A 72,089-nucleotide genomic window follows, 5' to 3' on the forward strand; every position below is an offset into this window, starting at 1 on the left:
GACTTCTCCCTGGAAAAATATATCCTTAGAATTTATTCTACAAGAAACAGGACAAGGAAGAGCTTGGATCCCCAATCATGCCAGTTTCACTCAAGTAACGTATTGTATCTGACACTCTATGTTGTCTGGGGAAGTCGGCATCTGCCTTTCTCCGGTCTTGCATACTGGGATTTCTCTTGCCCTACCAGGCAGCTGTATTTATAACACTGTCAAATATGAAGTCATCACACTTTCTATTTAGAGATCAACAGTTTAATACTCAGTCTAAAGAGAAAAATGAGTTTGTCAGCATGCATCTAGATGGACAGCCATTTTGTCCTTATCAGAAAAAACAAGTCATTCTACGTCTTCTGAGGAGAGTATGGCAGTGATCCAGAAATGGCACATTATCACCATTGCTTTTAAAATGGTCTGGCAGAGCTTTTTATAATGTTTGTCATGCTATGTGTTCAGGGTTAATTGTTGCCAAGAGATTATCATCTTCATTCAAATTAAAGATATTAAATTAATACCATGAAATTTTCAAGTTCACTGGAAGGTAAAAGTGGATTTGTTGTAAACAGTCAGGACTTGCTTTAAGATTATACAAAATCCAGTAGGGTATTTCCATACCTATATTCACCTCCTGTGTAATCCAGAGCAGGGAAAATTAAAGCAAAAATCAAAGACATCAGTTCTTTGCATCAAGAATTATCAAGAATACTTCAATGGTTCAAACAGAGTAACAAAAGCAATACCACACCAGCTGGCCACCAGAAAGGCTGAAACCTAATTAGCTTGCAGGCAGGTATTAGTTTCCAACCAACTGCTCCAATCAAACCTTTCCTTTTATATGTAATACTTAACTCAACTACACTTTTGGTGCTGAAAGGATCTGTCTAAAAGCAAAACAAAATATTCAGAACATGTTCTGAATATTTTAAATATTTTTTAAATCACGACAGAAAAAAATTCAAACACTGAGCTTTCAACTTTTAAGAGCTGCATTTAGGAGAATTTCAAACAAATTTTCATAAAGTTATAGCCAAGTTAATTTACGTGATGAAAATACGGACGTTAGATCAGTGCAATGCTGTATTTCATGCTTTCAAATCATAAGCCAAAAGAAAAATTAGTAAAGATGCTTTAGCATTTTACTAACCTCAATCCACAGGTCGTCTTTGCTTCATATAATTAGTTGCTGGGTAGGGATGGGAGAAGAGGAATAGATGATAAACACAACTTAATTAAATAGGATTTCCCCATAAAATTTCTTCACAAAAGATAACAGACGTTGCCTTAAATCCAAGAAAACATGAATTCTAAATGTTATCATTTGTTGCCCCATTGAAAAATGGAGAGTATGGTTTCGATTGCCTCTAATGCATGAAGTTTACAAGTGAGAAAGTGTACAATTCCAAAATAATTGCTGTCAAACAAAATGTTATGACACAGAGTTATAAGTGACAATAGATGTGAAATCATGATCAATGCCAAGAGACCGCAGATACATCTCAATGGCTTTCGACTTCTTGACAGAGCCAAATTGTTCAATGCCAAATCATTAACTCAGTTCGACAGAAGCTGCCCTACAAGTGGAAGCAAAGTCTCTTCACGTGTAGAAAAACAAAAAGTATATACTGAGTGGCCAAATGATTTTTTTATTACTAACAGGTTACCCACCAGCTGACTGAAGAGCCAAGTACGAAGCTGTTGAACACATCTAATTAATTCAAATTAGAGCATCTTTAATACAAGTTATTATGAATCCACCTCTTGAACTATGAAGATTATATCTAGATGGGTGGATTGAGCAAAGCGGATGAGGTACAAGTCTGTACTGAGAAATACACTTTGAAGGAAAGTGGTACCAGGGATTGGAGGATAGGTGTATACAAGCACCTAACACATCTACTTCACTTCCATTTCACAAAGAAAGGTGGAGAACTTAAGGCTACACACTACCTTTGCTGTAGCAATGCCTTTGTCCCACTAGCTTTGTTTCATAAAGCTATTCATCACTGAGAAAGTATGTCTATAACACCTACAAATACCCAAGTCTGCAAATGATTCAGTGGTTCAAAACTTAACGAAGTTCTAAGTACTTTTCTGGTATCTCAGTTGAACCTGAATCTCCACAGGGGAAAAACTGATATCTCTTGAGCAGCTCCTACTGTCTTTCTGTCAGTGGAAATTTTTTTTTTTTGAGAGAAGGTTACTCTGCATGAATACAGAAAGAATAAAATTTTGTTGTATAAACTGACAGGTTTTAAATTTTTTTTTTTTATCGTCAAGACTATGATCTGGAACTCCTAAGATAACGAGGAAAGACTGGCTAGCACATTAGAGACAAAAAGGCCCTTCCAAAGCGCTTTGGAAAGCTAGCGTTAATATTCCAAGTCCTCCTGCTTTGTTACACGCATGCAGAGGAAATAATTCAAAGTACCTACAGCTAAAGAGTTGCTTAAATTACTGTATTTGACTGAATTTAAAGCAAAGCAATCTCACGTTATAGTTTCCACAAAACTGAGAAATTTGAAAAATTAAAACAAGTTGCTGACAACTCAGAGCTACCACAGTGCCTTCCTCATGACTACTCAAAGCCCACTTTCTTCCAGCTGAGCTCTCCCAATTTCTTAACTCCCCGTTGTAGCAAACTCATGTATTTCTCATCAGAAACAAGATTCTGGCAATCCAGCCAGGTGATACAGGGCCTCTTTAGGCTGCTTGGTGCGTGGCCACATCACAAGGAGAGTACGTACAGTTTTTGTGGATGGGAGGTGGGGTGGGAGATGCAGTCCAATTCCCCTTTTCTGCAAACCCCAAACCTGCTGCCTGTGGTCCCAGATGCTTAGGCAGGGTCCTATAACTGGGTCCACAGAGAGGTATCTTCCAGGGGTTGCACTGAAAATCCGTACCTGGAAAATAGAAATTTAAAAATTTTCCAGTTTGAAGTTCTTAAAGACACTTTCCTGAAACTGGTTACACATTCTCCTGATATACCAGACATCAGAAATTGTATTGATCGTATCACAAGCTCCATGCTGTATTTACAAGCAGTTACAACACAGCTAGTGCCTGTGAGGACAGAGCAAAAAAGGAGCATCGATTTCTAAATGTGAATACATACAAAGGAATTATTCCAGTAAAGCACTTCAAGCCCCTTTAATATGGTGAAAATGTCCATTCTGGTTGGAAAGAGAAAAAATAACACAATAAACACACTACTACTTTTTAAATTCTGGAGAATACAACTACCCATGAGAGAGTGCTAAATGCAAACAAACCTCAATAAACAATAGTGTATAAAAATGCAGTTTAACCTAAATTTTCTTGGAACTAAATGCTCCATCTCACTTCAAACCACAAAAGGGAATAAGGAAAAAAAAAAAAGAAAAAGGAAAAAAAAAAGAAAAAAAAAAGAAAAAAAGGGAAAAAAAAAGAAAAAAGAAAAAAAAAAGAAAAAAAAAGAAAAAGAAAAAGACTTGCTCACAGGGAGGGAAAATATTTTAAGAAGTCATTAAAGCAACAACCTTTGCAAAGAGAATAAATCTGCAAAGCAGCAGCAAAACAAGCTGCCCAGTCTATTTTATCAAAGAGTTGGGCTTTTTTCCTATTACATGACAAACAACCGGCATCCAAGCTGCCAATTATTTAACCATGGTGAGACTTTTAACTCCATTTAGGAGGGAAAAATAAAGCTGCTGTAAATTTAAAACTGCACAACAATCTACAATAGCTGCCTACGAAATTTACTTTATGTCCTTTTTTATCTCTGTCTACTAGTACTGTTTCATCAACATATACAGGGAAAATGTTCTCTCTCTTGCACTGGTTGAAAGTTATTTTTGTGCTAGTCAAAACATTACAAAGAACTTTGAAATAATGAGGTAAATAGTGGATAACACGATTCTACATCACCATTTAGATGGCTCTGTTTCATCACAACTTACGTGCACGATGAAATTTCTCTGCATCACACACACAGCATTTTATATCGTTTGTAGGAGTGTAAACTCTGCTTATTATTACTGGCCAAAAATTGAAAAGAAACCTGATTGATTATTGTTTCCAATGGTTTAAATATTGTTTTTTCATTCCAAGTGAGCACTAGCAAGTGGCATACCAACTACCATTTTTACCATCATGTTACTCAAAGCTTGTTTTATATCAACGCATTGTTTCTCCTCCCCTTGCTCTGAACAAAAAGATTTTGCATTGGAGTTATTAATCTGTGTAGTTCTATGTAGTTAACTTACCAACTAGTCTGTGAGTAAGCATAAACTTTACCACGTTAATTTCTCTAATCCACCTCCAGCCTCCACCTACTCTCTATAAAATTTGAGAAAATTAGGACATAAGTCACTATAACCACAGTCTTTCTGATTATAGATCACGGAGTTGTCCAGGGGTCATTAAAAGCCCTGATAAGGGCACCTTTTGAATACACCAACTATTACAAAACCTCATAGTTAAAGCAGGCTTGGGGAAAAATTCACACATGCCTTTTTGTACTCATTTTAAGAAAATGTCAACTAAAAAACTAAATAGTCTCAGTGTACAACAAAGAATGCATACTAAACAAACGTGCAATTATACTGAGGCCACAGGCTTTCTGAAAAGTGTTAACTGGTATATTTCAGTAAAACCTAAGTTAGTAAGCATCTTTCTCAACCATATGAAACATGTTAAATCAGAAGCACTCTGGATTTCTGTAAAGTATGCCTGTTGAATGACCACAAAAATATACTCTCTTTTCTGTAGCTAACTGGAGAGAAAAAGGCACATCGAGACAAAGGGCCTACTGACCATTAGTTACTGACTTCAAAGGGTCAACTCCTCAAATGGAGGCTTAGAGATCTTTCTAAATGAAGGACAGAAAATCATGTCCCTTGGCCAAAAACTGTCCACTACTAACATCCAAGCAAACAAGCATTCTTCTTGGATCATTCTGTGCATGAAGGAAGATAAAAAGTATTTCTCAGCTTAAGGTAGTCAGGCAGGCTAGACAGTTGTTATTTTAAAAAGCAGAAAGTACTAAAGAAAAAGAAAATTTGTAACAAAAGTCAACCGCAAACAATTAAGGATTACACAAAAACTCTAGCTAATGAAAGATGTTTCCTTCTTTATTATTGTGTAATACTTCTTCACAGAAACATGGTATTTACAAATATACACATATAGACTGCTGATCATAAAATGTTACTGAAGAATTAGTCAAAAAATCAATTTACAAAAACCAAAAACTTTCCAAAGATATTCTGGCTGAAAAAGTTTAATGAAATTTCAAGGAGACGCTTCTGTACAGAAAGAGAGATTTTAGCTCCTCGAGTTCTGGTAATATTAGACGAGTTGTGAACCAAGTGAGCTAAGCTCAGCTGTACATTTGAGATGAGGCAGTTTTTTTTATATTGTTCTTTTTCACACAATTTCTTGATGGTCAGTTCAACAGGTCTCAGGAGGCACTAGTTTGTATGTTTTTGGAAGCTGCAAGCATTGCTCTCACTTTGGCCATAAGATCCTGTAGAAAATAAAAGGAAATGATCAGACATGTCTGGGCTTCGAACAGAGCTAAGGCTTGATTGCAAAAACCTGCAGGAAAGGGTTAGCTTATGCTCCAGTCACACAGAATACTGAGATTCATGATCATCAGATATTAACAGTCCCTAGGCTAAATGAGTGAAATAATTTGGAGAAAGTTCCTATGACAGCAACGGAAGTCTGTTTTTACTACAATGCTACAAAGCGCTCTGCATAAATATTTACAGCAGTTTCTATACAACAAAACACAGAAATCACATCAACTGAAATGGAAAGAAACTGTGACCGTATCGTCACAAAAACTGTAATGAACACACAACTACTAACCACTGAAGGTTTACAAAAGAAAAAAAAAAGAAAAAAGAGAGAGAGCTGCTAAGAAGAGAGTGCTAACAATCACTCTAGAACAGAAAGCTTTTTTTGTTCGCTTTCTCAACCTGAACCAAAAATTTACATAGCAGCAGTATTTTAACATATGACAGAGTGACTGAAACATTAAGACTGTTGTGAAACCAAATAGCAACTCTCAGTCTCCTCTGAGCATCCAGTGGGAACAGCACTACAAAAGGAAATGAAATTTCATGTAAATGGCATTGAATAATTGGGTTGCAAAAAATTATCACAAAATAAAAAGTGTGTATTAGTAATGAATTAAAGTTACTTAAAACATTTCTTCACAAATGCAATATAAATGAATTAAAATCCTTAGTTCTTTTAAAGCATTTTTCATCTGAAGCTCTCAAAACACTTCACAGGGGAATTCAGCATTATTATTCCACTTTACAGATGGAAGAATTTGAATGAGAAAAGATATGGTCAGGGTCAGCCAGCACATTGGCACCAAAATAATCTTACTAATAATTAGGTAAATTACATTTCTTTAGGCCCTTAAAGATAAAAAGATGCTAAACTAATCTATGTTGGGAAATACTGTGCAGATTCACAAAAGTTTCACTCCTCTTTTTTACTTTTTGCAAATAGTAACTAAGAACTGTATTTTAATATACTGATCTTTCCTTCTCTTACAGCTGCACTTCAAGCAAGCAGACTAATATTAAACGAGCAAATGCTATGTTATAAGCAATATTTAACCCAAGAAATGCATGAACCAACTACTTTTATCTGAAGGGTATATGTTTTTAAAGGGTGGGATGTTTACTTTACTTTGAAGACCATGATGTCGCTCGCATCTCATTTCTTATACCAGAAATTTCCATGCATTTGCTTAGTAGCCTGAGAAATGCTATGGCGTTAGTACTCCATTTTCTTCCTCCGGTGCCTATACTTGCTATTTTCTATTTTCCTGAATATTCTTGGTTTGGGTTTCTCATCGAAAACAGATCAAATATGTTATGTAAGGTACTAGTCTATTAGTATTAATGCCCAACTGCCTCTATTTCCCTAGCGGAACTAATCTTTGAACAATATTAATCCATTGAAAAAAACATGAGAATATAAAAACCAACTCTGATTTTATATTGTAAATTTTCCAAAGCATAATTAAGAGCTTTCCTCCTCTAAACTTGGCATATTCAATTGAAAGAAAGTTAAATATGCATGAAGACTCTAAGAGGATGAGTGAAATTAAAAATTTTAAAAAGTGATATCATGCAGTGGCTTTTAAGAAAGGAATGGAATTATTTTGACAGAGGTTGGGTATCTTAAAACTGCGTTAGGGAAGCTGAATGCATTTAGATCATTGCACAGCCTATAGAGGCACATACCTGACATGCCATGATTCACAGCAAACTTGAATATATCAACAAAATCATAACAACAATACTTCAGAGACATAAACAGCAACAAGGGTAAGATAAGTGAGTTGAAGATACTGCTTAATGCAAAGCATACACTTACTTCAGTTTGCAAGAGGACATATTTTTCCTCTACTGCCAACACTACAAACTTAGCCTTTGCCGAGGTATTTCTCCTTCCTTCTTTCTTCCAAAAACTTGTTAAGAGCACTACATGGTTAGATGGGCTCTCAGTAATACCTGCTATTGGTAACTGGGGTATTGTAGCATAATGTGGACTTTCGTATCTTAACAGTGGATATACTGCAGCATAATGAATTTAGCTTGGTCTTTAGAGGCTTGATTAAACTTGAAAGGACAGTAGCTAAAGAAGCAACAAAATTGTTTTTCTTATAAGCAAACAGATTGAGAATAACAATGAACATGTCTCTACATCATACGCAAAGCTCAGAATTGTACAAGGTAGTAAGAGAAGAAAACGGTATGACGGACACACTTAATTAGGCAACATACTCTGAATTTGTTTATTTGTACCTGAGTGATTTTACTCTGCACTGAAGACACAATTGCTGAAGAGATTTGGCCATCTTTTTCCTGAGAAACTCCCCTAAAAAAGTAAAATTAGAATTAGAAATTTATAGTAAATGTTTTAAAAATGCATTTTACTCACCATCACGATTTTGGGTTTTATTGCACAAGTCTTTCATGTTAGTCAACAGTTCTCTCATTCAACTAGAGACCATGATAAGTCACAGTCAGAAGAGTCACTCGTACAACTGATACAGAGAAGTCTGAGTAACAGCCTAGGAATTTTTAACAGGACTGTTCTATATTCTGTAGAAATCATTTAATTATGAATCTTGCACACACACTACAATTCAAACCACACTATTAAAATTCTGCTTCAAAAAGTTATCCCATTCAGCGACAGTTTCCAATTTCTAACTTAGAATTAGGTTGCAGAACTTTCTGCACCAGTTTTACTGTAAGAGTATGTCGAGATGTTTACTCCAGTAGGCAACAGAGATCCAATGCCTTCATTAGACTGATGCACATAGTGGTGTCCTCTCAGTGTCTTCTACTTTTAATATGCACACATTACACACACAAAGAGCTCCTCACCATACAAGTTCGGTCAAAAGACGCACTCACAGTCAAGAGACATCAGCACTGCAGTATTACAGTAAAAGAGCACATTACCTGGAGCGTTCCTGGCTGGATTCCCTGCTCTCCACGGGAGAGACACTAGTTGAATGTACAGAATTTTTGTGTGTGGATGGTTTGCCTGGTGACATGGATGGTGAAGGAGACCTAGCTTTAGACTTGGTACGTGATCTAGACCGCCTCTTCTTCTTCTTTTCATGGGGACTTCTGCGAGAAGAAAATATTTTATTCAAGGATATACTTGAATAGCTCAGTTGAAGTTACTTTTCACACTTCTAAAGGCTTATGTAGCCCTCTTCCACAGGATACTTCTCATGCATTCAGCAAGCATTAGAGTCTTACCCCAATACTGCACTTCTGTGGTTGTGCAAAATTCTTTCTCAGAAGCTCTTTTTAATATATTACATAGGCAACTACTAGTACCTGAGGTTCTCACTTGGAATGCTGCTTCATGGGTACACAGGAATTACTGGCCAGCATTTGATAGTTTGAAGGATGACAATGAAAAAACTTTCATTGGAGATTTGCTAGAGGGAAGTTCCTTCCCAAACAACATCAGACACTTAGAATATTAATGAGAAATGTAAGAATTTATACCCCTTACAATTCTCCTAGCTCATAAATGAACAAACCATGGAATCACAGCTATGCAAAAGATCTACAAGGCAAACCCATGGTTTGTTTCTTTGCTTTTTAAAAGAAATTACTCCTGTCCTTGTGATCCAAGCTATAATGCAACAAACTGTACGCTCAAAATTATAAACAAGCTCTTGTATTCCACTCAAACAAACCTAGACCTAGCAACATGTTTTAACTGCAGAACGTTTATGACTTGGAAATTAGATACACAAATGCTTGTCACTGTGAGAGCTGGACAAAGAACTTACAGGTACCTGATGGGCTCATTATTGACAGAAGGGGAAAACAGAGGTAGCCTCCTCATATGCAGTATTAAGCTCAAAGAGAATTCAATTAGTAATATACTAGAGACGGAACTATCAAAATCTTTATACAGGGTTATGAATTTATGTCTGTATGATTTACATACCAGTACTCATATTACTGTAATTAGAATTACTAGAGTAATGCCTTAGTTAGAGTTAGGCAATATCTCATTGTAGGCATCTCTCTCTAGCGTGCATTGCTAGATGTCTATTCAGAAGGATGTTGTTGAAGCTTTGAAGCTTCTAGAACATCTTAAAACACTGTAAAACTTTGAGCCATCTTTTAGTATCACATTATTGGTTCCTTTTATTTTGATTTTCTTAGGAATTTGCTACTTTAGAAGCAGCTACGCTATAATGTATTAAATTCCCATATAAATACTGTACAACTCTGATGCTTAGAATTTACCATACAAATATCTGATTTTTATACAGAATTTAATACTCAAGACTTAAAATTGCAAAACCTCTTTACACTTTTCTTGCATAAATAATCATTAAGTGACAGATGAAAAACCCCACAGCTCTACTGGCCTCTAACATTATCATGACTATACAAAAAACATCAGCTACAAAGTCGGTTATTCCTTGACTAGTTAATTATGTACTGTAATTGCTCAGTTTCTTAAAACATGATAATGTAATCAAGCTGTGAACATATTTCATACTTAACTCTTGAAAATCTCAGCAAACATTCATCATGCAAGAAAAATATTTTACAGTAAGCTTTTTTGGTGTTTTTCGTCTCAGATTATGATGGACAAACATCGTAACAGCTGAATGGATGTGTCTAGCAATTTTCTATTTTTAGAACAGTCCATTTGCTAAAACTAGGCTTATTTGTTAATATTTTTCTCGGTACAAAAGCTAGCATAAAAGAACTATCATATGCTCTGTGGAAAGTAACTCACTGCAATCAGATTAGAACACTAATTTACATTAGACTTCTTTTTAAAGAGGCTATGATGGCAACTGAGGTATAGGATAAGCAGAAGAAAAACAATTGTTATATTTATTGTGAAGTACACTTCATTTACAAGCAGTGAGCCAGTAATTCCCAAATAAGACAAAAGTAAAGCATAACTTCTAGTTCTTACATATTTTCTTCTGGAAATATACCTAAAAATTTACAAGCAATGCTAGCTATTCAGCGTCATGACTGATATCAGATTAATGCCCCAAGCAAGTTTAAAACATTGCAGTATTTATTAATTCTAATTTTCAGTTCTCTGACAGAACTGGATTCTAAAGCTTGCTTACTTCTTAGTGTAACTATGATTAATAAAAACCGCTCAGCTGACTGCTGCCATGAAAGATTGAAACCTGCTCTCAGCTATCAGGCAAAATATACATTACTCACTCACAGAAAGCCCAAGTAAATGAATTAGCTTTTAACAGACCTTGAACCCAAACCTTGCTTCCATTACACCCGTGCAAAGAATCTACACTGTAACTGAAGATGAAAACTGGTCCATCACAGCATCTACATTTTCACTTGAAAATTTAACACGTCAGTCCTAACTGACAGGGCTGAAACAGTAGGCCTTCTGCAATCAGAGCTGCAAAATATCCTCATCTATGTTTAACTACAATACTCTTTCTTCAGTCTACATTTTTTGCACTTACTGCCATATTTTATTGCGTAGTGATCCATTTTCCTGTTTGAGGCCTAAGAAAAGTTTACAACTTCCACCTATATAAACAACATTGTTTAAAGAGGAATCTAGTTTGTTTCACAATTATCATCATAATTTACCACTTGGAGTGGCATAACTCTAAAAATAATTTATAGCTTAAAATGCTGAATGGTCAAGCAGCAGACACACCAACACTGCATTAAAAATAGCACAGGGCTGTGAAGAAATTCTTCTGTGTGTTTATAGGAAGAAAAACATTTTAAGCTTCCATATCTTTTCTGCTTAACCAAATTTGCATGTTGAATTCCACAGAAGCCTCTATTATCTCGAGTTGATGAATGCGGAAAACTGAATCAGATGAAGTATACTGATGAAGTTCTTAATTATACATACCACACATCAATTAATTAGAGGCTGTCAAGATATTCTTATCTTAAGAAACAATAGAAAGTTTTTAATAATCATAAAGTTGAAAGTGATCTCTGCTTCTTATTCTACAAGAGATATGGAGAAACAGGTTAAAGACTAAATCTTCACCAATGAGGAGAAAAATTCCGTATGCTCAGTTTAGTAACTTCAATGTGTTTTGTGTACACTTTAGGTGTACATATATATGCAAAGCACGAAATATTTTCACTTCCTTGCATGTTGAAGACACAACATGCCACAAAACATTAGAGACACAAAATGTTTCAAAGCCTTCTGGGCACACACTTTGCAGATGTTTTTCTACTGCAATTGGTGAGCTGAAACAAGAGCTGGTATGCCATTTTGATTATAATAGGTTCAGAGAGACTATATGCAAGGTGCTCTCAAAAAAGGCACCTCGATTCATATTTCACATTCCACTTTGCCAGTAAAATAATTGCTAAATGTAAAGCATACCATTGGCTAAACTGGAGTTTCCCCTTATTTGTGCAGATATGATGAGATGTCAAGCAATACCAGTAGGAATAACATAATACCACTATATGACTTCTGTGCAGAAGTCATATAGCTTACACAAGCAGAGCATGAGGAAATGATCCAACAAGAAGGAAATATGAAAGTCCAAATAAAATCTGAACTCTCACAGCTAGGAGATAGTAGCGTATTAATGTTCGCTGATTTGGTTGTACATTTAGTGTTCAAACATATGCAAATGCAAGAATGGAGGAAGAAGAACAAGTGCTTCTATTTTTTTTTTTTGCTCCACAGAAGTATTTGTCTATTAAAATAGAGCTCCAGAACATAAAAAAAAATGTAAGTTCTACCTAGGGAGTATACAACACATCAAGCAATGTTTAAAGTCTCTTATGATGCCAGGACATAACCTTCTCCAGGACTGGGTATACTCACTTGGAACGCGGGCGTTTCCTACTATTTCCAGGACTATTACTAATGCGATAAGCTGTTGGAACACTTCTTTCATCTCTCCGCCTTTCTGGTGTGTGAGCCCTTCTCCTAGGTGACCTTGATCGTGACCTGAGCAGAAAAAAAAACATCCAAAAGTTTGCTTTTTGTTACTTATTTCATTACTTTTATTTCAGTGGAATTGTGCTGTCACCAAACACGTAACACCTTTCAAATGCCTACTTTATACCAACATGGGGTATTTAGTCTCCAAGACTTGTCAGCTGCATAAAAATTTCTTACCCACCCAAGACATTTAGGATGTAGTTATCCATTGCTTTTCACTCCCAACAGGGGGAGGGGAGGGAAGCAATTATTTTTTGGTATTGTGTGCTAATGTCAACTTCTGTATTAGTAGGCAGGAAAGTTTTACTTTAGTCCAGTCACCTTTTGTGGCAATAGAGTTTACTAACATTGGTATGCAGAAGTCCAATTTGGCTTGAAGCCTGGGATTGTCAGGCCTGACCTTGTCTTCTCAAATTAGTGGTATGTTTTTAGAACTGCTGCATCACAGAGATAAATACAAGTTTTTGTTTTCAGCGCATCTCCAACACTGACAAGTCCAGGAAATTTTGTCCCTGATGCTGCAGAATAATCCCAGCACAGCCAATATTTTCACCTGTGCAAGTGACCAACAACCCATGATCAGTGTTGTTTGGCACTAGCACTTCGACTTGAGATATTTTTCCTAGAAAAGTGAGAGAGAGAAAGAGAAAGAGATCAAGAGGGAAAAAAGAAAGCATGCCCAGTTAAGATCAAAGATCAACTTAAGAGCTTAACTCTTTTTCTCTATGATTTGGAATTAAGTGGATGTGCAAGTAAAACCTGAGTATTTCTTAATAACAAAATAAATGGAATGAGAAAAGTCCTGCAAGATGGAAGGGAGGGGAGAAGATGGAGAAGGGGGCAATACAGGGACCCAGCTTGGAAAAAAGAAAGAAAAAACAAACCCCAAATCCACCCAAAATTCCTGATAGTAACAGTTAGTTTTGTTCTCACTAAAATATATAGTTCTAATAATTTTACTTCTATTTGCTTATTTATTTTAAAGCCTTTCTTATTTATTTACTATAGGTATGTCATTCCATGTATACCAAACATTCATGTTCTCGAAAATACCTAATTTGCCGTGACTAAAAGACAAGCCATTTGTGAAATCACTGATCTTCTGCAGATTCACACCATATATATAATATATATACACACACACTCCCGAGCCATTTTCTTACACCTACAACAAAAAAGATTAACTGAAAATGAAAAAAAAGTAATCATAATGGCAGTTAAGTGTTGCAAATTAACTGCTTTGTCACTTAGAAATCTCATCTTTACCCAGGCCATTCAGGAGGATTAAAAAAGGAAAAAAAACCCAACAGATTATAAAGTTTGGGGTCAGTCAGACACCTTGACATTTTACCAGGATTTCCCTCAAAAGAGCTCCAGCAGTCAAATCTTTTCGTTGTCGAAGTTGCCTGATAATTTTCCCGCTCTGTTGCTGCTGCCATTGATGAGCTGCTCAGACTCGGCTCCATGCTCAGTGTCCCTGTGGATGCTGTGAGTCTGTGATACGGAGGCACACACTTCACATTCAGAATAAAATGTGCTAGTTTTGGTATTAACTAGAATCCTGAAAAGGCTCAGTCCCTTAACCAAAAGCTGAACCTTAGTGAAACATGCCTATATGGACCAGCCTAAAAAAAGTCCAAACAATCAGAAAGAAAGAGGCATTAGCTTCATTTTTATGAACTGACGTTTGTGGTTCTACAACATTCTTCCAATCACCAAATATTAAGAACTTTGGCCATTAGCTTCAAACAATTAAAAACAGCTTAACAGTTTTACTGCAATACATCAATTATTACTTTCATTAGACTGTTATTTCAAAAGGCACTCTATTCCTTTAAAGTCAATATCACTTGTGTTTAGTAGGGTCCCAAAAGTTCAAAGGGTTACGAAGCTTGGCATGTCTCATTACCAAATAGGAATTAAAACTATATGAATAAACACTGCCTCAGCAATAAGAAAATTAGTTTGTAAGGAGAAAAAAAACCCAAACAACCTTTTTACAAAGAAAAGCTACTTCCAAGTCTCTTAAATTCCTAGTTGAGGTAAAAAGTCTCACATAGACACACACACAGAGGTGTACACTATCCAAACTTATTGAAAAGTAACCTGGTAATAAAGTATGCCACTACTAATTACTGTTTATAACTCATTAACTGGAGAAATTATGTGGCTTAGTACTACTCTATTACTAGACAGTATAAACAAAAACGATCAATATCAAAGACAAGTTTAGACTTTCCATCTCTACTCTAGCTCAAAATGAACATCCAAATTTCATCTGACCCAATCACTAAATCATTCAGTACGTAACGAGTGCTTCTGCTTCTCTTCCTCTCCTCTCACATACACAAACCACACTCACACATACAAACACATTGTTAGCTTAGATCATGCACTACAAAGATCTGTTGGCAGAAAACAGAGATTCAGATGAACATCATCATTATTTACACCTACTGCCAACCAGCTGTGAAACCTAACTTCTCGACTAGAACAGCACACGGAAAACTCCAGTGACTGACACCCTACACTTCTTTACAGAGCACCACTGTCAGGTACATCAAACTTTTTAATGATGCTTTGAAGTCGATTAGAAAAAAAGACACCGATGAAGCATTTACTACAGATGACCGAAAGGTACCAAAGCCTGTTTTTCCAAGACAGATTTAACAAATGTGCCTCATCTTTGACATTAAGTACTTATTTGTAATAACTAATTATCTCTTAACTAACAGCTCCAAAGCAATCCACGCTGCAATACCTTACAGCACTTTTGGACATGGTTTACTGTTTCCATGACTTTTGTTTAACTTTAATCCATCATGTTGGTCTAGAATTAAACCTGTACGATACCAGGAGCTTTATGGGACTAATTTTGGTACAGAAGTTTTGTTCCAGAAAATAACACGCACTTATACAGAGAACTGCTGTTAGCACACCACATGCCACAATTAAGCCAATATATCTGGGTTCCTTTCGTAGCTACAATTTTTTAAACTTGTCTCTTTAAAACAGGTTTGGTTGCCCTACCCAGAAAAATGAATATCCAAAACATGCTTTGAATCAACCTCACGTTATTTGAACAGAATTTGTCAACTTTAATACTGCTGAAGATGCATGAGAAAATATAAAAAATTGTATCTTACCACCAAACCCTATTTTTAAATGAACCAGAACCTCTAGACCTCTACCAATGCAAAAAAAAAAAAAAAAAGATAAACAAGCGATAGAAAATTGTATATGGAGAAGTATATTGCAAAGTTCATCTGTAGGATTTCTAAGCACAATAAGCATTTTGGGAAAAAAAAAATATTAAGATACACAAACCAAAAAGGAAGAGCTTGAAAAGTATACTGAACATCACTTGAATAAAGAACAAAGAAAGTTACTGCAAATTTCTATGTTTAACTTCACTTCCCAGATCTCATTCCCTATTAACTTGTCACAGTAAGTTATATGGTAAAGGTGATTTTTAATCTTACTTTTTGAAACAACTTATACCATTACATAATAACTACTCGAAGTGTTTTTAAACAGAGCTCAACTAATGTCTATATGGAAACATCACAAAATCCAAGGCTTTAAGACTGTTCCCCAAATACAGGGCATGTGTTGAGTGGTCATTATTACAATTGAGAGCTTACAATTCATTATCATCTGAATGCAATATAGTCTAATGAAAAATTACAAAATAAGCATAGCTCCTCTTTTGGTTGTCACAGTTAATTTAAATATAATAGTTTAAATAACTTCAAATCCAAAATACTTATTTTCACTGTGCAGATACTTCAAACCTAATATGCTTCTCCCTAAGAAAGTTATCAAAGTTTGTTTATTAAGAAAAACATCTTGTTTGTAATTCTAAATTATTTGATTAACAGGAACTGGAGCAGTAATTACTATAGAAAGGGAAAATTGCAGCTTTTTTCAGTCCTCTCTTGAGGTAAAATAAAGCATCGATAATCACTTTACATTGAGATTTATAGGTTAGGATATATATTTTGAACAGAATAAAATAAGGCAACAAAATCTCAAACATACAACATTAGATTGAGACATTCAAATAAAGCACAGTTACTCAAAATAGGAATGTTCCTGTATAACTTAGCATCAATGTCCACAAAGACTATCTCTAAGTGCCATCCACTTAATACTTTGTTGAACAAATTAACCTCAAAAAGTTTACACTTTATCCCAGGAGGGTATGACTCTTTACGTAATTATACATTCAGCAGTAAGCTGTAACATCCAATGTTCTGGGAATCTAGGAAAAAAATCTTGTTCTACGTGAAGCACTGGGAAAACTGAAGAGCAGAGAGATGTGAAAGGTGCCATGTTTTGAATGAGACAAGACAATGCATGGAAATAATTTTCTCTGAATCATCACTAAATATATAAATAAATTAAAAAAGGAAAGAAAACCAGTCATATCTTCTAGCTAGGCAACCACATTTGCCTTTTTTTGGCAATTACTAAGACAAGGCATTATTTTTGCCTAAACGTTTGAGAGACAAAACACATCAGTATCTGACTGGGTTATGAATCAGCCTCCCACTCTTGATTACTCTACAAATTTTCTGGTTTCAGGAGCAAGAGCTTTAATTTTGGAAATACAGTGAGTATGTTAAGGCGTAGCAAACACCTTCAATAAAGCAAACCTTCAATCATCACCATTTCTTGTACAATGTGAGACCACATGAACCCTAATTAGAAAGGCAGGGCTAGAAAAGACTTCAAGAAATAAGACTATTCAATATTCCCCAAACTATAATTCTTGATACAGAAATTTCCCACAATGGAGTGTTCACAAGCTGTATTAACTACCTTTATCACTGAGACACTATGAAAAGCTTTCTAGTCTCTCTATTATCAATTTAAATCCATTACTTATTGTCCAAACCCCAAGGACTGAAGAAGAATGTTCTATTCCCTCTTTTTTGGTGTACGTGAAGACTCATTTCATCTTCCTTCAGTCTTCCCAAACAGTCATTCCAATTCTCTCTTTTTTTTAAATTCTGAAAATTTTTTATGATTCCCACTAAGCTTCCTCCAGCTGGTCTAATTTCTTCTAAAGGATGCACAAAACTGGACACAGTACTCTAGCTGAGGCCAAACAGAACAACATCATCTTCCAGATGAGAAGACGCTTGATGCATCCTGCATAAGCATAAGACTTGCTTGTCTTTACTGACTACACTGAAGTAAACCAATATAGTCACTATATTAAGTATCAGATGCAGGAGAAAGGTATTCATTGCAGTTCAATTACAAGAGGTCCTTGGGCAGAAGTTTAGATTTAGCCATGTTCTTGTGAAATCCTATAGATAGGAAGGTACATTCAGATTTCTATCAGGTCTCCCATCTGATATAACTGCCATTAGAAAGCATTTCATACGGCCCGCAAAAAGTTCACAGGGAACGGGCACCCACTCAGCACTGATGGTACTGCCTTAAGTCCGCAGAAACAATGGGTTTCTCAATGGGAGAGATACCCTCCAGAGACTTTTGTTTAAACTGGTACTCGCAGAACAGAAAGACAGGCTGAATGGAAAGCCCTTTCCCATTCAGCTCTAACTTCCGTCAAGTTTTATAATGTGCAACATCTTTTTAGTGCAAGATGTGGTGCAGTTATTCTGAAACAATTTTAAAATTCAGCTAGCCAGCACCAAGCTTATTGGACTTCTCAGGCTGTAGAATTCAACAGCTGATCTAGGAAATATCCAACCAGATTTAATCAGGTGTTGCGTTGATTCATGATGTTAAGGCTTTTATGTGTCTGTTATTTGATTTGTGCCAGGAGGCCTACAAAGATTAGCTCCAACAGATTAACTATTCTTGGTGATTTTTGTGTAATTTCTCCACCAGCTGAACTATGGCCACCAAAAAAAAAAACGAAAACAACCAGAACATAATGAGACTATCCACTGGATGTGGTAGACTTCGGTAGACTGTTGTTTGTCTTTTCACCAGCAGAACCAAATGTAGACCAGTTGGTGGAAGTACTCAAGCCTCTATAAAGGACCAGATATCTTATCTCCCTGAAGTCACTGAAGACATAGTTCAGTATATATCAAACTGAACTTGCAAGTTCCCATTAATCTGGTTACTGTCCGATGCAAACTCATGCAACATGCAGGATTATCTTCATCCTATTGAGTAACATAATCAAGCACTGGTAAGGATCTTCTCAGATGAGTCTTTGTCCTTTTCAAGGTACCACAGAAGATGATTTAAATTTTTTTAGCATTACTATGATATTTCTCCTTGGTTTTACCATATATCAGTAAAATCATGGATAAATATATGCAACATAGCTTGGATGAAGTGACATGAGAGGTTCAAGTGAAGGTATGGCTTGACAGAGAGTTGAAAATATGGGTGATTCACCTGAGGAGACTTTTCCCCAACTTTAACTCTGAGAAGACTTGCATTGACTTCTTAAACAAGGAAAGCTTCATTCAGCATCATTCCCTTTACATGATAGTAAGCACAGAAAAGGAATGGCACACAGTATTTTGGAATGTGCCTTAAAACACATAGCATCATGACCACCTATTATCAAAGGCAGTCAAATAAGCAGCATGTCAGACTGATCGTTTCAGTCCAAGTTATGTTCATTTAATTCCTTGCATCTCTGAATAGCACAAATGTCTTCAGCAAAGTATTGTATTTAACCTTAAAAATCTAGTATAAAATAAAAAGTTGTAACGTGTTAACACTTACTCATATTAGTATAGTTAGACACTTTGTTAAACAAAAAAATGCACAAAGAAAATATAAGATGAGAAGTTTTGTCACATCCCCGTAAACAGCTAGAAGCTGTTTTTCAGGAAGAAGCATATGTCATAGGCATGACCACAAAGATAAAGGAATGTATGATTTTGCATGCATCGCATACATACATAACTATGGTAGTATTCATATGCACAATTCGTTTGAAGTACCAGTTACTTAAACACTGTTCTGTAACATGATCCAGAGAATGCAACCTCAAGAATAAGCCCTTCCTACTGACCACGATAACTGCTTACGTGCAGGGCATTCAGATATGACAAATTTTACAGACAGTAAACTTTAAAGGCGCCTAGATCCAAATGTCTTAGGTGTAATTAACAGTATTAATACAATACAATAGATATAATCTTATATCTGGATAATTAATATAGTGAATTTAATCTCATTAATGATTTTTTTTAAAATATAGAGTTAACTGCACCAGGCTACATTCTTCTATGGTCTCCCTTCCTCATCAACTCTGTTTTCACCCTTCTTGGATTCCTGTCATATCTCTCCTGCCATTCATCCATCATATTTTTTCACATGCTACCCAATTGTTTTCTTTCCTTCTGAGCTTTGCTGTTCAACCACCCAGTTCTCTTCCTCTGCCTATTTCTTATCTTGTCTACTTACTTTACTCCAGCAACAGCCACAGACTTATTAGCGAGTTCTCTTCCTGCTATAATCACATTCCTACATATTATCACCAGGTTTTTCACTGATTGGAGTGAAAAAGCATTTACTGGTACAAATTTTGCACTAGGTAATTAGATGATTCATTATTTCATTAACACTATTTTCAAAGACCCTCCATATTTGATGATATTTATTTACTGTCTTCAAGGCAACTATACCCTTTGTAACAGGTACAAAGACGCTTATATAATGGAAGAAGTGCAAAAATGTTTTAAGTGTTAGCCCACACAGAACTCTAAAGAATATGTTTGGTTTCCAAACCCACCTTGAATGCCTGACAGTTCTATAGGCAGTGGGAAGTGAGTGCTTTGCTTTTGAATGTGATCTAGATCTGGACTTAGATGATGAATGATACTTGAATGGTGATCGAGATCTTGTCCGAGATCTCTTCTTGTGTTTTTTTCTTTTCTTTTCTTTTTCTTCATCCCTAGGAGGATCTTTGCTTTTGCTTGAAGGCCTTTCTGCTTGTTTAACTTCTAAGGCGGGTAAAGTTCTGACTGCAGTTACAGGACATGGTATAGTATTGACACTCTGAAATCAAAGGTAAACAAAGAACAGTGTTCAGTTTTCAAAGTTGCATGCAAATTTTTAATTTGAGAAAGCCTTGCAAGTGCAGACAACACATAAGCATCTCTAGCCCTTTATACTAAACAGAGGCCTACATCTATTCCTGTGCATGCCACATACATGCACATTCTGGCAAAGAAACTTAAGATATCCCGCTCGGTAGTCTTGCCAATATACATTACAGGGTTGTTTTTTTTTTTCAGAAATGCTGGATAACGAGTACAACAGCAAGGAAAATAATAACTAACAATCACCTTACATTTTTTGACTCATGAAAGTGTGTGAGAAATACATCCATCTTAAGAAAGTAATTGTTAAATCAATAACAACCTAACCTCCCACAAATGCTTTAAAACCTCACAGTGCTGCATCAGTATTATGTAAAGTGCACGTAAGTAAGGCTGACATCTTCAAAAACATGCATCTAGTAGTATTTAATGGAGGTCTATACAGTTCCCCAAAGATACATATGCAAGTTGGGATATGCATGCCAAGACTGTCCGCTTAACTAGGACACAGTTTCTGAAGTTTCTGAAGAAATGTGTTCCAAAAACTAGGTACTATCAGATATCTTTTCATCTATTTATCCCTTTTATTTAAAAAAGGATAAACCTGAAAATACAATCAGGAAGTACTGACATTCAAAGTTAAATTTTAGTGTCACTTTCATCCCTGAACTGTGCTGTTTAGACTACAACCTCAAGGAAAACAGCAAAATGAATCAGTGCCGATACAAATTATTTCTGTACGTTGCAAAATAAATGTTTTGCATGTAAAGGATTGGGAAGATCACAAAAATTATTAATCTCAAAGATAGAACAGGTCCATGCACAATTCATGCTCAGTAATTCTGACTGCAGTCAGTTAAGCAAAACATACCACACTCCAAGAAATTTTCAAATTATCAGCTTGTACCTGAGAGAATTCTGCTCAATACCTTGTTTAGAACAATTCAAGTCAGGCACCATAGATATGCTCCTCATTTCAAAGCCTGTCATTCCCCCAGCTGCCATTTCAAGGCAACTGGAGAAATCAGTTTTCTCTGTCATAATTTCTGCTCCACCTGGTTTGACACTTTCATCGTTTGATACAAGGATGCTGACCGTGATCAGCATAAGAAGTAATACATTAAAACCTGAAATAACCAAATTAGAAACAGGTGATCTTTTCCTTTCTTTTTACCCTTCTCCTACTGTGAATATGTCAAGGCAATAACTGACCACATTTGAATAACCAGAAATCCAGCTTTGCTTCAAGTTAGAGAGCCATGACACTTTTCTGAGCTTTAACTGAGAACTGCTATCACAATATTTACAAAAATAGCAATAAAGCAGTAGTAAAATTGTTTGCTTCAATGATTTATAAACATTTTATAGCATGATCATTTGAGTGACTGGTTTACCAGAGGCCCATTTCCAATTTCACTAACTTCACAATCCACGTGTAATTGCAGACACCTCATCTCCAAACTTCAGAGTTTCCTAAGAGACCACCGCAGCTGACTTTTGTTCCTTGACAATGTTATTGATCTCTTTATACAGTATCTTAGTCTTTGCTTTGAACACTACTTACTGAATATGTAACAGAGCGGTTTGCCTTGAAGCAGACTACTCTAATAGCTTGAAACAAAATAGCTGTAGGCAAAGTAGTGTTAAGAGGAAAACAAGAGAGGGAAGAAAAAAAAGCAACGGTTTTCAGCACCCAAGTTCATTTGGCGGCATAAAACACAAGCTATCATACCACTGCCAAAAAGGAAGTTAATAAATGAATGACACATTTACTTTTAGCTCACACATAGAGATTCTCCCAGCAATCAGAATGAAGAACCCCACAATGCTAAGCACCCCTATATATCCAGCAAAAGCACCGGATGCTGAAAAGTGGGCTCTCCTTGACTTTCAGGATGCTTACACTAAAGAGTGACAGCACTGTACAGATACCTCTGAGAAAAGCACAGCTGCAGGCTGGCCGGCTGTAGATTCAGACACCACTGCTTCAGGTTACTAATGAATCATGTTTGGAAAGCCATACAGAAGTAAACCTTAGCTACCCCCAGATGAAAACGTAGGTTCTGAAGCGCAAGACAACAGCTAATGGGAGAAGTCACCCACCCGTGCAAACCTACACAACGCACCACTGCAACCAGGAGGGCAGATGATAGTTGTCAGGTCACAACAGCACAATCAACTGTGAACAAATGTGCCGATTCCTTCAGTGGCAACTCTGGTGGCCTTCAAGAAAAAAAATCACCAGCAAAATGACCTGATTCACCATCAGAGCAGAACGTAGAGCTCAGTGAAAGAACTTAACGCCTGCAAGTTGCCAGGCCACAAAGAAAATTTCTAGGTGTATAAATAATGTTGCTGAATAAAAATATTTGGGAAAAAATAAACTGTCTTACTGTCTGGCAAATAGAAGAAGCAGTCAGTGGTTTGTGTTTTTACTAGTGAAAGCTGCTCCAGGCAAACTAAGGTAATGGGAACTAAAATTAGAGGCACGAATGTGGGGCGGGGGTGGGGGAAATCAAAGCAAGCACAGATACTGGGAGATTATTAAGCATTTCCAAAAGGCAAAACCACTCTGTTTTACTGACCAGGCTCCCCAAATCTGCAGGCCAGTAGAACGCAGGTTTGGAAAACGTGGCAACAAACTGGTTACCTGATGAATTTTATTATGCATCTCAAGGGATGAGAGATTTAAATTTTTTGAGAGCTCTTCTAAGAAGTTACACTGCAAACCTTGAGATAGCATTCATTGAATCTCACTTCTTTGTCCATTTTGGGTAACAGCACATTTTTTTGACCCTTACTAAATGCTACAGTGTCAGACAATTCACTGGCAGAGCTGCTCTTCAGCATTTTATCTGCATGACTGAAACAAATCCTACTAAAATAATGCTTCCTACAGTAAACACTTGGTATAAAAAATGTTTCAGAGACACCTTTTTGGAAAACAAAAATGATTCAACAACTCTTGTTTAGCAGGAATGGGTTAGGAAAGAACTCTGTATCAGGAAGAATTTATAGCTTTATGAGAACAGAAACAAGCACTTCAGTTCATTACAAGACATTTGCATATTTGCAGTATTCATAAGACCAGAACACACATTAGTTATTCTGGGGTTATGCTACTTAAATCAATACATAAAGCCAACATTAGAAGTGAACCAAAAGGTGCTTATTGCAACAGAACAAAACACTTGTACAAACAAAGTCAACTGGTAAAAAACATTATCAATAATGTTAGTAACACTTTTACAACTGGCTAATATTTATTCTGATCTGAACAGCTGAATTTCGCAGTAATTTGAATCCTATGTTAGATCAAAATTGGAAAGAGTGAAGAATGTCAGAACTGTGAAGAGTTAATCAACAATTCTTTTACTTCATTAAAATCTGAAAATACTCCCGATTCTTTTCTACCACTGTACCTTTTTTACCGCAGGTTCCCCAAAGCTTATGGTGAAGTATTCCCTGACTGAGAATTAATGAGCAACTGTCTACCAGCAATGGAAGTACATGATTGCTCTGTGCATCAAAGCGAGCAGTTACTGCTTTTAAGGGAGTTTGTCAGTCCTAGCCTCAATAAATTGGCCCAAAATGTTTCAATAGAAGTGATAAAAACATTTCCTATAGGATAAGTTCGTATAGAACAAATTAAATACTCAATACTCAAAGACTCAACAGTTTCATCCGGGTTTAGCTGCTGCTAACTTTAGCTATTAACAGTACACTGACCGTGAGAAGTTCTTCAAAAACAGACAGAATTTTGCCTTCTCAGTTTTGAAGGGCCAACTGTAAAGAAATTAGTGGCTGTGAATCTGTTTGCTGTACGGATCAATATGCCTTTGTATCTTGAGTACTTTGAAGACTAAAAATCAAGGCACAGAACATTCATAGCTCCCTCATCTATCTTAATTAAGATGGCAGTTCCCGATATTTACCTTTTTCCCCCTATTAAATATTAATTAAAGTATTTACAGTATAAGGAATTACAACTCATGTAGTTTTTGATAGTAGGATTCTTGCAATAAGAAAAGTTCCAAATGCCAGCAAGCTATCCACCCCGCAAATGCCATGTTAGTATGTGACATTTTATTTTAGGTTTTTATCTGTCTTCTTGAAAAAGCAAGATAAGGGAAATTTACAAACACACACAACCCCTTCCACGCTAAACAGAAGATATAGATACCTATATTCTGGGGAAAAAAAAAGTAAAGTAAGAAACGAATGGCCCTGAAATATTCTAAATTTTCTTTAAATACTTATTGGATGGTTTTCATTATACAATTACATTTTGCTCACAAATTAACATTAAGAAAATACACAAACATAAAATTATATTATACACTATTATTCCAAAGAAGCATGCAGTAGTATCTATAGTCCATTGCTAAAAAAAGTAGGATCAACTACAGCAGTAAGCGCGAGAGACGTACACTACCTACAGTTGTTGATAACCCTGTTATGCTTGGTAAAACTTGAATAGCATCTTATTTTTAAACGTGGCACACTTCTATTTCACTCGTAACCAGACTACTTTCCACAGGAAAAAACAAAAATGTTACATACAGGACAAAAGTAAGGACAAGCCATCTAAAGAAACAAATGATAAAACAGGGCTTCAAAACAGGGAAGATGAAAGAGCCAAATGAAGTTAAGTTTTGCTTTGTGCTATAGAATCTTTATATTCAGAAGCACAACAGCAGATGACATTTGGGACAAGCCATTAAAATAGAGTTACTGTCAAATCATGTGCTTGTCTGGTTTTGCAGCATTATGATTGTGGGTTTCTCTCCTTGTTTAAATCGGATACTAAGGTTGATTCAGGTAACAGTTTGGGTATAACCAACTGTCTTTTACACACATATCAAAGTACTATCACACCTAAAGCATTTCTGACATAGGACAAAATACGAGCGATTAGCAGAATAACCTGTATTAGAAACCCATCAGACACACTATTAGTTAAATCATGCCCTGTAGACAAAAAATCGGACTGTAATACACTTGCAGAACACCTGTCACTACACCAAGTAACTTCTTTGAAGAAGTTAAATACACTGTGCCTCGTCTAGCCAGCCACCAGTGTTGGCCCCTTCTATTTTTGTCAGGTATTACCAGCACCAAGAGATTCGGGGAGACACTTTATCAATTAAATTACTTTAATGGTCACTTACGACCAATTTCTTTGACAAAGAATGCAGGTCTGCAGGCCTTCCACAGGGACAGCAGGGAGGGGACTTGACCTACACAATTATATTTACCAAAACTCTTTGCTGGAAGTAATGATTTGGCAGCTTAGATTTTCCCTCTGCAAGACTCCTATAACCTGCTACCATTATCAACCACTGTTAACAAAAACATTAAGCAAGTGTTCACCAGCAAGACACTGAACCATGCCAATTTTCTTCTGTGAGGCTTAGCTGCACACAGATAGAGAACCATGGCACCATAACAGATTCTTTTCCTTTCTTTTTGTCAACCTTTTGCTCCCAGATGCACCTAAGAACCACGCTGCTCAGATGGAGAGGGTTAGGGATAATCAAAAGTTTTGAATTGGCATATTTGCAGACAAACAACATTTTAACCCCTGAAAAAGGTGGCAAAAATGTTACAGGACTACTGTACCACGTGTACTGTACCAAGGCCTACTACCAAATGGTGACACTTGTATTCGGAATTCAACTCATGCCAATAGACAGATATTTGCTTTATTAGGCTGAAAAATAAATAAATAAATAAAACACAACAGAACAAACGTACCATCTTAACGTGAGCTCTCCCAATGTCTAACCTACTTAATTCAGGTTTTGGCAAATATATATAGGAACGAGCACAGCTAGCCTTTATTCTACTTATATATATAAATATCATCTTTAATTTTTAAAATTGAAATTAATTTTAATAATTTAGGAATAAGGTTTGTGTTTCAGATTATGAAACACCTTACTTTATTTGTTTAAAAATAAAAAAACACTTCAATGAAGCACTCCAGATAACCTGGCATACTCCAGCTCTGCGAATCTAGAAGAACTGCAGTTGTTAAAACTACAGGTTGTTTGCTGTTGTAGGACAAAGAAGCTATGTTCGCTGCAGCATGATTGCAACTTCTCTTTACTGACACTACCTGACAGACATGCCAGTTGGCATGATTTTCTTGTTACAAAAGTGTCTATGCGAATTATGTATGTAAACACAAGAAGTGAGAGGCCACCCAGTTACTGTTTACCCATGTCCTGAAAAAAGGCAAAGACTTCACTAGCTACAACGTTACTGGAAGCTGATCAGTTTCGGAAACTGAGCTAAGGTACGTGTTTTCCAAGTACTGGTTGGAGGAAATATTATGCATAACTACTGTTGTAATACGTGCAAGAATGGTGAGGAGCCATTTGTGAAAAGCTGTGCTGCTTCATTGCTCAAGCTCATTTTTCAGCCTTTTGTTCCTCTTGCTTGATTTTACTTTAAGGAAAAACAGGAAACCATATAAAAGAAGTAATTCAGCTATGGAAAAAGTAGATCTGGCTATTTTTAAGATTCAGCTGAAGCCAAAAAGCTTAAAAGCGTTATGTTCTGTGGTATCAACTGTCCTTTACATGCAGTTCTTAGAATCAATTTTGTTCAGAGGTATAACGTATACTCAGTACCAGCATTTCTTTCAAGAAATACTAGGTATCAGGAAAATCTGACAGAGGTCAAAAAAGCTTTGCTCATTTAATGCATTTCTACACAGTGTGATAAGCAGGTTTTCAGCACAAATGTGCACTGTGTATACGCATAAATAGCATTACTAGTTTTTATACAGTTGTTAGGCAGGGGCAATCTCATGGGAATTATGCATCCCCCATGGACATTCTCAACTCTTTTTCATGCTTTATTATACATCTCAGTCATTACTCCTTTTTTGAGACACATTTTAAGGTACAAAAAAATCATTCCACTACATTAACTCTATGACCACTGCATATCAATCTTTGTTTCCTGGACTCCTCTCATTGGACGCTCCTTCCCCCAAAACAGGACATGAAATAAGTAACATTTTTGGTGGACTTAAATATTTAATTTTTTTTCTTCGTTTTCTAAATTTCCCCAATTCGTTCCATTGAACAAACTACAAAACTAATTTTACATATCTCTCGATTTTTTTTGTATACATATTTTTCTTTAATTACAGCCACTGTAGTTACTTCTTGTTACTTTTGCAATCAGTGTTTTTAAATGCATCTCTCTGTTTCTGAAACATGACTGAAAAAGCTTAAAACACCCCTGTGCCACATATTTATTTATAAACAGATTTAGACATCATGATGCAGCTTACTGGATTCTCAGTGTATATACAACAGAGGCTAACAAATCCGCAATATGATTTCACTTATCTTTTCCCAATAAAATTTCTTGAATCAAATGGGCTGTTACGAATAGGCAAACCAGGCAAGTAGAGCAAAAGGCAGATTACACATTGGAACAAATGTAGATGGAAGCTTTTTCAAATATGGAAAGACAACAGCTTGAAAAACATTCATGTTTCAATATAAACTTTTATAAGCAAAAATCTATATGCATATATTTATATAAACATACATAAGCATGTCAATAAACAAACTACACTTAGGAGGAATATTACTTCCAAAGACAGTATGGCATTTTAGACTGTTCATTAACACAGTACTAGCATTCCCAATACAAGAGTCAATTTCATTTCCAAAAGCAAGGTCACATCAGTAACATTTAAATATATATTTGAAATTCTAAATAAACCATTTTCTAAAGAAAGCATCTCCAAACGATTTCTATTGGTAAGAAGCAGTAAGACTGGTTACTTTAAAATTCTTAAATACACTGGATTTTTTTGTGTGAGAAAAACAGATGCCTTCTCTGAAACTGTACATATGTGGGAGAAGGAAAAAGAAATTTTTAGCAAATCAGTTTACTGAGAAGTGGGATTAGGGTGCAGTTTTTATTGAAAAGTTCACTTGTTTTTTAGTAAGTTCAGCGTAGAACTTGTGTAAGCTCAAGACGTGAGTGAGGACACTCATCTGCTCTTCTGAAAAAGAGTCAGCTGTTACTGAAGAGTTATGGTTATTTCAGGCATTCTCTTAAAGAAAAATATCAAAAGAACTTTAGCTTAGAAATATCTATGTCCTTGACAAATCTTGAGAAAAGGAGCAGAACTGCAAGTCTGGGGAATTCTGCATTGTCATTGTCTCTTTGCATTCACTCTTCAATATCTAACTGGAAAAAAGCACTGAACACTTGTGCCAGTCAGGGAAAATTTGTTAACAGTAGCAATGAGAATCCCAAACAGGATCTCTTTTGGGATGTGACCGCACTCAATTCACATATCTGCTACTCTATGCTGACATGGATCACCTAAACTGCAGGTATGTCTCTTTCAATTGCCTGTTTTCTTGAAAGTGTTTTGAGGTGTAATCCATGATTTATTCGGAAAAATCAAGAACTGGGCAATGAATTATTTGTTAGGTACTGGAATTCTTTCTGTGGGAAAGGAAACAATGGAAAGCCATGTCACTCATTCTTGTAACCAGTCTGCCACAATCAATATCTGAAATTTTCTATCAGGATCCAGAGATGAAGTTTTGCTCAACTAGTGCAACCCAGAGTGATTTACTGGCTTTTCTGGAAGCAATATAATTCCAAAACCAGGAAACTGAGGTTCTACTTCCCAACAATAGTTGTATTTGCAATGTGCATAGAAGATCTGACTGCAGCATATACAAGCACAGGAATTTCAACCTGGCTTATGAAGGATCCTGTAACAATATCCCAAGCTGCATAAATTTCCAGCCCTATTTAGGTTAAGTTTCAGAAAACTACATAGTCTACACCAAATCCCATTTCTACTTTTTCCCCACAGCTGTTTACAGCTATTGCAGTGAAGATGTAAGTCTACGGTGACTTTGTTGAAAATGGATTTTGACATTTTTTTCTTGTATTAAGAAAACAGATTGTCTGGACTTGTTGGAGGTGTCTATACAGGTGCTGGAAACACAGACTGCCTCGTCTTTTAGCAAGCATGCATCAGATCAGACTGGATTGGGATGTGCTTATGATAAAATGATGCTCAGGCCGAATAAAAATGAGCGATACTCCTGGAAGTAAAATTATCACTTCTTAAGCTAGGACAAGCACTATACTGGCAGAAAGAGAGAGTGGCTCAGTGAAAAAGCTGGAACAAGGGGAAAAGAGAAAAGAAAGAACAGAAACCAAGTAGGAAAATAGCCTATCCTCCTCTGTGGATGAAGTTAAGCAATTAGGAACTTAAATAGAAAATATAAAATGTAAATGAGAAAGTGACTCTTCAATAGAGAACACAGCTTTGCTGCCAAAACCTGCAGATGGAGAGAAAAGTTTCAGGACAGCGCTACGATGCGTGAACAAATCAATACCTGAAGGATTTTCTTATACGATAAATTCAAATCCCTCACTTAGGCTTTTAAAATTGTAATTATTTTATTGAAATCAGAAAGGGATTATGGGAAATACATTATTTCTTAGTTATTTTAAATAGCATTTTCTGTTTATTAGTAGGAAAAAAAGCAAATGTGTGGCTTTGATCAATACAGGTTTTTAGAGTTTGGTTTCGTATCTCATTACTGAAGTTTCATTACTAAAGTCTTTTGGTCGAAGATTCCTCTTTAACCTTGCCTACTCAAAAATTCTAAGTCTTATAGAACTGATTTCTAGAGGCTCTACCCAAAAAGATATTTTTATTATAACTACTCATCAACAGACTGACTAGTAATACTTCTGTTCGCTGTAGAAGATAATGCCAACTAACTGATTAGCAGTTACTTCTGCATGATAAAGCCTCTTTTTCCTCTTTGCGATAAATTCTAGTAATCCAACGTATGGCTATGAGAAATTAGCTTCTAATTTCCTTTGGAAACAATAGTCCAAATAGCCAAATGGCAAGGGAACTTCTTAGCAATTTTATTGTGTTCCTAAAACCTAATAATAAGTCACCATCAATATCCAGCTAACTCTTAGATTTGGCCTAAGAGTGCAATATTATGACAACCTACTCAAAACAGAGCTTCTGAAAGCCCTCAAACTGATACTATCCTAGTATTATCTATTGTGGTTGACTATCCAAACAATGAAAATGGGTGCAAATGGACAACAGAATTACAGGGCAGAAGAAAGATGGCCTCTGCCACATGACCATTTCCTAGTAGTTTTCTAAAAAGAAGCAGAGGGTTTGAATTTCCGACACAACTACCAAAAATTGTTATTTGAAAGAAGTGCAGGAATACTAACGCTCCAAATTGATTTGCTACAGAAAGATACTTGCTTCTACTCTCCAAAATAAGAGATACTGCTGAACAAACCCAATGGATTAGGTCATTTCATGATCAAGTAGGCACAGGCAGTGTGCCTGCTTCCAGTTCTCTGGAAGACAGCTAGACTAATTAGCCCCCTCAATTATTTCACTGTGAGTTCTTTGTTTTGACTCTTCATTGACTATGCCCAGTGAATAACATGCATACATATATTCGATTGTGCCACTATCTGTAAATTTAGCTTTATTTTAAAAATATTATCCTTGTAATACTAGTAACTATTATACAGCCTAATTTTCTCCCACCTATGTATTTGTTTTCTTGATTAAGGATGTCCCAGCTAGAAACCAGTTCACTAACTATTCATCTCAGTTTCACGCCAGTTAAATTAATAAAAATCAAACAACAAAACTCAGCAAACAGGTGCAAAGTAAATCTTAAAGTAAGCTCAGTTGCCCATGAATCATTTCCGAACTTGAAGATGTCTACTCACATCAAAATACACGTTAAATAAGTAAATATCACAACAGATATCCAAATACTATTGAAAGGTAAGCATTCTAATTCATGGACTACTAGTACAGAGTTAAACTTGCAAGCTCATTTTCCTTTCTGTAACCGGCTAACTGACCTCTGAATTATGCATCGTATTTCCCTACCAGTTCTTTAATGACAGATGAGAGACATATGTAAGATAACTGAAAGAAATTAACAGTGTCTAAAATTCAAATTTCTCCCCATTTAGAAAAGCTTCTCTCTCTGAGGTCAACTTCATAACATACTGTCAGATCCACACTCTATAGGTAAGTTTTCTGCTAGCTTTATGGTAAAGAGAAATTTATTTCCTGCTTACCTCGTTATTGAAGGAATTCTCTTCAATTTTCTCAGTCTCTGCCTCTGCCAGAGGGTTTTTCAGGGTCTGCAAGAACAGTGCAGCTTTCCTTTTGCGCTCTGCTTGTAGCTGCTTTTCTTTTGATTCTTTGGAGGCCTGTGCAAGCTTCTCTCTTGCTGCAGCTGCTAATCTATCCTCTAGTTTCTGCTTTGCTAAGAAAGGCAGTTAAGCATAAAGTTTAGAGTGAGTCACGCTTGGGGAACTTAGGTTTCCTTGAAACAAACACACACACCCCAACACAAACAACCGAACAGCCCTTCCAACCATTCTCAAACCTAATACATCCAAAGACATAATAAGGACGTATCAGCTTGAAATTATGAAATTCCAAGCATCTTAATTCATAGATATATCATTTGCTTGATGAAAAGCAGTACAGGTGTAGTAAAAATTTTTAAGCTTAAAGAAAATGACATCAAAATTCAATCCTGAAAATTCAGGATACTTCTCCTTTTCTATTTACAAAAGCTATCTAAAAAAGTAGCACTGTAAATTCAGAAGCTTTTTCTGGTACTTATTAAAGCGATGCAAACTCTCCATTTTTCTCTTTCCACAGATCTGATCTTTACCTTACATTTCCCAGCCCTATTTACATACATCTTAAAAAGGGCTGCTCCAGAAATTTTCAGAAACTGTTTCACCGTTGTTACAACCAACTGTTATTGTTATGTGATTACAGAAAGAGAATAAGCCAATTTATTTAACTATGCACCTAATGGATATTTTGTCTAATTTTTTGCATCTTACACTTCCACTTTTGTGTTCTGTGCATTTTTTGTTCAATTGCACAGTTTTTCCAACACACAACTTTTTCCAAACATGTTTTACTACATTTTTTTTATCATACAAAATATTTCGTATTTGCTTTAGATATGTATCACCATAGCACACTTTGTGCTACTAAAGTTTACAAAGGAACTGCTATTTAGGAGCAAAAAAACTATTCTGAAAATGAAAAATTAAATTCCTGTGGCATACTCATAGTTGTAAGAGAAATATTAAATTTTCGAACTGGTAAACACTGACAGCATCTCCACTTTATTAAACACTCTCTGCTGTGAAACAGCCTTAGGGAGGAATGGGGGAAATCTGATCCCTTTAAAAGATCATTTCATTCAAATTCACATAACATACCCTTCTGCCCTTACATACATAAACACACTAACAAGAAAAACCCATTCAAAGACTTAACAGCATTGCATTAGAAGAGTAACGAAACATCAACAAGGTGGTATTAGTCTATATGGGAGTGCTATATAACTGAAAAATAGCTTGAAGCATTTCATTGTTCTCTGAAGAAAATGAGAAACGGACATGCCTTTTTCTGGGCTCTGTTAATGCAATCTGGAAACCAGAAGTTTAAGTGTTTTACTCGGAGGTTGTCACGGAAAAACAAAATAAAATTCAGAAAGATCATGCATTAGGGCAAAGTACTCAACTCCAGTGTGTTACAAGTTTGATTTCAGCTGAGCAATCAATGAAGATTTCATTCTTAACAATAAGCAGGAAACTACGGGAAAAGAATTCCAATTCCTGTTAACATGACATAGCAAAGATTCAAAATACCTAAAAGGCCATACTTATTCACATGACAGTTTTGTAGTTTGCCTGAAGGACTCAATCTTTCATTTTGCTTTCAGTGTAACATGGGATACCTTGTTTAGCTTCTAACTCCTCCTGTGTAAGTTGAGGTTTTTTCTCTTCAGCAGCAGTACAAGGAGTGGTAACAGCTGGAGTATGGTTTGAAGCACTATTAGCATTCTCTTGGCCTTCCTTGCCCTCTTCTTCCTCCTCATCACTGTCATCATCTAATTTAACACGGTTTTTCTCCAAAGGAAGAAGGTCATTTTCTTTGGCCTTGATTGCAAAGCTTATTGGAGCAAATGATGCTGTGAATGAATGGTATTTTGCACATTATTAGACTACAGTAGAAAGCAGGTTGAATTTCTTGACTTTATCCATTATTCATGCAGACTACACCACAAAAAAAAAAAAGAAACTTGTATCATCCTTACATTATGATAATTATTTTGGGGAAAAGGACAACACAACCTTTTTTTTTTCTTTTGTCTCAAAGTCTTTTTCTAATCCTTCAGTAGCAGCAGGGAAAAAGAAAGGCAGGAATTACATTTCCTGAGATGAGATAAATAATTTCATATTCTGTCCCAAATAAATTTTAGTTTCAGTACTACTTCTTTTCCCAAATGAACAATCTACTCTTCCACTCTTCCAGGCTTAAGATGAAAATGCTCTGTGTTCAGGCTCCTGTCTGACACACTACAGTATGATATGGTCCCTTATGTTTCCTTCACGCTAAATCGATGGTTTGCACAACAATAGCATTTGGCAGGCTCATAGAAGAGTATTTAAAGACTTATTATCATCTATATGAAAATTAATTACTTTGGGGAGTTAACAACATTTCATTACAGGAGATACAAACGCAAAAGCTAAGTACTTTTCCCCAAATGTCTTAGCTAGTCTTGCTGTAGTAAGATTGGTGGTCAACTATTCCTTTCAAGCAGCCCCTACTTGACACACAAGGACAGCACAACACACTCATGCCAGCACACTCAAAGGAAAAAGAATGCCTGTAAAAAACATGGAATACCACAATAAAGGAAATTGTGGATCATTTCAAGCTATGTATTAATGGATCTTCAAAAAATATTAAGCATAGCTAATATATAACTATATTTAAGTCTGAACTAATCCTTTTGCTTCACAGAATTTTCCTTGCAAGGTTTTTTTGAGAACCATTTTCGGAAAAAAAATACAGAATTAATCTCTAAACCATGTATCAAAAATGCAACTTCTAAGAATAAAGAATGGAATTTCTCACATATCTCAAGCAAAGCAACCTAGTACCGTATGGTCTGCTGCAATATTTATCTTTCTCAGGATGCCTTTTGTATATATATCCTGTAAATTTCAATTAGGGAAATTTAAATACAATAATTAAATTACATACCAAGGCTTATAAAGTATAAGCTTTGCATCTTGTAATTCTGGAGTAAGGAAATAGGCTCAGAAATAAAGAATTCAAGAATTCCAAGAGAAGATATATTATAATAGTGATTTTCCAACTTTTTCATATGACAAAACAAATCCTAAAATGGGATTTTACTCCCTCAGAGGCAGAAGAAAAATCCAGCGCGGATGTTGTATCTGTCTTGCAGCCAAATACTGTATTTAGGTTACAAGAATGTGGGATTTGTACCACATTAGAGGAAATGAAAGTAAGTTTATAGGAATACGGTTGTCATGAAATGACGCATTAGTTACATTCCATCATCAAAATTTGAGCAGATTATTATTAAAGCATGGGCTCCAATTTACCATTTATTAATAACACAACAAGAAGAAATGATATCATTTTCTGTTGTGTATTACATTCTCTTAATAGGGCATCTTTGAAGACAGGGAAGATTGCCCCTTCCCCGGGGAAGCTACTCAACCTGCCCAGAGAAGAAACTGCAGAGTATGGACAGCCGGACAACCACGGCAAAGAGCTTGGAGCTTGCAGCCCATGGAGGGAAAGAAATTGCAGTGAGAAGCAGGAAGACAGAAGAATTCCAAGGGACCACAGGGAACAGATAAACTTGTCAGCAATTAAGAAAGTCACTGAAGTGGCAGGAAGGCAGCACCCATCCATGGGAACACAGGTCAAGAGTGTTTTTTCTCGTTTAGTTTCTTTTTCAGTGGCTTTCAGTTCTAGTTAAAAGATTTAATTTTCTAGCTTTTACTGAAAAGAAGAAATTTTAAGATATCTTTTCCTGATAGGCCAGGCAATCAGTTCCCGGGTATAAAAAATCGCTCATCCGACTCAGGACACTAATAGCACGTTAGCTGACTTTGTTTGACTGGCTTCCAAGAGATCCTCCCGTTTTGTCCCTCTGCTGCTATGACTGCAAGAGGAAAAACATTCCGCTCAGACATGAAAAGGGTCTTTTTTTCCAGCATGGCTAACATCTAACACAGGAAGACTGAACAACTGAGTAATAAACCTAGCATGCTTCCTCCATATGTATGGTTTCAAATAAGACTACTGCTTTTACTCAGAAGGAATAACTTCTTTCTTGCACAGAGCTTGTAACTGTCAAATTTAAAATGACAAAAATAAGATTCTACTGGGGTCACTGATGAAAGCCTTCAAATTTGCACAAAACTGAAATAAAACAATTTATTCTGTCAGACCATAAATACCTGATAGTCTGTTAAGAAAGATATATGAAAGCAATAAATTTACTTATTTCAGTCCTTTTTTGAAGCTTCCAGTGAAAATATTTTCTTCATGATGAAATTCTTTCCTGTACTTTCCCCTTGCCCCTCCCCCCGCCTTTGTTTTTTTTAAAAAACCAAATATTTTCACACCCAACAAATCACGGTAACATACCTTTCACCAATTTACCATCACTGACAGTTTTAGAAGGAGGAACATCCTTTTTAGTTCCTGGAACTCCCTTAGCACTTGGCTCAGATGAATCTTCAGGTGCATGTTCATCTGCAAATTGAGTCTCACTTGGTGTATCACCGACAGTATCTGCTGGAACATCTTCAGATGAAGATACTCCCTTTTCAAAAGAAATGTGCAAGCTTACTAACTGGGTAGTTCATGAAAGAATTAATGCAGTGTCTGTGGAGCTGCAATTTTGCCAGCCATTTCAAAAATCACATTATCAGCTAATCACACAACAGCTAATTTTACATCAATAAGCACTCATGACCAAAAGTCTGCTTCTTATAAACAATGCACTGCTTCATGTAAACCCACAGGCTGCAAAACCTACAGACCTACAGTAAGAAAGTGTTGTTATTTTACAGCGAAGAAAATGTTCTTCAGCTGGTACACTTTTGCCAACAACTGTTTTAAAAATTAGGTTTTTAAAATCAGACCCTAAAAGCATATACTTTTTCTCCAAAGTATATTCCTTTAGGTCTTGATCTCCAGGGTCCAGGACAAAATCCATTAAAGTTAATTCACAGTGACAGAATGAAAGCTTGACATTTTTTCCTAATGTATAATTACATGATACCCTCTTTACAAAATCAAGTTTTACAGGGATCAACACAGGTTAACGTGTTTGATTTCTTCCAACATTTTGCTGAAGAACATTGGGCCTATCAATGTTTTTTGTGGTATTAAATTGATACAGTACAGATGTGCTGAGATTTTCAAAAGAGTAAAGAATTACTGGTTCTACTATTACATGACTGAATCATCTAAGACGACCTCTAAATTCACAGTATAAAAATTTTAAGACGGATATTGTAGACCATTAAAAATATTTACGTGGTGAGTCAGGCGATGACATTAAGTAATTTAACATTTAAATGAGCCTCTCTCAATAAATAGTTTGGTTGCTTTCCACTGGCTGCTGTTAAGTATACTTAATGTTGAAATAGCAGGTACTGAAGAGATCCTTTCATTGCTCCCTGCAGCCATTCCCTGACCAACAAAACTAATTTCTGAATATCCTCGAAGGGGAAAAACACAAGGAAATCAAGGACTTCATCCTGTATTTACTGAAGCCAGTAGTACAATTTCTTATTAACTTTAATGGCCAAAAGGAGAACAATCAATTGCATTAGTTGCCTATACGTACATTACTAAAGCATAAAGATAATATTGAAATCATTATTCTAAAAAATTAAAGAGAATGGCATTATCTACAAAACCATGCAGTAGGAAAATATGCATTGCTACACATGACCTCAAGGGACTTAAACCAGTTTCTGCTTGCTTCTTAGCTGTACTCGTTTGAACACTTAAAATTAAGCCTTTATCATTACACTTTGGTTAGTGTACAATTTCCCTCCCAAAAAAATGTTAACAAGTCCTTATTAATTATGTAAGTATTATGAACTCAACCCACTGGTTTGCAAATAAGAAATTCTAGACTAACAGTCAGTATTGTGGTACAGGACAATTCTGCATGTAATTTATCAACTGAATAAGATCATATTTACCACAGCTTATCTTTAAAAACAGTGTTTTCAAAACATTTTTCACTACTAAACCAAAATATTAGGCACAAGTGTTTCAAACAGCAACTAGGAATTTCTTCATTTTCCACAAAGCGATTTTGAGGAGTTTACCCACAGGCCTACCTTATTCAGTTTAAGGCTCCCCAATCTAAGCCTTGAGATGACAAATGACATAGGGCCTAAAAAAAAAATAGCTCTTTCCCATGAAAAGTTAACATCAGATAATGTATTTCTGATACTATTTGCAATTTTTTTCAGTAAAAGAATAATCTAATGAGATTAGCTAACATGAGAAGAATTAAAAACAAGGATGCCAAGTCTGGATATCATCTTCTAATAACATGGACTAGAAGAAGCAAAGCAAGAAGGAAACCAATGTGAGATTTTGAAGCTCCCAATACTGTTTCAGTCAATCATGACAGGACTCTTCTTTAACAAAACCTCCCTCAGAAAAAAGCATGTCAGAAAAGTAGTCCAGCTACTGTGCTACTGTCCTACGAAGAACCAGGAGGCATAGGAGAAGGTATGGTTGTTAAAAAGCTATACCTAACCTTTCCGACAGCAGAACACTAATCCCAATCCTACAAAGCTCTAAACCTTCACAAAGCATATATTCTCTTGTATAGAAAGCCAAAAGATTTTCAGGTTGCCATTTTATATTTGTGGTGGGTTGACCTTGGCTGGATGCCAGATGCCACCAAGCTGCTCTATCACTTCCCTCCTCAGCAGGATGGCAGGGGGAGAAGGTAAGATGGAAATAAAAACAAACCAAAAAAGATAAAGGGTCAAGATAAAGGAAGTTTAATAAAGCAAAAGCAAAGGTCACGTGCGGAAGCAAAGGAAAATGAAAGATTTATTCTCTACTTCCCATCAGGCGATGTCCAGCCACTTCCTGGGAAACAGGCTTCAGTATGCGAGGCGGTTGCTCCAGAAGACAAATGTCGTAAATAACGAATGCCCTCACCTCCTCCTCCTTTCTCTTAGTTTTTATTGCTGAGTGGACGCCGTATGGTATGGAATATCCCTTTGGTCACTTTGGGTCAGCTGTCCTGGCTATGTCCCCTCCCAAGATCTTGCCCTCCCCCAGCCTACTGGTGAGGGGCGAATGTTGGAGAGACAGCCTTGATGCTGTGGGAGCACTGCTCAGCAGTAGCCAAAACACTGGTGTGTTATCAACCTTTCTAGCTACCAATACAAAGCACAGCACTGTGAGGGCTGCTATGGGGAAAATTAACTCCATCTCAGCTAGACCCAACACAATATTACAACCAAGCTGAGTGGCTGCTTATACTAAAAAGCAAGAACTAAATATCACACTATGTCACATATCCTTATTTAAATGCTATGCAAAACTAAAAAGCAACAACAACAAAAAAAAAGGCATTCACATTCACATCCTTTGCTGAACTATTTCTCCATAATGCAGTGTTCCATTTTTAAAACATCTCATGGTAACACAACAGATGCAAGTCCTTTTCTCACTTACATTGCATTTTTTATATATATATATATATATATATACACAAACACACATGTACCTGACAGTTGTCACTGCTCTCTTTTTGAAGGAAGAACTGTTTTTTAAATTCATAATAAGCATTATACTGGTGCCACGGTTGTAGGAACTCAAACCTGTTAAAAGAAAACTTAATATGTGAAAATGCACATGAACATAGTAAATACCAATAATCCTTTGCCAGCTAATTTTCTCTAGCAAATGGAACGCTATTTGATGTTTGGAAGCACTGTAACTTATGCGTAAAGTTCCAGAGGATACACATTCAGAGCATACTTTCTAGAGACATTTTTGTTAGGTTGGTTGTTTTGAGGATTTGGTCAATAATGCTTTGGCATTACCTTTAAGTAGGTCCCTGAATTTCAATTAAAAAAACATGATAGTACTTCTCTTCTTGCGAGCCGCACATTCTGGTAATATATTTGAAAATGAAAACCTCAACTTCTAAAATAGAAGTTAAAATAATGTTTTCTCTTACCTGAGATCATTCTTGGCACGCACACTGGTTTCAAATTTTATCCCATTCCTAGCAACATATTCAGCTAGCTTATCAATAACAGGTTGGATATCTGGGGGTGGAGGTATAATGGCAACCACTGGAGCAATTGTGCTGAAAACATCAAAAGTACATCATTTTTATAAACAGAACATAAATACCTTTCAGACTCTTGCTTTAACAAAAAAAACATTACACAGAGGTTTGCTCTCTGGGTTCATTATGCCGTTAAAATAACTTGATTTTCCATCACGCAAAAACTTCATAGTAGCTGAGTAACAATAACCACGTACAATATCAAAGACCAAAGTGGAGATAATCAAAGCTGTATAAACACTGGTAAATGTTACTGAGGAATGAACAATAATAGAACCCTTACTAAATACTTCATACTGAAGTGCAGGAAAGAGACCCCTCCAACCAACAGGCAAACCTATATGTGGTACCTTGTAGATGTTGTCGTAGAAGTCAACCCACTGCTGCTATCGGTTGTGTCTGGGGGAGGTGGAGGTGTAGTACCAGGCGGTGGGGGTACTGTTGCTACCCCTGTAGTGCTCGATACAGTCACCCCTGCAGGCAACGCATTGTAGTAGGTGGCAACATCTATTCCTGGAGGTGGAGGTGCGAGGCAATAGGTTCCATCAGGTAGCATATAGTAACTATAATACATGGCTGCCACAGTTGCTATAAAAAGACATATTAAAGAACAATGTTCTAATTAGAAGAAAAACACCCAATAAAAAAAAAACACTACTGCATCAGTACAAACACACTGAGAATCCTGATTCACACAACACACTAAGAAATGGTATCTCATTTCTTGTGTAAAAAAAACAAAGGAAAAAAAAGAATGCTCATATTAATGCACTTAGGATGAATAAGAAATATGTAGATTAAGGGATAGAATCAGAATGTACTGAAGGTCAGTTGGAAGCCAAATAGGTATGAATAAAGTAGTGAACCAGAGAAGGCCTATTAAAAAATGACCTAATAGGAAATCATTCTTCCCAATCTAATTCACCTCTGGCAGTTTAACTCAGTTAAAACTATGTATGCATTAAGAAAGAAATGCACATATATTAAAAACTAACATCGAGAAATTAAATCACTAGTATCACTATATGTATATATAAAACCACTATATCGTTATATATAGACACACATCTACTTACTGAAACCTCAAAAAGTAGACAAGTTTTGCAATTTAACACCAATACAATGAACAACCAATTTGAGCAAGTTTTCCACACTAGAGGCTTCTCCAATTCTAAATATTTATTTCTTGAGAGTGCAAAGGCTTATGGCTTGCTTGCTTTCTTTACGGACAGTATTTTATAATGCTTTAATTAGCTTAACACTTTTAAATGGCAATTACTTCTTGTAAATCTTAAGATTTTCTGCAGAAAGACGTATAAACGAAGTATTCAGGTAAAATATTTCAAAGGATTTACAGTAAGAGTTTACATTTCTGGAGGCAAAGTTTAATCAATGCATTAAATTATAATGAATTATCCTCTTAAAAGTTTCATAAGCATTCCTGTGTGGCAGTATTTACTTTCTTAAAAGAATAAGTTATCTATAAGGAGAGCAGAATAAAGATCTGTTAAGTTTTAAAGGCAGGGAGAGTAGTTGCAAACTTAACTTGTATTGCTACTAAATTATAATCTCCCAGTTTGCATCATACACATTCAGATTCAAGCCTGAAATGAAAGTAATCAGAAAACTGACGAGCATTATTCTACGGAGATACTTATTCTGATTTTAGTCTTTCTTGAAATAACCAGTAATTTTCAATTTCTCTGAAATCTTATTTCAGTTCTATTAAGATTCTCTTTAGGTACAGTTTTAAATAAAAATTACTTCCATGCATATTCCTCTCCATATACTACATTCTGACATCATCTGTAATTCTTTGGCGGGTTCTGAACCTATAATGCATCAAAATCAACTCAGATCATTACGGTGATACTTATTTGCAACAACTTTACTAAAAAACCAAGAACTCCATCACCACCACTACCTTGAAGTAACACTACTCATTACCTACAGATTTATAATACCATGAAACCCTACTGTAGTGAAGGCTGCAATATAAATTTTCTTACATCTCAGTAGTGTCAAATGATAAGTCCCATAAATGAAAGGGTAAGTTTCATTTCTATATTCAAGGAATCACTTTCAGAATTCTGAAATTTGAAAAGAATTAGAGGCACATAAACCCAATTAAGTTTGACTTCACCTTTTTGAGTATCAGAATTCACAAAATTTGCAGGAGCTTTATACAAGGCCTGCATTAAGCAGCTTCAAAGATAATGGAAACCAGACACATCTAGAGAAGTTAAGATAACGTTGTTAAAAATTTCATAGTAAACTTGATTCTTAAAAGCGATTACAGACAGGACAGTATTTACATTTATCTGAAATGGTTCAAGAAAAATCTAAGATTAAAGATTTAATAATAATTTGGAGATAGGAGAAAGTCTTGGTATTTCAAGATCAGGCACAGAAAAAGCAGTTGGAACACACAACTTTCCATACTGCTTGCTTATAATTTAAATATATCACTGCTTTTGTTGTTCTTTTCAGAAAAAAATAAAATAGAATATCTACTCCTTTATTAAACAATGCCCTCTGTAGCTACGGACCTTAAAAGTTAGTACTCCCTCTCAGACATTGTAATGAGAAATACAATTTAAAAGATCAATTCTTAACCTCGAATCTTGCATATTCCTGAATTTTATTTTCTACATTTAACATTGCACCACTGCACAGAATAAAAGGTAAAATAATGAAAAATTATAGGAATTGACTGTATAATAAAAGAGATTTATTTACCGTAAAACTACTTCCAACTTTAGAACAGAATATTATACTAAAACCTGGTTTTATCACTTCGGTGGGATCCTTCAATTTACATGATTTTACCTTTGCAGATTTTTCTTAATGTTAAACACTCCAGCAAAACTGTTCAAAGTAGATTTACCATCTGCATTTTGCTTAATATGCTAAGCTTTTTTTAATGGGAATCTCATTAATTACTTTATAGGACAGTTTTATATTCAACAGTGAAGGCATTCATTAGGCTTCATCAACAGAAACTGATGGAAGTTATCAAAAAACATTAAGGGTATTATGCTAACCATACTCACAGACTGGAGACTTGGCCTCCCGCCTGCCCACCCCCTCCACCCCATTTCTGTTTTTCCTAAGCAGCTAACAATTCGACAGATACTCAGTGGAAGAATGCACCTTCAAATGTTCAGAGATTGAAAAAGAATAAATATCAGTTACAAATGATCAAGTATGAAGCTAACGTATTTTCTTCCCACCAGCATCCACATACAATTCATCAAGACACACCACCAGCTGCCTAATCACAATGCACTTACAATCAGAAGAATATTCTGCTTGTGATGTCTGTACAGCTGCCCCATCTGTTGACTGTGGTGTAGATGAGTTATTATCTGATTGTGCTTTGCGCACCAGTGCTGCAAGTGGATGATCAGGGTCTACTACCTTCAAAGGCTGAAAAAAATTTCAGAATAGAAAAAAAGATTAAGATTCGAAGTACACATTTAAAGCATGATAGCATCAACCTAATCTGGAAAGCAAATTTATCTAAGTTAATAGACATCAATAACATTGTCCAAACATTGAAGTTACTGGTTTTTGTAGCGCTCACATCAGAATCAACTTCTTCTTTGAAAATTAGCGGAAAACAAAGCAAAACAAAAAAATACTTTAATGTGAACAGAAATTCATTAAAAAAAAAAAACTCATTTACTGCCAAGGCTGGGATAAGACAGAGACTTGTCTAAATACCAGACAGCACCAGTGTCGTTCCTCTGAAAGCCTCAAATGTGTACAACCATCTGTCATTCCCACCATTCCATCACTGATCAAACTCAGAAAATAAAAATAACTAACACATCCAGCAAAATTTACATTTAATGAGTAGTACATTCTGCTGAAATATTATTCGCTGAAACTATTACTTCATGTCAACATTTTATCTACTAAAATCTAAAACCAAAACGTTCTCTCTCAGCTTATATACAGAAAGCATTAAATATCTTAATCTTTTCAGCTTCAATATAGGTTCTGTGGAATAAATCCTTAAGTGATGCCCTCAATACCAGAGGGCATAAAAATAGAAATATAATTCCTTACAAATGAAAAAATAACAATTTATGTACTAGAGAAAAGGTAACTTGAAAGTTTACCAAAACAGACTTAAATGACTAAGACACAGTCTGGGGGGGGGCGGGGGGGGGAAAAAAATCTTTGTTAACCGAAGATCTTAACACCTGCATATTAGAATTTTTGTGCCCATGAATCAGATGTTTTATAAGGTAGAAAGTAATTTTAATAAAGGCAAGTACCTTCATGAGCTCTTCAAGCCTACTGCATTTTTTAGATGCAAAGAGACTCGGATGCAGATAATTTCCATCATCGTCATCGTCATCATCGTCTTCTTCCTCTGATTTGACTCTTGAGTCTAAATAAAAGCAATGTCTGAATTTTATTTGGGTTTGCTATGGCTTTTTATTGGGAGAGAAAGATGGTACAAGACAAGCATGCGTTCTTAAGAAACAACTCTTTTCATAAATCTGCTTATTCACAAAAACATAGATACAAGAACATATTGCTAGCCATCAATAAAACTAAAACGTAAGTGCACAGACCAACTTTCTGTTGGACTAGAGCTATACAAGTGTTTCTAAAAGCTCCAAGACCATAGCAGCTCTTGTATCTGAAAGTTTCCCAAAACAATCTTTTCTTTTAAAAATCTCCAATTTAAGCAAAATTTTGAATCACCACATCAGTCTCAGCTGCAGGATAACAGCATTGCCATTGCAACGCACCAAAAAGATGTGGCTGTTTTACTAAAAAAGACTGGTGGATGTTTCAATGATTCACATCCTGAAGCCATCCATTTGACAAGCAACAACTTACGTTTTTTCTCGTCTGCTTTATTTTCAGAAGGAGCAGCGTATCGTCCCTCTTTCATGGCCTTCTGAATGAATTTGTAGTAGGGATTGAGGTAGTGATCAAATCGCAAGAAGTCAAACTGGGAGTTGCGTGCTTGCTTGGCTTTTAGCATAATCTCAAACTGTGCTCCCTGCTTGCAGACAAAGTTTGCAGTTCGTTCTATAATCGCATGCATTTTTGCTGTTGGTGGCTGTGGGAGTAAAATAACATATATTTGTATTTTCATAAGCAGCTTTTAAGTCTGTTAGAACTCCAAAGGGAATTAGAAAGAGCAGTAGTTCCCTGCCCCTCTTCCCAGCTTTCTCTAGCAATTCAGTTTCATAATCACTTTCAACTAGTGAAAGCATATCAGCATTAAAAAAACCCAACAGTCCCAGTCTTCCGTAACTGCTCATTCATATCCTTTTGCAAGATCTTCTCCTCTTACCAGCACAACCATTTTTGCCGCTGCACACCAAACTGAAGAGGGGAACGAATCCGGTTGAGTTCGATGCAGTAAAAAAATTCTTTTAAGCCAGATACATTCCATAACCATACAGACACTTCTGCTGGCACAAGGCAGGAGACAGATGTGTTTCTTGACACAGCAGTGCCAACTTAAAGTGGCCCTACCTTACAATACCTCAAGGTGCTCTGAAGGCTCAACATGTATGGTCTTCTTCCCAACAGCTGTCCTTGTGATAACTCTGTTATCTGATAACAGATAACTCTATTATCACTGAATGTGCAAATATTGTTCCCTAACTAGAAAAGCTTGTTACTATGCATTTGCTTGGGAGGAACACATTGCATCTTAAGACCAACATAAGAATTGCAATTCCTATGTGCTGTCGTATTCCCATAAAGAGTCATTGAACACTTTAGCAATAGAAGAAAAAAAGAAAATTAATAAAGTTAAGCAGCATCCATGCATTTCCACTTCTGAAATCCCATCTAAAGAGCATTGCCATATCAAACCCAAGAATTTAAAAGAACAAGAATATAGTTAAAGAATGAATGAACGTCACCATTTGATTTCATACTCAGATAGCTCTGTTTTGTCTTGTGCTCAATAAACTGTAGAAACACATACTCTGTGTGCCCATAAAGATTGAAGTGTCACCTTAATGATTCGGTTTAGCTTTGCGTTTTTATTGGTCCAGATACAGAAGTATGTTGCAAATCTCAGAAAATCTTTTTCAGAAGATTGGAAGCACACAAGGCAGTGCTGCTCTATTCAGGGGAAAAAAGTCCGAATGTGATCAAATAGCACATTTTTAGAAACTATTTTCACCCAATTAGGTCCTTTACTAGAACAACACGATCAACATGGAAAATAATTAGTTGTTCAAGTTCTACTTGTCCCTCTAAAACACTACCAAAGATTATTTTAATTAGAGGCCATGCAGTTCTCAACAAGCTGATAACATTTTGCGCATAGCCAGTTTTTTCACTATTTAGTCATACATCAAATTTCTCTACTTCTGCGGTTCTCACGCAGAAATACAAAATACACTTAAGGCCGAGAGATTCATAAAAAAAAGCTGCAAATCAGCAAGGAAGCTCAAAAAAGATTGTATCTGAAATTACTATCTGGTCTTGAATTTGAAACTGATACTGCTATAAGCTCTGGAAAATAGGCACTATGAATATTAATATGCTTTTAATTGACTTCTAAGATTACTAACACCACTGATCCAAAAAACTTTAGAAACTTTACAAAGTGAAAAACGTTAAATGGCAAACAGAGATGCAGATATCATAGACATATTCTAGTTTGCTATTACATTTAATAAAAACACTAAACATTTAAACTGAAACAAACTGTTAAAACTTCTGGAAGTAAGAGTACTTGCCAGAGCAGAGAAAAAACCCTTCTGAAAAATACTCCAATGACCTAAGTGCTATCATCTAGTCAGATATTTTGTTCCAAACTTTAATTAGTATTGTAATTAAAAGTTTTTAATGAGTGAGTCTCCCTTACTGGAAGTTAAGCAACTATCCTCCAGTCATCAGTAAGCCTGGAAAATAATTTTAAGTCTTATGTTGCCTCTCAATATTCTCATCTGGAAAAAAAAAAGTAATTTTCAATCTCTCCTTGTAAGTTTAACTGATAATATCCTCTTATGGCCCACTTCCATAGCATCCGCACACTTCTTAAAATGCAATGGTCAAGAACAGTCACCTTTGCCCATAACCCTGACATCAACAGTTTTAAGCAGTGCAAGACCTCCTGCATCCTCGACACAACTCTTCTATTTTAAGTTCCAGAATGACATTACTGCTGCAGTTGGAGTTGCCATATGCTGAACATTCAACAGCTCACTACAGCCTCTGGGCCTTTTTTGCAGTAGTGCTGCCTAACTACTTACTCTTCATTTAACAATTGCATTTTGGATTATTTTGTATTATAGAAACTATTTTGTGTCTGTCTTTATTGAACTGCACTTTGCAGACTGTGAACAAAGTCTCCAAGCTAGCAAGCTGATTCTCAAATTTTATCTTATTTCCAAGCACTACAGTTTCCTCCCCAAAATGATTCAAAGTTTACAAGTGTCCTCCCCCCTCCATGACCACCATTAAGTGCCATGTCTTTTAACTTGAATGTTAATTAGTAGTAAATTCAGGAGAGACCTAGAACACCACTTTGTCATTTCCACAAATCAGCCATGTATCTGTATACCTTTTCCAATCACTTGTGGATCGACATAATGGCAATGGAATTTATGATGCATTTCTCTCTCTTTCCCTCTTTTTTTTAAATAGGAACAGGGTAGAGCGAGAAGTATTTTTTAAACATGCCTGTAAAACTCCACCAATAATTTACCAGACTTCTATCCTTCACAATAATTGAATTAAAAAATACAGAATAAATACATTCAATGGTAAAACTGAACGACTTGACTAGAACAACAACAAATCAAGGCTTACAAAAAAAAAAATTTCTCACAATTCCCAATCCAAGGTCAAGTATACATTGTTTACAGAGCTGCTGTCTAGACATTTTGGTTTGTTTTTTTTTTTAAATCAGAAACAAATATGCGCACACTTGCTTTCTGTTCATTTGAATATACTAAGAGTTCAATAGCCGACTGAGAAATTACTTCAGCAAGCCCCACACTGCATTCTGCAACTTACACGTAAAATATATCTTAAGTTTCAGAACAAAATTCAAGCAAAGCAGCTATCTGAAACAGCAAACATTCTTTCGTCAGCAGTTAGTTTTTGGAAACAGCATCCAAATGCTAAATAAGCAGCTTCTCACTGAGAACTCAACATTCTTATTCTAAGACTAAAGTATAACTCATAATTTAAAGGCAATAACATATAAAAATCTTCCCTGAACTCAGAAGTACGTTTGTAAGCACTTCACTAACGAAATGTATTATAAGATTGTAAAGAAAAGTAGAGGAAGTAAAATTAGAACAAGTAAAGTTGCACATTAGATTTGTTAAATAGCTCTTATTTCATACAAAAAACAGAACAGGACAAAAATTTTCAATTAAAAGCTAATGGAGTAGAAAAACACTCTTACAACAAATATCTTGTGTTCACTATTAGTTATTCTAACAGTGCTTTGAATCTTTACTGGCCAAGATTATCAACTTGAGAAGGCAGCCCAAATATAAATTAACACTTTCATGACCACGGTATAGGAGAAAGAATATTATCTGACTTCCCAGTATCTTTTATTAAACTTGAAATAAATTGAAAATCCTCACGATTACAAAAGTACTCAAGCAGGCAACTGTTCAGCTCCCTGCAGGAAAAAACACAAGTTGCAATTAAATTTACAGTTTAGTTTTATGTAGCAAACTCCGGTAACATCACACGAAGGAAAGAGCTTCTATATGCTAATACTTTCAAGTTATTTCAGAATTTGCTAGAAATAAACTATTGCTTTTCTCTTTGAATAAACTAGTCTTAAACAAGCCTTTATATTTGATCACTTCCTACCCCCTTCAGACTGGGACTCAATTAAAAAGAACCAGAAAAAAATCTTGAACAGAAGCAATCTTTTGGTTTAATGGTCCTTTACATTCGGAATGTCAACCTTGACATCTCAGTAAGTATCCATTTCAAGAACTGCCTTTTTTCTGCATTATCTAAAATAGTATCACAAGTGATACTAAGTGCACTTAGCATAAGCACCACAATAATTTCAGTGTGAAAAAGAAGATTCAAGAGAGTTGACAGAACTCAAGAATTCAAGAAAGAACATTTGAAATTAAGCTACTATTTTAGAATCATTTAGAATGTACCACACTGAAGTTAATGGAAAAAAAAACAACAGTAAAGCACCATAAACTCCTTGAAAATTGACAGAAACGTAGGTTGTGTTAAACGTACACACATACCAGTTCCACGTCAGAAGGTACATTCAGTCCCGGAGGGGCAACAAAAGGTTCTTCATTTTCTTCTACATTTTCTGTCTGAGCTGTTTCTACAAGAAATGACAGAGTAAAATACTATAGGACAAAACATGTCAAAGTACCCACATGTTAACAAAAAACTATTAAAATCAAGTATATCTAAAAGCATGTGCAGTCAAGGAATTTATCAAATGAAACTATAAGCAGCATTTGCACTGAAGACACTTAAATATGGTTCCTCTCCCTGGTGTTACGTGTAGCTTATTTAAGATTGCATAAATTATCTCTTAATAGAGGTATTAGGAAGAATAAAACCCTATAAACCTTAGCCCTGACTACAGTGCTGAAGACAAACAAGTGTCAAATCAAATAGAAAACATTAATTTTCGTGAACATTACTTTTTGTTTTTACAAGGAAACCCATGCAAAATTAAGGGCGACCATTTTCAATGCACTGGGTGAATCCTTTCCTAACAATGATTAAAATATTACAGATATCAGATACCTCTAAAGCTGTTAAGACCCATACATCCAGTCTATCTGAATTCAGTTCCCTGTTAATCAACCATTTCAGCCTATCCAAACAAATCTAAGTACTTTCATCAGCTTCCTAACCCTACTGAAAGTTGTTTGGGAATGCAATAGGGAGGCTAAATTCCACTTTCATCACCCACAGAGATAAACCAGTAATTGCTTTAATAATTGATTAAAATAAATGTTGCCATTCATCTGTGAGTTCAGCCTAAAGTTGGTATGGTTCCTTTTATATCAAGTTTAAAATATCTAAATATTTAACAGATTTATCACTGAACTACTCTCTAAAATAGTTATTCCTTTATAAAGGCCAATTTGTATTACATTCTGTTATTCGGTATACCAGAAATGTTTCTCTGAAAATATTTTGCTTTACAAATTTTTATAGTAATTCAAGTGGAAAGTTTACTTTTTAAAGCAACTTTTAGTATTATCTATTCTACCCTTTGTTATCCATCATTACTAAAAATTTTCTAGAAGATAAAGAGTTTAGTAAGAAAGCTCACAACTGAGACAATGTTCCAATGACCTGCTATGAGGATCTTTACTTCTCGTCAGCAGCACTGAGAATTCTCACATTACACCACAAGATTTTGTAACAGCTTAGGATGACACTTCCATGCTGCATCAAATATTAACTAACTAAATATTAACTTGTTGGAAGACTGGGTAGTTATATCTCTCTTTGCCAATGACAAAGTCGTCACGTTTTAGCATTATTCCTAAAAATATGACTTCATTAAGGCTGAAATATATTACTCTAGGTATCTCATCATTCTAGGAAAGAAAAATAACGTGGAGCAACCCAGACACAACTTGAACTCACAACAGCTCTCTTAGCAAATGAAACTGGTATTTTTATTTATTCCTTATATACTTGATCAAAAGTAGATTCTGTAACATTATGGCACATTTTCATGCAGTTTTGCAAAGGCCTCCTTACAATACAGACACCCTATAACGTTCAGCAGATTCCCTTTTTAGTGACCAATAGAAAGGGGGCATTCACCTTTTTAACCTCTATGCAGTGGAGAAAGATGGGGGAGTCAAACTACAAACATGTTCTTCTCTATCACCCCAATTTTTCAGTAGGCATACCCCTATATATACACAGATCCACACAACATGAAAAACACCCCTACGACAAGAAATACTCAAAAACGGTATGTAAAAAGAACTTAGAAACTATTTGGTTATGGAATCTACCAGAAAAATGGGAATAAAACAAATGAAATAAACCCCAGAAAAGACAACGCAATTCAGCATCAGTACTGAAGAGTACAGGAGAAACCCTTGGTAGAACGCAAGCAGCATGGACACTGCCCTAACACAACCCTCACAGACAGCAGAAAAAAACACCAAAGAAGCTTTAGCACCTAAAACGATCCTGCATTGTAGCATACACCTGGGCACGAAAAGCACATCTCATACCACGGTAACCCACCAATATGTAGTTAGACAACCCAATTGTTAATTAAACAATCCTAACTTTACTAAGACATAATTCAATAACAGTTGAAAGCTTCCTCAATACTTCATGTTAAAAATGCAAAGTTACCGTAATTAAAGATGAGAATCTGAATTCTGCATTTTTTAAGATCACGGAGAGGGGCACGCTACATTGAAGACAGACTCATTTATAATTACTAAGATGACAAAATCTAAACTTAGAAAATATATATTCTTGTTAATCACTATTCTATCTATGTTTGTAATGATCTTTTCCTTCTTGACTAAGAACCATAGTTAACAGACAGCCATATGATGAATTACTAGTTTTTTCTGAATAAGAATCTGCAAGACAGCAGAATTAAATTTCCTATCCTGACTACTGCAGCACTGGCTGTGCCATAGCAGGAAAATATTTAAGCGCAGCAAGAGCGAAGTTTGCAAAAGCTCAGTAACACAGTTCCATAAAGACTTTGCTGAAATGCTTTGAGATTTTTTACTTGCATTTTAATGAAACACACATTTTCAACCTTCAATACAAGCGAGAGACACAGAGGTGCTACGTTCTTCCTCTCAATTAACCCTTGCTATTTTTACCCCTTACCTCTCTGTTTTGCAGGCTGATGCTCCTCCTCCTCAGTGGGTTCTGAAGGGTCATAATAATCACTGCCGTAACGGAATCCCACTGCATTATAGGTACCATCCTCTGCCAAAGCTTCACTCAGTCTTTTATATTCCTCCTCTTGAACAAAAATGCAATTACCAATCATTAGAACATATTTAAAAGCTAACTTGTTAAAAAAAAAAAAAAAGAAAAAGTAATATTTCTTACTTTAGTTTTTAAATGAGAAGTTTTCACCTAATCATTTTAACTGTCATGAAAAACTGAATAGAAAAACACAGCAAGTACATATGCTGACTGTTTATTTCTTCCTGAAGAGATAAAGGCTGTGGGTTAAAACATTCTAATGTAATTATGCATACCAGAGCACAGAATTTCATTTATACAATACTAAAAAAGAAGTAGAATGTGTTTATTTGGGGGGTTTTTTAGGTCTGAAATCCCAGTCTGCCCTCAGAATCTGGGCAATTTCTCTGTGGATCTATATTTAAACTATCCTGAGGTCCTCTCACATACGCAAAGACTCCCGTTTTTCGAATCCACTGGGTACTGTCAAGATAACATCAGAAAAAGAGAGTATAAAATTAGGAGTAAATTTAATTTCATAATTATTTATTTAAACATGTGCTAAACTCAGGAAGTTTCCTTGAGCAATACCTTGCCTCGCCTCCTCCTCAAGCAAGTCCGTATGCAAGGCTAAATACCTCTCTTCATCACAGAGGGCTTCTATTCTAGCTTCCTCTTCAGACAACTGATAATCTCTGTTCCACGTGGAATATTCAGCATCATATTCAGAAAGGTCATGTAGGTGACCACGCCCATCGTACCTGCAAGATGAAACAGCTGGTCAATGCAAAAAACTTAGGGCTTGGGTTTATGCGACTACTTAAATACTTACCCATTAAAAATGAAAAAAAAAAATACTTATATGTTAAAGCATATTTCCTTTTAGAAGTTACGTTTAATTTTGCTAATCATTTGTCACCAACTATCGAAAATTTGTTTAATAGTCTAAATTCCTCTCAAAGAAACTAATAAATTATTACAATTAAAGGCAAAGGTATCCTTTAATAGTTTAAGTGGGATCCATTTCCTTAACAGTTCTTACCGTACGTGCTTCAACCAACCAATCAATGTCACTTGCAAAATACGTTTTTCTGGAAAGTCAAATAGCTTACATTCACACAAACCCGAATACATAAATACCTATCCGTAAGAACCAAACGGTCGAAATTTCCTCGCTTCTTTCTGCTAGTCCCGAACTCTCAGGAGATATCTTCACCATAGAAACTTGCGTCCATTGGAGGTAAAATCATGGCTAGGCTCGGCCCCTAGCCATTTGGCTGAGGAAATAAGTTCTGGGTTATGTGATAGAGAGACACACATACATAGGAACAGTAACATATACATGCAATTTAAGGAGGTTCACCGTAAAACCGGCAAAGATCAATGACGTACAGTTCCTTTCTACTAAGCAGAAATAATTTTATTTGCAGGAAAAGCACTGCATTGGGATAATGTTTATGCATCAGTAAGAGAAACTGATTGAAAAGTAAAGTGACAGTAAACTCGACTCCGCTGAGGTGTCTTCCCACACACAACTCTTGACTTGTGCCAACTTGCTAGACCAAAAACAAAGAAAGTAAATATTCTTATAGCGAAAAGTTAATGAAACACGTAGGTCTGGTTAATCAAGCTCTGTCCACAGGCAAACTTCAACCCATGTCTTCTCATAGCAATGTGCTTTTCTCAAAATGGTGAAAATGAAGACTTCCTGCTGCTGGAGATAAAAAGAATCTAAGCTTCCAAAGGAGTTTATAAGATTAGTAATTGCAAGCTACCTTAACTTACAAATGTACGTTATTTAGATTTTTTGGTATTATATGTACATACATGTACATACTTAGTTCTGCTCCCAACAATTTCTGTAACTACTGTAAATTGGGTTACTGTTGCATAGGACCACAAAAATGGCCTCTACCTACTAATGAAATCTGTCACAAAAGTGATCTGGATTAGAAGTGTGCATCGTAACACTTCTATTCTCATGTAAGTCAGAAATTAAACATAGCTACAAACATTTATGGTTGTTTTTTCATGTCTTTGTGTTTATTCCAATTCAAGAAATCCATTTCAATCACAAAAATCATTAATGGCGTAAACCCCAAAACAGTTCAAGGGCATTTCTTTTTTCTCCAGTCTTATAGAAGGAAATTAAAAGACCTTCTCTTACTGATATTTTTCCAATCCAAATACAGTTGTTAAATCAAAACAAGAAAAATCATGTATAGCACCAAAGCAATGATGAAATTGAGGGAACAAATATCTATAGTATGTCATGTGATCCTTTTCAAACCAAAATCCTTCCATCTTTCCCACTGAGGTTTTCAGGGTCAGCCACAACTCTTAAATTGTACTTCCAGTGCTCCACTCAAATATACCCAACCTGACCTCCCATTTTCCCTCTCTCCAGGAAAATATTCAGAAAATTCATTCTGAATGAATTTATTTCTAAATCCCACTCTGCACTGCTGAAACAACTTAGAGACCAGAAGAAACATCATAGCAGATTCTATTACTCTCTCTGGCCATGAACCTATGCCTACTGCAGAACAACGAAAAAAAGCCGCCCCTGACATAAAATTTGAAAAGCAAGCACCCAAAATCAAAGCCATTCTGCCTAATACAATGAATCACAGCACGAGGAAAAATCAGGCCAAGAATTGCTCTTGGGGTATGCCACCAACAGCCTACAGCCAGATTACGTAGAAGAAATAAGAAAACTCCATTTCCCCTAAGGTGGATAAATACCTTTTCACTCCCCACACAGCACTCTTCTCGCTTAGAGAACATATAAAGTGCCTAATAAGTATTCCCATACAATAAGGCTCCCTTGGTTTCCAAGTGAGAAAAGATGATGTTTGTGGTTTGCATTGAAAAGGAACAGATAATTCCCACTCTCCACTCCACCCTGTAAACCCTACCCTAACAAGCAAAGCAGAGAGACCCAACACACAGAAGGAGGGGATCCTCCCAACACTGCCAGAGTGGGGAACCCCAAGTTCCCGCTGCCGGGGAGACGGCCCTGCAGCGTTACAAAACCAGCACTCGAAGCACTCTACCAGGAGGAGCTGCCCTCCAACTCTGCCAGTGAAGAAGAACCCCACACGTCTGCCAGAGTGAGCCCTTTGCTCATCCCCCGCCCTCGCTTGCCCACAGCATAAGGGGAGGAACAGAAAGAGGCTATAACAGGAGATCTCGCAGCAGAGTCTGGGGGTTGTGTTACACCGACCTATCGATCATGATCTTGGGGTCTCCCATCCAAGGAATAAGGTGTCGCCCCTGCTCCTGGTACTGAGCCTTCTCATCATCTCGAAACAGCTTGCAGGCATAGCCGAACACCAGCAGCTCCACACGGCTATTCCCACCTCCACCTCCTCCTCCACCTCCTCCGGGGGGCCCGGGGACCGCTCCCCCGCCTGACAACAACATTAGGGGCGGCGGGCCTGCTTCTTCTGCAGTCCGTCGAGAACCTCCGACCCCTCCGTACATCACCAGGGGATGCAGCGAGGAGGAGGAAACTCGCAGTAACAACGACTGTCCGAGAAGCGAGTCCCCCAGAAGGCCGGGCCCGCACTAAACTCCCCAGCTCCAGAGCACCACAGTCGCCATCACCCGAAACAAAATGGCGACTTTTCCGCTTCCGCTGGCAGAGCAGAGGCTAGGCTGGCTTCCGGCAGCAGGCAGATTCGCCTCGGTTTTGGCAGCCCGAGTGTGAAATCGAAGGGAGACGCGGCGCGGCTCCGCGCTACCGGCGGGGAAGCGCGGCGTTCGCCGACAGCGGCCGGTTGCCAGGCGGGGACTGTGAAGCCGCGGGTGTGACGAAAGTGCGGAACCAAGGGAGGGGGAGGGGGAGGAGCGACGGGGCGCCGGGCCGGCCGGGGCGGGGCGGCTCTTCTGAGGCGCTCGGCGTGCCGGGGCGGGGCGGATCGGGTCCCGTCGCGACCTCGGGGCTGGCGTGGCGGGGTGGGGTTTAGACGCTTTTGTGGTAGATCTCAGCTGAAATGCGTACACAGAGTTTGAAAAGAGGACGAGGGAGGTTGCGGAGGCTCTGCACGGGGAAAGGAGCCGGGTCTCCCGGTGCCTGTCACGCTGCTGAGGAGCCCCGCAGGGGACTGACGACGGGCAGTCATCGGCGAGATGGGCAGCGATAGAGCCAAGGGAAATGGGGAGACTGAGGGGTACGGGGCTCGGCAGAAATACGTGCCGGGGGCTGGCTCTCTCAAGGAGTTGTGGGACGGTGAAGCGGGAAGCGGGGGTTCACCTCAGGCTGCGCGTGGGAAGTTCAAGGGGAAAGTGGGCCCGGGAGCCAAAGCGGGAAGGGAAAGGCTGTGGTGCTGAGGAAGAGTTTTCAAAAAAATTGATAAATTAGACTGTGTTTGCTAAAATTGTGTAATCGGGCTGAAATTTTCAATATTTTTTACCTCAGGATTCTTATTTTCGTCACTCTTGAAGTATGAAGAAACGTGTTATAATAAAATTTTGTAATGAAGCACATCGTGTTTTGCAATTCACAGTGGAAGTTAGTTCATAGCCTTTGTAATGAGAGATTCTGGGCGCCCATGAATATGGGCAGAACTGCCGGGGTTTTCCTGTGTGAACAACTTACTGGCATCATTGTACACAAAGGAATATGTAAAATAGTGTGAGCACGAGCACTGGAAAAGAGATGGATACCTTGTGTCAGCATTTAAAAATACCTGCTCCCATGTCAACTTACTGAAGGAAGAATCTAGAAACTTCCTTGGATGGTGCTTTACTCATCTGGAGTCATGAAATGGAAAACAATAACACATGGCGTTTCCACAGTATCTTTCGAAGTGAGCTACAAAATCTGAGTAAACTTTATAATGCTGCTTTTAGGTAATTGTGATGCATATACGGTTCCACCTGCCATTTCGTGTCTTAGAAAAGATGGTTAAAAATCTACTAAAGTTAACATCTGTATCCTTCACAATGAATATGTGAAAGTTAACAGTAATTATCTGATGCTTCAAAGCCATCAGTGAACAAATCTGCTAAAGGTAGATGCTTCAGATGTATCTTACTGTTTTATAAAAATAATGACTGAGTTGTTTTAATGAAGGGAGTAGTACTTGAGTTGTTTTAATGAAGAGAGGAGTTCTAAGTGTAACACTTGCCTTTGAGAAACAAATTACAGACCTGAACACCAAGGAGACAGGTGGGAACAGGCTTGAACATTGTGCAACAATTTTATACCAGCTGAGAAACATTTGGAGTAAATAAAAGAGCAGGAGAAAACAATAGAAAGAACTCCAGAAGAAAAATAAACAGTTTTTGACAGGGAGTGGAAGAAAGCAATTGAACATTGATATGTGGCAAGGATTTTGTGACTTCCATGAGTTTTCTGGTAATGCAAATGATTCAGCAAAAAGATGGTACGGCACAAAAACGGCTCTGTGCAGTTGAAGTGTAATAAGATAACTTCAGACCATTTTACTGGGATATCAGCGTTTGAGACAAGGACGTGAACTGTGAATGAGTCAGATAAAGGACAAAAATGGAAATCTTGGTTACAAAGAATGCAATTACAGGAAGATGGAGGGAGTATTTTAATGATCTCTTTAATGGTGAAATGCATAAGGGCACACAAATGACAATTTTCCAGCCAGCTGAGCCATTTGTAGAAGAACCAAGAGGTGACCAGAACACCCAGGAACAATAAAGCACCAGGTGTTGATAATATTCCCACTGAATTATTAAGAACAGGAGGGGATAAGACTTTAAAAATGAATTTGTGTTAGTTTGGTAGTTTGAAAATAATGTAAAGAAATGGAAAAGGGGAAACCTGTGTCTATTTCTGAGAAAGGGGACAAAATGAAACCTGAGGTCTGGGGCAGCATCTTGCTGTTTATTACAGCATGTGATGTTCTAGGCTGTTTGTTCACATGTAGTTAGCCTGTAAACAGAAGAGAGATTAAGAGAGGTTTCTGGAAGACCAGGACTACAGCACAACAGTTATTTTCAGATTATTGAGTACCTGAGGAAAAGAAGTAGGAACATGAGCAGAGTACATACAGGGATCTTTAATGTATTTAAGAAAGCATGTCATAGTGAATTATGAATTTGCATTGTAATTAAAAGCGTCTATCCCTCCCTTTGGACAGTTAATATTCTTTTTTCCTAGTATGTGTAAAAAAGTAAACTTTCTTCCTTTTTTTTGTGTTTTTTAGTGTACATCATCATCGGGAAGGAAACTTGGTGCTAATCATAATATAGGGTACGCGTTTTTACCACATTTAAAGACACATCAAACTTTAATATCTACTAATAAGCAAAAATACTCTGAAATTACTATAGGCTTCTGTTTTAAAGTCTTTATATGGTAGGATGCCCATGTTGTTTCATTCAGACCCTTGATTAGTCCCGGCTCTCCTGGCTGTGATGAAGAATGGCTAGCTGTAACAGGAAAAATTAATCTCTCTCCCTCTCACTTTTTCTATTTTCATTTTGCTATAGGTAGGAAAGCAAGAATAGAGCAAGTAAAAATAAGCCTTTCTTTCCTAGGCTCATACCAGTCTTTTTTTCTCTAACTGAATGGAAGTGTAGTCATCTAGTATTGTTTTGCAGTTTATCTTTAGCTAAAAGTGTAGAATAACGCATTATTTTTCAGTTCTGAAGTAGGTTTGAAAGAAAAGTGTGTTGTGCTAATTCTAAAGAAAAATACAATTTATATCACGTTTCAGCGATATAAAGGAATTTTCAGCATACCAAAAGAACGCATCAAATGTTACTCCAAGCACGTGGGAGATACAAAATCAGAAGCTCTGGAGTTAGAGACCCTGCAGAAACCAAAGCACAGGATGGGTAAGCAGTTTGGTACAGAAACACATGCAATTTTTCAGTAATTAAGAAGCTATAATTTGGGAGTGGGATTTGGTATAAATTCAAAGAACAGGCTTGTAGTCTTCTTTATTGGTTATAAGGGGACAAAACTGTAAATGAGAGAGCTACCATAAAGGATTTTGTTAATCAATACAAGCGCCATGTTTTTTATAGTAAAAATAGAAAGCTTGCGTATCACTATATTAGTCTTGACATTAGCACTCTCAAACTATTGAGGTAGGTTTGTTATTTTTGTAGAAAATGCTCTGCTTAGTCAGGCTGGAGCCAAGATCTAAGGTTTTTTTTTTCTTGGTCATCATTTGTTCATTATGGAACTTGGCATGAACCCGCACTGCCGTCAGACTTCTTTATTCTATCTCAGTGGTGTCTTGTAACAAAAGAGCTGCTGTGTTCTTTAGAGAAGGATGCACAGAACCTGCGAGGTTTCCTTGAACACTGAAATTGTACATAATTATTCTCTTAAAGACGATATTCTCTAAATTATCATGACTTTTTGAGCAGATTTTATTGTTACTTCTGCCATTACTGTAGCATCCACATATAAAACATACGGTAATTCCAATCCAATTGAATTGGAATCACATTTTAAATACAGAATTGCTGTATAACAGGAGCTAGGTAAACAATTTATGGGTATGTTAATGACTGCAGTATGTAACTGGCTGCATTAATGACTGGGTGCAGAGGAGTGGTTAAGGATTTCCAGCTCTTTTTAATTATAAGCTTGCTGTAATTCACAGCTTAGTTGCTCGCTTTACATCCAGAGAGTTACTTACCTCTTGTATGAATTGTATAAAGATTCTATTTACCTCTCTCTCTCAAAAAAATGAGGTAATCCCCCCCCCCTTCTTTCTAGCACAGTGTTTTTACCTGTTGACCACCTTTCTTATTCTGGCAATTTACACAGATATGCCATGTATCCTTTCGTAGGGTTTTTTCTTTTGTTTTGGGTTTGTGTGTGTGTGTGTATTTCACAGCCTGCCAATTTCTATGACTAATTTATTTGGTTACTCTCCTTAGGCCAGGGGATTCCTTTCTTGAGGGTGGTTGTAAGAAGCAAAGACGCACTTAAATATAAACAGAAAACAATACACAAAGCTTGCCGCTTTTCCCTTCCCTTTGCGTTCTCTCTTCTTTATTCAAAACCATCTTCACTGTTGTACTTTATAAGGCGTTTTATTACTGTGTGCTTGAAAAGGGTAAATTAAAGCTTATGAGTAGCACTAACAATCAATGTTGGGTTTGGTCTTGAAGTCTCTTATAGCAGTAGCTTTGTTTTCTTACAGTTTTTCCAAAAAAAAGTGCTTGTGTATTAGACATTTTCAGTTCAAGTGTGCAACAAGCAATTTCTGTTACTGTACAAAAGATTTGTCAAGAAAACGAAACAGTCTTAAAATATAATCAGTTTATAATTAACCAAATTCTTTACATTCAGCTTTCATCATAGTTTTGCTTTTGTTATTACTGTGGAAATCCATGACCCAGGTTCCATAAGGAATGTATTGTGGTTTTGTTTGCAAAGCACAATATCACTGGATGTGTTTTGTTCTTGTTTTTTAAGTAATGCTCTGTCTTGCAGATAAAGTAATCGAGATGAACTGCTCCTTTGTAGACAGCACTGATCTGTTTAAGAGCAACCTTCGAAGTTGATAGTGTATCTGTCTTAGGGAGGTTTTACACTAAATTCTTAATGCAACAAAGCAGCCAACCCTGTGTTACAGTCTGGCCAATTGTCTTTAATCTCCTCTTAGCTATTAAGAGGAATCCTCTCTGCAAAAGAAGAGAAGGTCATACCTGAGCAGGTTGACTGCATACAGAAAATAAACTTATTTTTCTTATGAGCAGTACCATTTGTCTAACGGTGTGATAGCATTCCTAACTAAACCTTGACGATCATTGATCTGCTGCTTGAAGAGAACCCCGCTTGATACACAAAGAAATAAATGCTTTCTGCTTTTTTTTTTCTCCTTATGTTACATCATTGGGAATATACTAATATCAAAAGGTCAAAGTCTGCCTGTGTGTAACCCTGTATTAAAGCCACTGTTATTTATTTATAATAGTAGCATGCTTAAAGAACCCAAGACAGATTCATTAGCTTTGATGGATTGTGAGGCCATATTCATTGCTCATAACAACAAGGAAATACAGACTGTTAATGACTGTCATTTTATATAATAAAATGAACAGAAGCTAGGGAAAGGCTTACTTGCAAACTTCATGGTTCTGGCAATTTGGTTTTTTCGCAAATGAAGTAAATGATGCTCTTCAGCAACCACTGCTTTTTTGAGGCTTCTCTCTCAAATGATGCTAAAGCACTCCTGGCCTTCTGTGTGCTTTAGAGAAATCAATACTGCACTCCTGTGTGGAAGTAATTACTGAAGATTTGGGCTGGGTAGACTACTACTCATTCCTAGAGGAAAAAGGTGGAGCAGCAGCAGTTTGTATTGTTTATTAGCTTCTTTAATGTTCTGTGATCTTCTGTTCTACAGTGTATTTTTTGAAGATTTTGATTTTATTTGCACTTAATTTTAAAATGTTTTACCGAAGATTAGTCATTCAACATAACATGTTGAAAAGTTTCACAGGTAGGAGACATTAGAGGAGCTCTTAAGCCTCCTATGGCAGGGGCTATACTGGATGGTGATCTTCTTTTGTTTTTAATGCTAGTAGTTGAATGTCAATAAGCTTAGTTCATTGGTTCCTTTAATCCATAAGAAGAGACAGAGGAATGTGTGCAAAATAAAATAAACCACCAAAAAATTTTTCCCCCCTTTGTTGTCATACTGTTTGTGAACAGATTGGAGTATGCTTTACTATCTTTTAGTTTTGATTTTTTAGTTGTTGTTTGCCTCACAATTACTTTCTAATTCCTGTGAATGTTCGCAGATAGCAATTTCTTAAGTCCATTAATCCATCTGTGTAGCGAGTCATCTGCTTGCTAGACTGCCATTCACCTCACTGAGGGTTTTGTTGGTCCATAATGGAAAGCAGAACGTTCAGTCCCATATTGTAGGATGTGAGCCATGAATACACTTGTGATTTGCTTAGGTTTGATGGAAAATTAACTTTGACTAGGTTGAGCTGTAATGTTGATTGTTGTCAAATAGAAATCAACATCTATGCACCTTTGTGTGTGGGTGAAGGGGAGAAAAGTTGTCTTCTGAAAGGTTTATATTCAGAATTGCTGATGGAGTCTGCCTGGACTGCAAGCACAACCAGTACATGGACAATTTGCCTGACAAGCCTATAGGCAGAAAGTTGCTACCAAGCCCTTGATAGTGTGCATGAAATGATGTAATCATATGGACTTAGGAGTAAAAGTTTGTGTGAGGTCCTTAATAAGCAGCTGCTGTAACTGTGATATTTCATACATGCTTTTTTATTAGATCTTACTGCAGCAAAATTTGTAAGTCTAAAACTTTTGAAAAATGCTTCCTGAAATAAACGATTCTTTGAGTCAGAATATAACATTAAAAATGGTAAATTTTGGGTAGACAGCTTACAAATCAAAGCAGACTACAATTGACCTATCAGTTATGTAGCTGAGTAATAGCTTGTCAGGAGTGAAAGCAGTCACTGATAGACACATTAACCCAGTGCCAGATGGCACAGTGGGACAATAGACTGCATGCTGTTGCTTATGGCTCTCTGCATCTTGAAGTTGACTATTGTGCAAAGACATCCAGCAACACTATCTTTTGTAAGGCTGCATGATTCAAAGAAATGCCAAATAAGAAGGCTGAAGTGCCTTCATATTGATATTGCCACTTTGAGTAATCAAATCCAGTTAATTCTTCTCTGTAAGGCTTCACATTTTCTTGGATGAAAAACCCTTAAGTTTCTCTTTCAGCATTCAATGTTTGGCTTCCAAATGTCTCAGCAGTGTCAAGTGTTTTATACTCAACAGCTGGTGCTTTCGGAGTGTGCTGCACACTGCGCCTTCAAATCAGTCAGTGTAAAGCCATATGTAATTTGCCACTTTCTTCATGTGTTTTTTTTCTAGTGCAACTTGCCATCATCCTTTGCAAAACTCTTGTCTTTCCTATTCACATATCATCTGGGATCAAGTGAGGGACATGGGAAGTCCCTTCATGGTGGAACTACTGGGTATAAATTGTTAGGGTTTCCATAATGGCAATATCTAAGATTCGAATCCAAAATAAAAAAAAGCTCACTGCCACTGGTCATTGAAGTGTGCTTAAATACCTTAGCCTCTGCTATATAGGATTGAGATAATATCCATTTCTGAAGGTGGATGAAGTTGGAAAAGATACCTGTACTTAAAGGCGTGTACTTGGATCTAATGATTTATTTCAAATACTTCACTCTGAGACACATCTGAGTAGAAAATGCTAATTAAGTGATGAAAGAGACATCCTATATTAGAATTTATTATTCTAAAATTCATTGCCTTTATTTCAAAGTTGTGCCTGTCATGCTGTCTTCCTTTATTGACATCAAATCCTACAGCTTCTTTCTTTTTTGATGCTGCTTTTCGTAATACATAATGCTATGTGCAAGGCTCAGAACATTATTGCTCTGAGGGGAAAAACCTGAGCTACCAAATCTGGAACCAAACTGCTCCAAGATCTCTTGATGCTTCATAAAGATGCCTCTCTACCTAATGCAATGGTTACGGTTTTCTTAGCTTGAAAGTCTGAACTGCTTAAGATTTCAGTTAATATGACTTGCCTGTACAGGAGAAGCCAAAACAAATGCTTCATAGTGCTGGGTAAGTTAATAAAATCTGCTATGATTAGTAAAGGCACACAGACAAGGTGTATTTGCCACCTCCATACTCTGTGCAGTTTTGACCTAAAAGGAAAGCACACATAGTAAGGAGACAGTATTGATCAGCATCAAAAGCTGAAGTCTCAGCGTATAAGCAATCCAAGCCTTGTGATGTTTTTCCTATTTTGTAGGCTTTATAATATAGGAAAACTTCAAAGACAAATATCAGTACAGCTGCTCAGGCATGCCTGTGTGCCTGTGCTGATCCAGTTGTAGGATGAGACTTTTAGTAAAGTTTTCTTCTTGACTTGCTCCTGTTTGCAATCCTAAATCTTTATTCATTCACATTTTGTATGGGAGTACACTCGTGCTGAAGACATTAAATCATATCTCAGAATAACTCAATTGTACTGGCATTATGGTTCTTGAATAATCTGATAGGTCAAAGAAAACTGTACAAGCAATACATGTGTTAAAGATCAATTTGTGTTAACTTCTTCAGTAATCCCAAAGGTTTCTACTTCTATGGACCTGAGGCAGAAAGACTCGATAATTATCGTTGTATTGCTTCTGTTCTGATCTGCACAATCTTGGTCATATCTTATCATGTTAAATAGGTGTCAGACTAAAGGAGAGCACACCTAAATGTGTTAACATAGAAAGCAAATAAATGCTGTTCAGCAGTCAGTCATTGCTGAAGTTCCTTCCAGTAGAAGTAATTTGCGTTCAATACCTTGGTGGCTTCTGTTTAAGAACTTAACGGTTTGAAATATTGGATCAGACAGCTGGTTCATGTTTCAAAGGAAAATAAAGCAATAACATCATATAGGTGTTTGATATGTCTTGGGAAATAGAATTAATGTCTTAGAGATCTAATTTATGGCATAAGCAGCAATATTTTGGTGATGGGAACTCACGTTAGGATGGACAACAATAACATGCAAACTGAAATGAGAATGTTAATTACGCACATAACGCACTATATTGTGAAACTACTTCATATCTTTGTCCTAATGATAAAGCAAGAAAAAAATAGAATCAGCCACACACAACGATCCCTAAAATCTGGAGTAATGAACTCTCTCTCCTGAGGCTCAGGGTTGATATTTCATAGCAAACTTCTTATTTTTCCAGGGCACTTCGCAGACAAGTTGATTTCTTCAAGCTTCACTTCATGCAGTTTCCATAAATTCAGTTTCTGGAAGGGGAAGTATCTTAAGAAAATTGTAACAGATAAAAAAATCTGAAAGCTATACAATACCCAGCCCAAGGATTTGGCTAAAGCCTTGAGTAACCTGGTCTGACTTCACAGCAACCCTGCTTCGAACAGGAGGGTGGAGTGATGACCTCCTGAGGTCCCTTCTAATCTGAATGATCCTGTGAATCCATACATCTCTTCCACTGACACATACTCAGCGTGAGGAATGCATGATCCAAATAATTTTAAGAGGGTCTGTGTCTCCTTCAGGGATGCAAGCAGTGATGGGTAGATAGTGGAGACTATGCTGCTGTAAGATCAAAAAGTGGATTTTGTTCACTTTTAAGTTTTCCTCTGTAGCCGCTGTTCCACTTGTTCTCCAGCGTTTTGGCTTGGGTTGCGCTGCTCCTTATTATCAAGGTTTCTTAAATTACATGTCATGCAGGAAGCTGCCACTGCTGAAGGGTCCTCATATTTGTTCCATCTTTTCAGTGCAGTTTGTTACTCTTTCCCTGTTGCATTTCCTGGGAACTTACGCTTGCCAGCAGACGAGATGACAATCTTCAAAAGACTAGTGGTATTTCATTGAGCAAGACGGACAATAATACAGCTATGTGAATCACATTTGTACTCTTCTGCCAAGAAGTGGATCAACGAAAAGCTTTTAATTTTAACTAGCATGTATGGGTGTGTACCTGCATGTACATGAGGGTGTGACTGCCTTGCTAGCAACAGGAGAATGAAGAACACTTCCTTCCTTGAATTTCTGGTCTTGTCTCATAATTTGAGAGCAGATTTAAAGGGCCTTGACAAGGAGTGCTAAAGGAAGGCTGTCAGGGATTACACTGTATTAATAATCACCTGTGTTTGACTTGTGAAAATTGATCACTGAACTTCTGTTTGAGTGTGGAGACTAGGGAACAGACCGAGTTTGAACTAAATGAACATCAGATGGTTTTGATCGTCGAACTAAGGGTTAGAGGCACAAACCAGGCACAGCACAGAACTACTAGATGCAAACTTTAAGCAACATGAAAACATTAAGCTGAAGACTTAGAAAATATTTTCTTTTAAAACACAGAGGCTGACTAAAAAGCTTTGGAAAGCCTTTGTGGGAGAACTTCAACAGAGTAGAGTCACTCAGCAGAGTAGATGTCTCAAATGTAAGTTTATGTCAATTTGTGTAAACAGGACATCAGGATTAGAGAAATCCTAGAACTTCTCCAAAGGCAAAATCTGCATTTTGAGCTCAGACACCAGTGAACCCATGCTGGAAAAAGACCTTAATGCTGTCAGACCTACCGTTGTGTTAACAAAGCTGAAGGAACCCCAATTTACTGTGCTCAAAAAAGCTACATGATTTAACAGAGACAGAATGGGATCATCTTTGTACTGCAGCAGGGCACAGACACTTCTTGCTTTTTTGGTTGTTTATTATCTGGGTGACTCCTGCTGTCTTTGTAAGATTTGTTTCTGGATTATGCTACATTAATTAATTATTGGCCTAATTGTATCTGCAAAATGTCATTGTGGTTTTGGAATGTGTTCTAGGAATGGAGTGCTTTGTTTGCAGTGTTAGTTCTCACAACTACAAAAAATCTATAGGTCGCTCTTTTGTTCCTACCTAGTTACAGCTGGTTTGTTTGGTAAAAGAAACAGTGCTTATTAAAAGAAACTCAGACTTTCAACCGTGTCAAAAATACTCACTTGGAGCACTTCAGTGTTGTTTTCCTTGTTGTTTTCCATGGGCACTCTTACTGCAATAAGAAGCTTGAGAAGGTCTAACACAGTGTTTTAGAACTGTAAGAAGCAAATACCGTTGTGTTCTTAAATGGATAGTTGTCTGCAGAAATGCTTTATCTAAGAAACCACTGTACAGAGTTTTGCCATTAGACAGGATCTGACCACACAAACCTTTCCCAAATGCATACTCTGAGCAGGATTATTTAACGCTGACTTTCTCCTGGGATGCTTCTGTCATGGCAGGCTAGTGGAGAAGCACTTTCCTTTCTCCCCACAGCAACCTGTTCTTGATGTAACTTCCCCAAAGTTCACTTCTTTGGTGTTTTTATTGCTATTAGTGTTTTTCAAAGGTTTATGCTCAGCAAAAAAATAGGTTTTGTTATTCCAAAGGAAGACTTTTTTCTATTATGAGTCTCTAAAATTCAGACTGCCAGAAATGTAATGCCAGAAATTACTTCACTCTGTGCCTTTCTCGTGTGTGATAATCTACTCTAACCACTTTTTTGAAGTCTGGTAAGTTTGTTTTTTCTCTGAGACCTGATCATTTCACAAGACACAGAAAATGATAATCTTTTCATCCCCCTTCTAACATCAGTTCCACATTGCATCTGATCTTAGCCTTTCTTTATAAGCAGTTTATTGACAAAAAAAAAAAGTCTTAAAATACATCTTTCCTTTGCTGGTTTTTGTGTTGTTCTACTATAAATCCAGATTCAAAAACTGTAACACTATCAAGCTTTAAGTATTGTGCCTGAAATTTTCCACTCCTGGATAAATTTTCAGCCTGAATCTTCGTAACCAGAAAAGTGGTTTAGATCGGGGCATGGGGCATGTTTTGGCAACTTTTTTTTACATTAAAATTTTTTTGGGGAAGTAATACCCCTAAGTTTTGGAAGAAGCACAACTTAGAATTTGGCAGTGGTGTTTGAAAATGGTAAAATGTTTTGCTGTGAGAGTCACCCATTCTTGCTGTTAGAAGCTTTTGAAAAGCACCCGTTGGCAAAATTGCCTGAATATCCTGTGAGCCTCTACCGTGTGCCAATACCCCACTCCAGGCTGAAGGGAAAATAAACCCCATGATACTCCTTTCGGCTGACTTTAAGAAAAGGCCAGTGGAGCTCAGTGATTTCAGAAGGACTGAACAGCTCGGTGAAGTCCTGTAATTGGAATATATTGCACATTTAGGTCTGTTACAGAATAATTTGATGGTGGACAATATTCAGGGCTAGCAGCACAAGCTAATGAGAAGATCAATGGCACTGATGCTTTCATGTTCGGTGCAGTGATGGTAGAAGGAAAAATCTGTATTCTAAGACTATGGAAAAGGGATTATCCTCCATCATAGTTTCCTATGTGTTCAAAAGTATAATTTAGTTCTCCTATGCTATTTTTCACATGCTATGCGCCCAGAAAGTTCTGTTGGTCTGGACAGCACACTGCAATATTCCTAAGACTTTATTTGTGCCTTCTCGGCAAATGACCTGTTAGTTTGAATCTTTAAGATGCTTCTCAAAATTTCACTGTATCTAGTGCAATGCAATGCCTCGTCCTTTTTAAAGTTCACTGGGAAACTGCTCAGTAATTAGCTAAACAAAAAAAAAAAGTTTAAACTTTCACATTTATTATCTACATTCCCCACGTGAAAGAAATACTAGGTTTTAGTAAATGTTCTGCATTTAGTATAGAAATCCTAAAAATGATTGTTTCTTCCTAAGTGTTTGGTAATACATGCTTTCTAGCATGATGGCTTTAATCTGTTGCGTGGGGAGGAGTAAAACTTGGCTGGATTTCCAGAAAAATGGGAAGCCGTGTACAGTAGCTGCCAACTGTTAACAGTTTTTTTTTTTCCCTCAAACCATTATGTTAGAGAAATGCTGCTGTAATTTAGTAGTACTTTATGTGGGATTATTTACCGAATAAGTCAGTATTTCTTCATTTTAGCCTTGGTCAAAAAGGCCATTAAAAAGATATGCTTTGCTTTCAACTTAACAGCAGAAAGCAAAAAAAAAGGCCAAATTTGTTTACTAAACTCTACCATTTAAAAAGATTATTCAGCCTATTGTCCTTTTTTGATAACTTTCCATGTTACATATGATTGCCTGAGTCCTTCTCCTCAGCTGCCTTTGCCAAAAGCCTAGGTCTGCTTTAATACGAGAAGACTCCAGATGTACTTTTTTCTCAAATAATGTCAGAAGAAAGGCAAAAGGCCTAGACAAAATTAATTAGGGTTCCCCCCCCCCTCTTTCTTTCTTTGTTTCCCGGGTGAAAGTTATTCAACTTTTATAAGAGCCGCAGTTTCTGTGTAACAAAGGTTAACGTTATTGTAGTCTTCAGTATAAAGAAAATACTGCTAGCAGAGTGTTTTCTCTGTATCAAGGAATCAAATTACTACCTAGATTTCTTTTTAACTGTTTAAAAAAATAAAGCTCTTAAGTAGCACCCATCCACCTTTCTAGAATGTGATCATAACTTTTACTGCAGAAGGAGGAAAGCTATGAAAGAAACATTTTCTCTGTGTCACAAGGTTAAGTATGTAAGAGCTTGCCATTGTTTTTCTGTTTTGGTGGAGTTTTGAGCAGCCTGCGTGATTTCTGGGCTATGTAGGCTCTTTATATCCTCTTCCCTAGCCCTCAGATACCTAGAAATGTCCGAAACCTTTTTCTTCTGAAATCACCAGCTCCTTTTTCAGATGTGGAGAAAGCTGCTAACTTAGATGAGTAAATTAGTCTGCAGAAAAAGCACTAGTTTGATCCAACTTCTGTGTCCCTGGAGCATGCAGCTGTTTTAAAAACCTTTTGTGTGATTAGCTCTGTAAGATAATGGACAGCATTGGTCAGGATTGCACCAAAAGCTAAAAAAACCAAAACCACAAAAAAACCAAAACAGACAAAAAAATCCCAAAACAAAACAAAGCCCAAAAAACAACCCAAGAAATGCACAGAAAATAGCAGGAAAGTAACTTAATTTACAGCATTTTACTTTTCACGTAAAGGATCCTGTGTTTCTCTGCCCAGATCTGTTAACTCTCTGGGTAGGTTCCAAACAAACATCTGTCCCTGTAATTAGTTACTTCATTCTTTGATGTGTTTTCCATTAAATGTAAATTTAAGGACAGAACCAACTGTGTTTTCAAACAAATTAACATTTGTATAGCAAATATTTTCATGATTATACTTTCATGTATGCATATTGTAGAGTCAATTTTCTGCTTAAAAAAAAATCTTGAAACATCAGATAAAAGTTCCTAACTAGGAAGAAGTAGTAGTTTATTAGCCAGTCGTGGCCTCTTCTGATTTTGGATGAATAGAACTGAATTTCATCTAAGTTTCTCCTTAACATGATATTTTAGAACTGTTCTGTAATTAAATGCTTGTTCACGTTTGAGCGATATAAAAGCCTTAACTGAAAAGGCAGAACCTCTCCCTTTACAACGTGATGTAAAAAGCTTCTGTTGTTGAGAAATACTCCCTTTTAAATGCAATATGCAAAAATTATTCTTCTTTGTCTTTCTAAAAGCCTCCTTTTTAGTGTCAGCTAGCTATGGAAGCACTGGCCATTGCACAGAGATTCAGCACAAGTCCACAATACAGAGCTTTGAGAAATAAGTGGGTTTACATGCCCCACTACTGGGAGCTGCTGCTTACGACTTGAGACCTGACCTCACATGGGATTGTGTTCAGCACCTACCAGATTGCTGAAAGTGGCCCTGTCTGGCGGGTGGTCTGTAGTGTTCTGCCTCCTTCTCTACATGGGAATTTAGAAGACAAAATATTTCTCTTCAAAATACATTTAATGTGCTCGTACTCACCCTGGATGTTTGTCAATGAAAAAGACATTGGACTAAGCAGTAGTTATTTTGAAACCACTCTGTCTTTGTCCCTGGGCAGCTTTAAACATACAAAAAGAATTGAAGGTTTCCCTGAAATTTCCACCAGTGTCTGCCAGAGCGGTAAATGCTGCTGAGCAGCACCATCCTGTCATGATCTGTAAAGATAACTATCATCGGCTCTAGGCAGGATCCGGTCAATCAGACACTCCCCAGTTAGTGCCCTTTTATCTCCAATCACAAGAGTAACTGTTGGAAGGTTGCAGTGAATCCTTCCGAGCACCAGTTAAAACCTGGTTTGGGGAAATTAAAGCAAAACAAAACATATTTGTATAATCCCAGTTTGGGGCAGGAGGATGGTTTGGAAATGTGCATAGCCAAGGTTGCAAGCGTAACTGGAAATGGGCTGAGCTTTTCAATTTTTATTGTATGTAGTTATTAAAGAGATTGAGAGAGGTTTCAATTACAATGAAGCAATATTTTCATGGGAAAAGAAGTGTTGGGTCCTAAATAGTGTTTTTGTAAGAATCAGCAGATGGAAACTGAAGCCAGACATATGCCAATTTAAAAAGATTAGACATACATCATAACTGCTGCAATAAATCCATAGTTCTCTGCCCTGAAATGCCTTTGAACTAAGCTTAATCATCTTTTTGGAAGATTAACTTAGCAAAATATGCGTTAAGCTTTAGTCAAATGTAAATAATTGCACTAGGTCTAAGAGTGATATTTTTCCTTAAAGCCATTTGATTAGACTTTCTGGGTAGCTGGCTCAGGATGGAGTGCGACTGCCTCCAAGGGGGCTGGGAGCAGAGTTAAGGAGTTGTGGTGTTAGGCAGATGCACAATTCGGAATGAAGAGCATGTTTCATATTAGATTTGAGTAAAATGTGAATGGAAAATTGTGATGGGCCCCAGGATGGTGTTGTGAATGTGGAAATAGCTAATCGAAGAGCATTTGGGGGAGGCTGAGCAATGTACATGTTGCACACCATGCAGAAATAGTGTTAGTACAGCTACCAGGCTAATAACCTACTGTGAAAACATCTTGAACATGATGGGAGATGGGAACATTGCAGCTTCACACTTGTATAAGCTAATGCAGTCTCCAAAACAGGATGGTTCCCCATCAGCCGTTAATGATGAAGAGGGATCGTACTGTTCTAGAGACTCCTTTTCCCTTTACGAGTGGTGGTAATTGAACGGCAGGCATTTGGAAGATGCATAAGGAATTTTTAGAGATTTATCTGTGAACCAGAGCATTTGGTCAACTCTTAACTTCTGCTGGTTATGTGTTCAGGCTGATTCAGAGTGTATGTATGACTCACCTCCGTAATAGGGCGTAACCTCTGCTATCTCTTCACAGCCTTTGATTCGACTTACGTGTCCATAGATGCAAATATGTCAAATATATTGCTGAACACTATTCACTGACAATTTGTTGGTCTTCATTCTCAAAGCTGTGCTTAAGAAACCAACAGCATAAATGTAATAAAGGATCTTAGGGTGTCCACTGGGGCAATTCAAATGCTTCTATGCTCACATATAGCAGATAAGGTGCCGTGCCAAGACCCATTGTTTTGTTTTTATAAAAATGTATTCTTGTGCTCTGAGCTACTTGTTATTGTCTTCAGTGCTGATAGCACATGGAAAGAATGGCACATTTACTATAAATCAGCACATGGTGCTGGCTTTCTGTTGAGAGAAATATTGTTTATTAGAGCAGCAGTTGGCAGCACTTACTGGCAACTTTTCTCATCTATTTAAGTGATAGATAGTAGCAGCCTTACTGCATGGCCAGATGCATCTTTGGTCGCGTGCTGTTTTGTTCTTCATATAGGAATAATGTATGGTTTGAGCCACTTATGAATGTGTTGTAGTCTTCTATAAAACCCAAATTTCCCAATAGCTGAAGCTTATAATTTATTTTAAGGTTTGTTTCACTGATACTGCACAACTTATGGGGATTAAGGCCTTGTAAAAAATGTATTGATGCTTTGTACA

At 36.8% G+C, this 72,089-nt stretch overlaps 1 protein-coding gene and 1 long non-coding RNA gene across 8 annotated transcripts in view; both read right to left on the bottom strand.

The window, feature by feature from the left end:
* LOC142090355 (uncharacterized) overlaps positions 1-893 on the bottom strand; it is a 16,132-nt gene extending 15,239 nt beyond the window's left edge. The window contains exon 1 of the long non-coding RNA XR_012676508.1: positions 1-893. This exon is cut by the window's left edge and continues 7,414 nt beyond it. This is a non-coding gene — a long non-coding RNA (uncharacterized LOC142090355).
* Positions 894-5,078: 4,185 nt separating this feature from the next.
* SFSWAP (splicing factor SWAP) lies at positions 5,079-55,469 on the bottom strand. Of its 7 annotated transcripts, XM_075168114.1 has the most exons (20): positions 54,951-55,196; positions 52,865-53,001; positions 52,363-52,485; positions 51,641-51,778; positions 49,039-49,124; positions 44,666-44,891; positions 44,092-44,207; positions 43,099-43,234; positions 40,156-40,393; positions 39,692-39,823; positions 39,236-39,329; positions 36,106-36,283; positions 33,365-33,598; positions 31,671-31,861; positions 20,216-20,481; positions 13,816-13,971; positions 12,358-12,483; positions 8,475-8,645; positions 7,809-7,881; positions 5,079-5,500 (listed from the first exon to the last, which is right to left on the bottom strand). In XM_075168114.1, exons 3-20 carry the CDS (start codon positions 52,370-52,372, stop codon positions 5,435-5,437), a joined length of 2,637 nt encoding a protein of 878 aa, XP_075024215.1. In that variant the 5' UTR covers positions 52,373-52,485; positions 52,865-53,001; positions 54,951-55,196; the 3' UTR covers positions 5,079-5,434. The 7 variants fall into 7 exon arrangements, 6 of the variants coding, with proteins under 6 accessions (XP_075024215.1, XP_075024212.1, XP_075024211.1 ...); XM_075168111.1 differs by lacking the exon at positions 52,865-53,001 and having other exon boundaries at positions 13,829-13,971; positions 52,316-52,485; positions 54,951-55,468; XM_075168110.1 differs by lacking the exon at positions 52,865-53,001 and having other exon boundaries at positions 52,316-52,485; positions 54,951-55,468.
* Between the last annotated feature and the right edge of the window lie 16,620 nt (positions 55,470-72,089).

This window comes from Calonectris borealis, chromosome 18 (genome assembly GCF_964195595.1).
Source record: "Calonectris borealis chromosome 18, bCalBor7.hap1.2, whole genome shotgun sequence".
NCBI classification, from domain to species: Eukaryota; Metazoa; Chordata; class Aves; order Procellariiformes; family Procellariidae; genus Calonectris; species Calonectris borealis.

Excerpts from the sequence above, each read along its gene's own strand:
- SFSWAP (XM_075168110.1), bottom strand. The coding sequence starts at position 55,210 with ATGTACGGAGGGGTCGGAGGTTCTCGACGGACTGCAGAAGAAGCAGGC. Across the intron at positions 39,824-40,155 it reads TCTACGACAACATCTACAAG|CACAATTGCTCCAGTGGTTG; the intron begins GTACCACATATA and ends TGATGTTTTCAG. Across the intron at positions 31,862-33,364 it reads GGAGTTAGAAGCTAAACAAG|CAAAGCAGAAACTAGAGGAT; the intron begins GTATCCCATGTT and ends TGCCTTTCTTAG.